We start from the raw sequence: 72,089 nt of genomic DNA on the forward strand, positions 1-72,089 counted from the left end.
CACATAAATTTGGCTTGTCACTAAAACCAGCCCAGCTATGCATTTGAATATACCATTTCCACTTGACTAACAAGGCCTTTTGAAATCTTCCTGGTTGACTGTAGAGTTCTTGTTTACCGATCCAAAATGGGACTATCAGGCTGAAGAGTTACACAGCCTCATGGGTCAGGCATTCAGCTTCAACAGGGGTTTGCTGCTGCTGCTGCTAAGTCGCTTCAGTCGTGTCCGACTCTGTGCGACCCCATAGTCGGCAGCCCACTAGGCTCCCCTGTCCCTGAGATTCTCCAGGCAAGAACACTGGAGTGGGTTGCCATTTCCTTCTCCAATGTATGAGAGGGAAAAGTGAAAGTGAAGTCAGTCGTGTCCGACTCGTAGCGACCCCATGGACTGCAGCCCCCCAGGTTTCTCCGGCCATGGGATTTTCCAGGCAAGAGTACTGGACTGGGTTGCCATTGCCTTCTCCACAACAAGGGTTTAGCAGCAGAATAACGGTTGCCTTTTTTTTTTTTTTTTTAATTTAAGGGTTGTACTTGGTAGCTGCATCAGGCAGGTGGTGCTGTATACTAGGAAATGGCCTCTAACCTTTAACTCATGCTCTGATGTCCTTTTCCTTCTAGGAATTTGTTTCTGCTGGACCTCTTGTTCTCTGTTCAACCAAACTTGTAATATCCTTACTTCCCCCAAAACTCAAGTCCTCATTGCTGATATTTAATTCAGCTTTGGGGACTCCTAACTCATTAGCTGTTGCCACTTTGTCTTTTAACAGGGGCCCTGCGGCTTGCTGTCCATTGTCATCCCTTCCCTCTCCCATCCTGAGGAGAATGAGCAACAACCATTCAGGCACCATTTTTTGATGGTTTGTTTCAGTCCTTCCTCAGACTGCTCAGCTACATTAATAGGTAGGGCACTGGGAGACCATTTCCCCCCATCTCTCACCCATCACTTGTGTAAGAGTATTCACTACCAGATCCCAAGCAGTGTCCTCATAACCCCAGCCTTTGCCCATGGGGTCCATATGCTTTATCTTCCAAAGAGTCATGTCTCTGTCAGCATCCCCTCGTCAGAATTCTCAAGGCTGAGATGTGATTTTTATCCTACTTACCAACTATGTAAGAAAAACCTACTAGTCCTCCTGAGTAGAGAAGAACTGAGCTCTTCCCTCTTGCCTTTCTCTCCTGTGTGCCTTCTTTACTCTCATCTCACACTTCTGCCACACTCACAGCACTGCTGACAGCATTTATGTGGGGCTATTTCCCCACACCAAGCAATTTTCTGCAACACCAGCTTATTGTTCTACAAGTCAACTCAATTTTGACACTACCTACCCAAAAAGAGCAGCATATTCTGCAAGTAAAGAGGTCAAGGCCACAAAGTACACCTCAGTACACCACTTCAGACACCGTCACGAGCTCAGATTTTCACCTGTTTTTCTGACCAACAAGGCTGGTTGGTTCTGACAACTTCCTGCTTGGGTTTGATTGATTTGCTAGAGTGGCTCACAGAACTCAGCGAAAACTTACTGAAGTTTTCCAGTTTATTAAAGGATATGATAAAGGATACAGATGAACAGCCAAATAAAGAGCTACGCAGACCAAGGCTGGATCCAAGCACAGGAGCTCCAGTCGCTGTGGAGTTGGGGCGCTCCACCCTCCTGGTATGTGGATGTGTTCACCACCAGAAACTTCCCCAAACCCAAGCTATGGGGACTTTTATGGAGGCTTCCTTGTGTAAGTGTAATAAATTATTAACTCCCTTTCCAGCCCCTCTCCTCTCTCTGGAGAAGTGGGGATTAGGGGAGATTGAACATTTCAAGCTTCTAATAATGATTTAATCTTTCTAGTGACTAGCCCTCATCCAGGAGCATGCCCAGAGTCACCTCATTTAAAAAAAAAAGATGTTCCTGACACTCTTATCACTTAGGAATTTACAAGGGTTTTTGGAGCCCTGTGTCAGAGACCATATATTAGAACAAGAGATGCTACTAGTGTTCTTTGTTGTTGTTCAGTTGCTAAGTCATGTCTAACTCTCTGCGACCTCATGGACTGGAGCACACCAGGCTTCCCTGTCCTCCACTATCTCCCAGAGTTTGCTCACATTCATGGCCATTGAATCAGTGGTGCTATCTAACCATCTCATCCTCTGCCACCCTCTTCTCCTCCTGCTTTCAATCTTTCCCCTTCTTCCTCATGGACTGGAGCACACCAGGCTTCCCTGTCCTCCACTATCTCCCAGAGTTTGCTCACATTCATGGCCATTGAATCAGTGGTGCTATCTAACCATCTCATCCTCTGCCACCCTCTTCTCCTCCTGCTTTCAATCTTTCCCCTTCTTCCTCATGGACTGGAGCACACCAGGCTTCCCTGTCCTCCACTATCTCCCAGAGTTTGCTCACATTCATGGCCATTGAATCGGTGATGCTATCTAACCATCTCATCCTCTGCCACCCTCTTCTCCTCCTGCTTTCAATCTTTCCCAGTATCAGGGTCCTTTCCAATGAGTCAGCTTTTTGTATCAGGTAGCCAAAGTACTGAAGCTTCAGCTTCAGCAGCAATCCTTTCAATGAATCTTCAGGGTTGATTTCCTTTAGGATTGACTGATTTAATTTCCTTGCTGTCCAAGGGACTCTCAACAGTCTTCTCCAGCACCACAATTCGAAAGTATCAATTCTTCAGCTCTAAGCCTTTTTTTATGGTCCAACTAGTGTTCTTATCACTTAGGAAATTATAAGGGTTTTAAGAACTCTGCACCAGGAAGTTGGGGAGGGGAGCATACAGAGACCAATATAGATATTTTCTTTTATGTCACACAAACTAATGTTAGCATGTTGCTGGCAAGAGACTCAAGACTCCTGAGTCATAAACAGAGTACTTTATTGCTCACTGTATAGCAAACAACATGAAGCATGTTTACATTGGTTCTCATAAGTATTATGGTGGTCACAAGGGGGGCCCAGGTGGATGCCTAAGCAAAAAAAAAAAAAAGCAAATTTCATTTGCGGTAATAGAAATGATAGCATAGAACTTCTCTTCTTGTGGCATACTGTTTAAGGGGAAAGTCTCTGGAGTAAGGTTAACTACTCCATCAGTTTTATGGTTGTATAACTGTGAATGATCTTCTTCATCTTGGCTAAACTCCAGTTTACCCATTATAAAATAATAGAACCTAGAATTGTTGTGAAGATTAAACGAGATAAAGCATGTATAGTGCTTAGCACCACCTGGCACAGAGTAAGCTGTCAGTTTATTTTTAGTTAACATGTTGTTTCTATCATGAGTTCAACAAGCAACTTGCCTGACTTTTCTGTAAATCTCAAAGCACTATATTAAACACAGGATCTGCTTACATCTTAGAGAAAACACTATATTTACATAAGGTCTTTTGGTGAATCAAAAGGAAAAAAGTACAATTTTTCAGGAAATAGTTGAGGAAACGATAAGGTTATATTCTGAGGTTTCAGGTGGAATTTTGAGAAGGGCACTATTTAACACACTACATCCATAATTTCTAGTTGATGCCCTCAGTCTAAAACCTTTAACTAACCATAAATGCAATAAGGTAGAGGAAGGGTAATTAAAGAGGCCCAGTTTTAGTTGTGACCATGCCACACAACAGTATGTAACAATGGCTAAATCTCTTTATTTCTCTGGAACTCAGTTTTCTATTATATAAACTGAGAGGGTTGGACTAAACAGACTCATAACATCCCTCTCAGTTCTTAAATTCTGTGATTCTTAAATTATGAATTCTTTCACCTCTCACTGAACTTTAATTGAGCATCTCTGGGGTCAGGCCCTGCACTAGGACCTGGGGATATTGTGGCAAACAATGTATTTAGATGCCTTTCCTTATGGAGCTTACATTCTACAAGAGAAATACAAGCACTACACACATCACACAAATAACTGTAATTTTATTCGCTCTAAGAAAGAAAAGTACAGGTTTCTGTGAGAATGTATACTGCTGCTTATGCAGTTTCTCTTGCTACTGCTGCTGCTGCTGCTGCTAAGTCACTTCGGTCGTGTCTGACTGTGTGACCCCATAGACGGCAGCCCAGCAGGCTGCCCCATCCCTGGGATTCTCCAGGCAAGAACACTGGAGTGGGTTGCCATTTCCTTCTCCAATGCATGAAAGTAAAAAGTGAAAGTGAAGTCGCTCAGTCATGTCCGACTCTTAGCAACTCCATGGACTGCAGCCCACCAGGCTCCTCCGTCCATGGAATTTTTCAGGCAGGAGTACTGGAGCGGGGTCCCATTGCCTTCTCCAAGAATGTATAACCGGGAAGCCCTAACCCAGTTTGGGTCTTCTCTGGTGGCTCAGATGATAAATAATCTGCCTGCAATGCAGGAGACCCAGTTTTGATCCCTTGGTCAGGAAGATCCCTTGGAGAAGGGAATGGAAACTCACTGCAGTATTCTTGCCTGGAGGATTCCATGGACAGAGTCTGGTAGGCTATAGTCCACGGGATCAATAACAGTTGGACACAACTGAGTGACTAACGCATGCACGCACACACACCACAATCCAGTTTAGGGGGTCAGAAGATGTGTTAAGTAGGTAACAAAAAAAGCAACAGTCAGGCAAAATTATTTGAGGCTAATACCATCTAGATTTAGAAAAGGCAGAGAAACCAGAGATCAAATTGCCAACATCTACTGGATCATCAAAAAAGCAAGAAAGTTCCAGAAAAACATTTACTTCTGCTTTACTGACTACATCAAAGACTTTGACTGTGTGGGTCACAACAAACTGTGGAAAATTCTGAAAGAGATGGGAATACCAGACCACCTTACGTGCCTCCTGAGAAACCTGTATGCAGGTGAAGAAGCAACAGTTAGAACCAGACATGAAACAACAGACTGGTTCCAAATTGGGAAAGGAGTATGTCAAGGCTGTATATTGTCACCCTGCTTATTTAACTTATATGCAGAGTACATTATGCGAAATGCCGGGCTGGATGAAGCACAAGCTGGAATCAAGATTGTCAGGAGAAATATCAATAACCTCAGATACGCAGATGACAGAAAGTGAAGAGGAACTAAAGAGCTTCTTGATGGGGGTAAAAGAGGAGAGTGAAAAAGGCTGGCTTAAAACTAACATTCAAGAAACTAAGATCATGGCATCTGGTCTCATCACTTCATGGCAAATAGATGGGGAAACATTGGAAACAGTGTCAGACTTTATTTTCTTGGGCTCCAAAATCACTGCAGATGGTGACTGCAGCCTTGAAATTAAGACACTTGCTCCTTGGAAGAAAAGCTATGGCCAACCTAGACAGCATATTAAAAAGCAGAGACATTACTTTGCCGACAAAGGTCCATCTAGTCAAAGCTATGGCTTTTCCAGTAGTCATGTATGGATGTGACAATTTGGCCATAAAGAAAGCTGAGCACTGGAGAATTGATGCTTTTGAACTGTCGTGTTGGAGAAGGCTCTTGGGAGTCCCTTGGACTTGCAAGGAGATCAAACCAGTCAAACCTTAAAGGAGATCAGTCCTGAATATTCATTGGAAGGACTGATGCTGAAGCTGAAACTCCAATACTTTGGCCACCTCATGCAAAGAACTGACTCATTGAAGAAGACCCTGATGCTGGGAAAGATTGAGGGCAGGAGGAGAAGGGGATGACAGATGACGAGATAGTTGGATGCCATCACCAACTCAATGCACATGAGTTTGAGCAAGCTCTGGGAGTTGGTGATGGACAGGGAAGCCTGTTGTGCTGCAGTCCATGGGATCACAAAGAATCAGACATGACTGAGTGACTGAACTGAACTGAATACCATCTCGCTGTGTAACTACTATAGGAATTGAAGCAGTAAAGAATAGCTTTAAACCACAATGCCTTCTGGCATCTCCAATAAGTTCAAAAGTTCATAATACCCATGAAACCCAGTGGTAGAATTTGCTCCTATTATTCGTGGTTATGTAACTTTGAATCTTTCAACAATTCATGAGCCAGTTAGTTCTGTAAAAACAAGGAAATGTATGTGGTGGAAGTCTGTCAAATGGTCTGTGCCTCAAATACATGGCTCTTCATTCCAGTTGTGACTGAGATGTCATAAAACCTTTCCCTGAAGATTTTCCTTCACAACTGGAAATGAAATTTTTTCTCTTTCTCCCAGTTTCAATCCAAACTCTCCTAAACCTGAGATTACAGAGACAACAAGGGAAGTTCCCCAAACTCTGTCCCATTGTTTCCTGGAGAAAATCAGAATGGGGTCTCTGTGGTGCTTCTGAAGTTCATGGGAGCAGTGGATAAAAATGAAGATACGTAGTTGGGACAGAACTGGGGTCTCTGAGAGGGAGAGAAGAGCAACACCACTTTAGCGCTGGGAACTCTGATCCTGACCTGCAGTCTGACCCCAGGATCACACTGAACCTATTTCTTCATTGAAATATTTTCTTGACTTATCTTAGGAGAATAAGAGATGAACTCCTTGAAATCAGGAACAAAATCTTCTAAAATCTATAATGATCTATATTCTTATTTTATCTTCTATAACTTGTTTTGCCTGTAGGATCACCACTAGGTTGCACATCTATACAGCTTTTAACAACTACGTTTCCCTCTTTGTGGTATAAGGGAAATTTGAGAGGCAGTATATTGAAATAGTTCAAAACAAACCATTAAACTGCTCTGTGCCTCTGTCTTCTCAACTGTTAAATGAGAATATTTCCTAGTTTATAGTCATTGTGAGGGCTTCCCTGGTGGCTCAGATGGTAAAGAATCTGCCTGCAATGCAGGAGACCTTGGTTCGATCCCTGGGTTCAGAAGATTGCCTGGGGAAAGAAATGACAACCCACTCTAGTATTCTTGCCTGGAGAATCCCATGGACAGAGGAGCCTGGTGGGCTATAGTTCATGGGCTCGAAAAGAGTCAGATACAACTGAGCAACTGAGACACACATAGTCATTGTGAGAGTTAACTGAGATAAAATAAATACAGTTCTTAGCATCATGGCTGGTATATGGTAAGAAATCACTATTTGGTAGCTGTTATTACTGCTGGGCTAGGCCATATCCAGATCTTTCTAGAAAGTAAAAAAGCTAATAAGGATTATAAGTTGAGTCTTGGGTTGCTATTTATATCACTTAGGCTGCCATTAACTAATTTCCCTTTCACTTTGAGCAATGTAAGAAAGGAGTGGGTTTACAGAATACTAAAGGATTAAGCTGGAGTAGGAAATGGCAGTTCACTCCAGTATGCTTACCTTGAAAACTCCATGGACAGAGGAGCCTGGGAGGCTACAGTTGATGGGGTTGCAAAGAATTGGCCATGACTGAGTACAAAGGATTAAGCAAAAGTTACCAAAAGGATTGAATGATTATCTCAGTGATCAGTTATCTGGATTGTCTCTCCAGTGCCCATGATACTTGACATAAAGTAGATGCTCAACAAATATTTTAATTTGGAGAAATTACTGAAATTGAGTGAATTAATATATGGAAGCTCATCAAGAACCTAGATGTTTACTTTGTGTGATTTTACCTTCAGGAAAGTCAACCCTGTCCAAAAATTGCTAGTTCATTATTTGCCCTCGTGTCAGAAACATTCTCACTTAAGATCTGTTCTCTTGAGACTTTATATCATAAAAAGACTATTAAAGGTGCCTGAAGATGCCTCTTTCCAGAGAACCTTTCAGAACTCCTTCATACTGTAAGCAAAAAGGAAAGGAAAGAAGGAAGAGAGGGAGGGCCTTAAATAGTGCTGGGGATTTCTCCATTGTTCCACTTAATACTGTTATTATGAGTGTTAAATGAGAGGGAAGAATCTGCTATTTCCTTAGGCTCTGTCATTTTTTTTTTTTTTGATGAGCTTCTTACCTAAGCTAACTGAGTCTGATGATTAAAGAACCATGACCCCTAAATGCAAACCAACTCTTTAATCTGGTGCTTAACTGAAGTTGTTCAGTCGCTAAGTCGTGTTCAACTCTGTGATCCCATGGACTACAGCACTCCAGGCTTTCCTGTCCCTCACCATTTCCCAGTGTTTGCTCAAACTCATGTCCATTGAGTCAGTGATGCCATCCAACCATCTCATCCTCTGTTGCGCTCACCTCTTACTGCCCTCATTCTTTCTCAGCATCAGGGTCTTTTCCAATGAGACAGCTCTTCACATCAGGTGGCCAAAATACTGTAGTTTCAGCTTCAGCATCAGACTTCCAATGAATATTCAGGGTTGATTTCCTTTAGGATTGACTTATTTGATCTGCTTACTGTCCAAGGGACTCTCAAGAGTCTAATCCAGCACCACTGTTTGAAAGCATTCATTCTTCAGTGCTCAGTCTTCTTTATGGCCCAGCACTCACATCTGAACATGACTACTGGAAAAAACATAGCTCTGACTAGATGGACCTTTGTTGGCAAAGTGATAATTCTGCTTTTTAATATGCTGTCTAGGTTGGTCATGGCTTTTCTTCCAAAGAGCAAGCGTCTTTTAATTTCATGGCTGCAGTCACCATCTGCAGTGATTTTGGAGCCCAAAAAAATAGTCTGTCACTATTTCCATTGTTTTCCCATCTATTTAGCATAATTTGATGGGACTGGATGTCATGATCGTAGTTTTTTGAATGTTGAGTTTTAAGCCAGCTTTTTCAGTTTCCTCTTTCACCCTTATCAGGAGGCTCTTTAGTTCCTCTTCACTTTCTGCCAATAGGGTGGTATCATCTGCATATCTGAGGTTATTGATATTTCTCCCAACAATCTTGATTCCAGTTGGTGATTCATCCAGCCTGGCATTTCTCATGACATACTCTGCATTTAAGTTAAATAAGCAGGGTGACAATAAATAGCCTTGCCGTTCTCCTTTCCCAATTTTGAACCAACCTGTTGTTCCATGTCCAGTTCTAACTGCTGCTTCCTTACCTGCATACAGGTTTCTCCAGAAGCAGGTAGGGTGGTCTGGTATTTCAGTTTCTTTAAGAATTTTCCACAGTTTGTTGTGATCCACAGTCAAAGACTTTAGCATAGCCAGTGAGGCAGAAGTTTTTCTGGAATTCCCTTGCTTTTTCTGTGATCCAACAGATGTTGGCAATTTGATCTCTGGCTCCTCTGCCTTTTCTCAACCCAGTTTGTACATCTGGAAGTTCTTGGTTCATGTATTGCTGAAGCCTAGTTTGAAGGATTTTGCGCATTGCCTTGCTAGCGTGTGATCTATGTGCAGTTGCCTGGTGGTTTGAGCATTCTTTGGCTTTGCCCTTCTTTGGGATTGGAATAAAAACTGACCTTTTCCAGGCCTGTGGCCATTGCAGAATTTTCCAAATTTGCTGAAGTAACAGCAGTCTATTCTGCCATTGGAGAAAAACTGCCTGTGTAAACTATATGAAAACAACACAGCATCTTCTTATGGGATTTCAAGGGCAATTTTGACTGTGTGCAATTTTTGCTATATAAACTGACTTTAAAATCTAACCCCAGGTTAGCTATGCCTTCACTATATTCATTTTAATCTGCTGTGTGTGTCACACATGTGTGGATTCTGTGACTAAAGATGGAATGATAGCTAGTTTATATTCTCAGTGGAAAAGAATAATTAAGCAAATTGTGAATTATGTTCTAAATTTATATTAGCTTATATTCTAATTCTTAAGCATTTAAATGAGATCTTCTGCCTTGGTTATAAATTTTAGTAAATGAACTTCAGTTTTGACATTGTATTATCTTTTTAGTTTTTCCATTCAAAAATTTTTATTGCACACCTACTAGTTAGCTGGCATAGGGCTAGCTGTCCCATATTATTTCCTTGGAAATCCAATAACCACAAAAGTTTTTGTGAAAATCTGCTTGCTCTAAAGCCATTGAGGAGTGATGAAAGAACTAGATCATGAGTGAGGCAAGGTAAAGTCTGAAATCTGCAAACACAGAGAAGGAGACAGTGTAAATACGTGCTAAGGCAGAAGTGAGGTCTGAAGGAGACTTTATTGACACTGTAACATGTCTGGCAAAATGGTGCTTGGTGCATCTTTGAGAAATATTCTTTCTAGAATTAAGTGCCAAAGAGTCCCTGGCATCAGAAAAAATAGCCTCTTCCATTATTGTGGCTTAAATGATCTCTAAGCTGCTGGAGATCAAGGGGACACTCTCTAAAACAGGGGAAAAAAGAGCATTGCACCTAACGACTGCAGAAAACATTCTTAAAGTACCCTTGGAATATTTACTTATGAAAACTGAACAAATGCTAGGCCATAAGGTGAGACTAAACTTATTTTAAGTGGTTAGTATCTAACAGACCACATTCTGGAACTACAATGCAATTAGTTTAGAAACCAATAACAAAAATTTTTAGAACTTCACATATTTATGAAATTTAAAACTTAACTCATAGGCAATTATAATGGAAACTAGAAAATACTTATAACTGAACGATAGTAAAACTACTATGCATCCAAATGGTGAGATGCAATCAACCACTGTTTAGAGGGCAATTCATATCCTTAAAGGGAAAAAGGGGGCTTGCCTGATGGTTCAGCAGTAAAGAATCCACCTGCAATGTTTTGGGAAGATTCCATGGAGAAGGAAATGGCAACCCACTCCAGTCTGCTTGCCTGAAAAATCCCCTGCACAGAGGAGCCTGTCCAAAGTGTTACAAAGAGTTAGAGCAACTGAGGACACACACAAAGGGAAAAAAAGGAAGAAAGTCTTAAAAGTAAAGAGTTAAGCATCCAGCATATGAAGTTAAGGGGGAAAAAAGCAGAATAAATTCTAAGAAAGCAAAGGGGAAAAAAGCAGAAATTAATGAAAAAGAAAGCAAATAACACTGAAGAAGATGAACAAAGCCAAAATTTGATGTTTTGGAAATGCCATTGATAAAATTAAGTAAACAAAAGAAAATATAAAAATAAACAATATAGCATTTTTTATAAATGATTAAAAAAATAAATAATTAGACCCTGATACTGGGAAAGATTGAGGGCAGTAGGAGAAGGGAACAACAGAGGATGAGATGGTTGGATGGTATCACTGACTCAATGGACATGAGTTTGAGCAAACTCTGGGAGATGGTAAAGGACTGGAAAGCCTGGCTGCAGTCCATGGTATCTCAAAAAGTTGGACATGACTGAGCAACTGAACAAGAACCAGTAAATGTAGAGGATGGGAGTATGGATAAAACAAGATTGTCCCCAGTGTGTACATTTTTGATGCTAGGCAAAGGGAATAAAAGGTTTAATACACTATTTTCTCTATTTTTGCATGTATTTTAAATTTTATTTATTTTATTTCTTGGCTCTGCTGGATCTTCCTTGCTTTTGTGTGGGCTATCTCCAGTTGCAGTGAGTGAGGGCTACTCTCCAGCTGTGGCATGGGCTTCTCATTGCAATGACTTCTCTTGTTGCAAAGCACGGGCGTTAGGGCTTTTGGGCTTCAGTAGTTGCAGTATGCAGGCTAGTAGATGTGGTGCATGGTCATAGCAGCTCCGAGGTGTGTGGAATCTTCCCAGAGCAGAGGTGGAACCAGTGTCCCCTGCACTGGCAGGCAGATTCCTATCCACCAAGCTACCAGAGAAGTCCTAGTTTTGCATATATTCAATATTATCCACTATAAAAACTTAAAGAGATTTTAATGTGAAAGGTAAAATTATAAAACTTTTAGAAGACAATATAGAAAAACATCTTTATGACCACAGGAAGGAAAAGATTAAGATTTCTTAAACATACAGAAAGAAAAATAAATTTTACCACATTAGACTTAAGAATTTATTCATCTAAAATACCATAAAGAGAGTAGAAGGATAGGCCACAAATTGAAAGAAAATATTTGCAATACATATAACCAACAAAGGATTAGTACACAAGATACTTATGAGTCAATAAGAAAAAGACAATCAATGGAACAGTAGGGAGAAGACATGAACTGGAATTTAATAAAAAAGAAAATTCAAATGCCCATAAGAATATGAAGGGAATGCTCAGTCTCTTTGGTAATCAAGAAAATGTAAATTCACATTGTAATGAAGTACTGTTTTATACAGGATGGGCAAAATTTATGTCAAAAAATAACCAAATATTGATAACATAATGGGGTAAGAACAGTTCATATTCACTCCTGACTGGAGTGTTAAATTGGTAAAATCATGGTAGAAAACAGTTTGGCATTATCTAATAAGTTGAGCAGGCATATATCTTTAAAACCAATCAGTTCTATTTCTAAGTGAGTCTGTAGAGTAACCGCTGTGTGTGCCCAGGAGACTTACTCAATAACATTCAGAGAAAAAAAATATTCAGAGCCACACTGTTATTAATTGTCCACACTGGGAGCAACTCACATGATCATTCCGGTGAAATATGGATAAATAAATTGTGGGATAATCACACAATTGAATACCATATAGCAGGAAAAGTAACTAAACCACAACTTCACACATTAAAAGGTAAAACAAAAGAAGCAAGTCACATAAGCTAAAGTTATGGGACTCCATTTAAATAAAGTTCAAAATCAGGCTAAATTAGACTATTTATTGTTTAAAGATTAAACCTAGACAGTGTATTAAAAAGCAGAGACATTGCTTTGCCAACAAAGGTCTGTATAGTCAAAGCTATGGTTTTTCTAGTAGTCATGTATGAATGTGAGAGTTGGACCATAAAAAAGGCTGAGTACCGAAGAATTAATGCTTTTGAACTGTGGTGTTGGAGAAGACTCTTGGGAGTCGCTTGGACTGCAAGGAGATCAAACCAGTCACTTCTAAAAGAAACCAATCTGAATATTCACTGGAGGGACTGATGCTGATGCAGAAGCTCCAATACTTTGGCCACCTGATGCAAAGAACTGACTCGTTTTAAAAGACTCTGATGCTGGGAAAGATTGAAGGCAGGAGGAGAAGGGGACGACAGAGGATGAGATTGTTGGATGGCATCACCGACTCAATGGACAAGAGTTTGAGTAAGCTCCAAGAGTTGGTGATGGACAGGGAAGCCTGGCATGCTACAGTCTATGGGTTCTCAAAGAGTCGGACACAACTGAGCAACTGAACAACAAATGATGTGGTAAAACATGAAAGCAATCCAGGGGGATTATTCAGCTGAAATTCAAGGCAATAATTTCCAGTCTCTGGAAGACTCTTAAAGAGTGGTGCTGATTCCAGAAGAAGTAAAATTTCATTAAGGAAGATATTTTTGGATAGAAGGATTTGAAGCCTCTTAGATAGCATCCTGGTGACTCAAACAGTAAAGAATCTGCCTATAATGAGGGAGACCTGGGTTCAATCCCTGGGTCAGGAAGATTCCCTGGAGAAGGGAATGGCTACCCACTCCAGTATTCTTGCCTAGAGAATTCCATGGACAGGGGAGCCTGGAGGGCTAAGGTGGGTTCAATTTCTGGGTCCATCAGTCCATGGGGTTGAAAAGAGTCAGACATGACTGAGCAACTAGCACTTTTAATTTTTTTCAAATAACACCAGAGGGAGTTAGGCTCTTGTCTCTCAAAGTGTGGTTCAGGCCTCACCTCTCAAAGCCACTTTCCTTTTCTTTTTGTTTATGTAGACCATTTTTAAAGTCTTTATTGAATTTGTTACAGTATTGCTTCTGTTTTATGTTTGGGGTTTTTGGTCAAGAGGCTTGTGGGATCTTAGCTCCCCAGGGATTGAACCTGTATATCCTGCATTGGAAGATGAAGTCTTTACCACTGGACTGCCAGGGAGGTCCCTCAAAGTCACATTCTTCCAATCAACAGAGATGCGTACAGCCCTCAGGGGCAGTTCTGCCCCCAGAAAAACTATTCTAATAAGTTCCAGATGTGGTGCAGAAAGCATGCCATCACCACCCCAGGCAAACCACATGACCCCCCCTGCCCAACTCATCCCACACAGGAAATTGAAACCTGAGCCCAGTGGCCTATTCAGACTCATTCCTGGAAATACCATGTACTAGGTCAGTATTACAGAGTTTTTAGACATAGTTCACAAGCATCTTCTCATCAGATCATCACAACCCTGTGACATGCCCTTTGACCTTGGAAAAATTCCCAAATCCCACACTTCAAAGTACTTATAGCACTGAAGTGAAGTGAAGTGAAGGTCACTCACTCAAGTCACTCACTCATGTTCGACTCTTTGCAACCCCATGAACTGTATTCTCCAGGCCAGAATACTGGAGTGGGTAGCCATTCCCTTCTCCAGGGGATGTTCCCAACCCAGGGATAGAACCCAGGTCTCCCACATTGCAGGCAGATTCTTTACCAGCTGAGCTACCAGGGGATCCCATATTATAGCCCTGCTACCTATATTATAGCCCTTTTGTGAAAACCAGTCAAAGGGCTCTTGAGAGGTGAGTTACTCAACTCTACCCAATGTGGGAAAACCATGTGGGTCTGCAAAACTAACAGAAATGTCAAAATTCTTGGAGAGAGCTCTTAATTATCTGTACTTGGAATGATTTAGAAGCTATTCATAAGACCTAGCCAACTTTGAGAAAAAGGAAATTAATATTAAGCAGCTATTATGTACCTGGAACTGTGTTTGGAGCTGTTTATGGGTTGTTGTTGGTTAGTCACTAAGTTCTGTCCGACTCTTGCAACCCCATGAACTGTAACCTGCCAGGGTCCTCTGTCCATGAGATTTCCCAGGCAAGAATACTGGAGTGGGCTGCCCTTTCCTCTTCCAGGGGATCTTCCTGTCCTAAGAATCGAACCCATGTCTGCTGATTTGGCAGGTGGATTCTTTACCCTGAGCCACCATGGAAGTCCTGTTTATGGGTACTTAATGTGTTTGTTAAATGAATGAATTTCTTACAATAACACCGTGAGATATCCCCCTTTCAGATGAGGGATTCAGAGAGGTTTAGGTTCAAAATTACACAGCTAGCTTATAAATGGCAGAGCTCGATATCAAACCCAGGTTTTCTGGCATATGCTCTTTTCTTTCAACATCAGTTCAGTTCAGTTCGGTTGCTCAGTCATGTCTAACTCTTTGCGACCCCATGGACTGCAGCACGCTAGGCCTCCCTGTCCATCACCAACTCCCAGAGTTTACTCAAACTCGTCCATTGAGTCAGTGATGCCATCCAACCACCTCATCCTCTGTTGTCCCCTTCTCCTCCCACCTTCAATCTTTCCCAGCATCAGGGTCTTTTCCAATGAGTCAGTTCTTTGCATCAGGTGGCTAATGTATTGGAATTTCAGCTTCAGCATCAGTCCTTCCAACGGATATTCAGGACTGATTTCCTTTAAGATGGATTGGTTGGATCTCCTTGCAGTCCAAGGGACTCTCAAGAGTCGTCTCCAACACCACAGTTCAAAAGCATCAATTCTTAGGCGTTCAGCCTTCTTTATAGCCCAACTCTCACATTCATACATGACTGCTGGAAGAACCATAGCCTTGACTCGATGGACCTTTGTTGACAAAGTAGTGTCTCTGCTTTTTAATATGCTGTCTAGATTGGTCATAACTTTTCTTCCAAGGAGTAAACATCTTTTAGTTTCATGGCTGCAATCACCATCTGCAGTGATTTTGGAGCCCAAAAAAATAAAGTCTGTCACTGTTTCCACTGTTTCCCTATCTATTTGCCATGAAGTAATGGAACTGGATACCATGATCCTAGTTTTCTGAATATTGAGCTTTAAGTCAACTTTCTCACTCTCCTCTTTCACTTTTGTCAAGAGGCTCTTTAGTTCTTCTTCACTTTCTGCCATAAGGGTGGTGTCATCTGCATACCTGAGGTTATTGATATTTCTCCTGGCAATCTTGTTTCCAGCTTGTGCTTCCTCCAGCCCAGCGTTTCTCATGATGTACTCTGCATATAAGTTAAATAAGCAGGGTGACAATATACAGCCTTGATGTACTCCTTTTCCTATTTGAAACCAGTCTGTTGTTCCATGTCCAGTTCTGTTTCTTCCTGACCTGCATACAGATTTCTCAAGAGGCTAGTCAGGTGGTCTGATATTCCCATCTCTTTCAGAATTTTCCACAGTTTATTGTGATCCACACAGTCAAAGGCTTTGGCATAGTCAATAAAGCAGAAATAGATGTTTTTCTGGTACTCTCTTGCTTTTTCGATGATCTAGCGGATGTTGGCAATTTGATCTCTGGTTCCTCTGCCTTTTCCAAAACCAGCTTGAACATCTGGAAGTTCACGTATTGATGAGGCCTGACTTGGAGGATTTTGAGCATTACTTTACTAGCGTGTGAGATGAGTGCAATTGTGCGGTAGTTTGAGCGTTCTTTGGCATTGCCTTTCTTTGAGAATGAGATGAAAACTGACCTTTTCCAGTCAAGTGGCCACTGCTGAGTTTTACAAATTTCCTGGCATACTGAGTGCAGCACTTTCACAGCATCATCTTTGAGGATTTGAAATAGCTCAACTGGAATTCCATCACCTCCACTAGCTTTGTTCGTAGTGATGCTTCCTAAGGCCCATTTGACTTCACATTCCAGGATGTCTGGCTCTAGGTGAGTGATCACACCATCGTGGTTATCTGGGTCATGAAGATCTTTTTTTGTACAGTTCTGTGTATTCTTGCCACCTCTTCTTAATATCTTGTGCTTCCGTTAGGTCCATACCATTTCTGTCCTTTATTGTGCCCATCTTTCAACATACCCTACTGCTTTTGAAGAGTTGGAATGGTACAGAGAGAAAATAGAATGTTTCCTCTTAAAAAGAATGTTTATACCTTGAAGTCAGAATCAGGAATCACAGTATTTCCAAATGATCTTAAATATTTATTCATTTGATGGTGAAAAACTTATTAGTACACATATGGTAATGTATATTATAAATATTAGTGTTCTCAGAATGAAAAACTAAAAAAATGACAGATTCTATTTATGGTGTTTATTGCAAGGAGTCATCATTATGCCTTAATTATAAGGATTAGTTCAAGGAAATATTAACTCTAAGTCTCTGATAAGCAAATCAAATGCTCCATGGGAATATGAGCAGACTTTTACTTACCTGTGAGCATTCTTGAATTTAATGAAGACAAGTTATCATGAAAACAAGCAAATAATTAACCTTGAAATTCAAACATTAACAGAACCGTGCTAAGGAAATTAGCTATTTATTCTTCTCTTGGTTTTCAGCTAAAATAAGTAAATGATGGATATTTAGTTGATAAATGAACATATCCAGGAGGTTTAAAAAGATGAAAATGAGTCTGATCTTATTAAATCATAATGGGGGTCTCATTTGATCATAACATTTTAGTACTGGATCAGACCTAAATGAGATCTTCTAAGTCCCTGTGAGAATCTCTCACATGAGTGCACAAAGAGATTATAATCCAGGATGGCCCCTGACCTATCTGCCCACTCTATAGGAAATGCTATTTAAGAGTTAAAACTCTAGTATAGTAGTAATTATCTATACTTCTAAAGATTTAATTATCTACATAGATAAATCTCAAATAATAATAGCGAACACATAACGCTTACTATATGCACTGTGTATATAGTAAGAGCTTTACATATTTCAACTTATTTAATTCTCACAGAAACCCTATGAGGTTTGTACAGTTCGTATCCCTATTTTACATATGGGAAAACTGAGGTTCAGAGAGATTAAGCAACCTACCCAAGATACCTACCCACAGATAGCCATGGTAGAGATAGGATATGAGCCCAGGCTATCTGCCCTGGAGTCTTAGTATTTGACCTTCAGGCTATACTACTTCTCAATAGTATGATATTGCTGAAAATCAAGATGTAGGATACATAAAGTGGAACATTTATGTAAATGTTTAAAACCCTCAAAACATTTCTGTGGATTTTTTGTTGTTGTTATCTTTTTTACAAAATCGTGTCTCTAGAAGTATAAAAATATTCATGGGAGTGGTACTCACCAACTCAGACTGGATTGTTTTACCTCTGGGAGAAGAAGGAGAAGTGAATGGAGAGTCATATTTATAACATTCTATTTCTTTTTTTAAAACTCTGAAACAAATAGGAGGTTAACACATGGTTGAATATGGGTTTCCCAGGTGGCTCAGTGGTAAAGAGTCCGGGTTTGATCCCTGGGTTGGGAAGCTTCCCTGGGGGAGGGCATGGCAACCCACTCCAGTATTCTTGCCTGGGAAATCCCATAGACAGAGGAACATGGCAGGCTACAGTCCATGGGGTCACAAAGAGTCGGCTACAACTTAGCAACTGGGCATGCTCATGGGTGAATTTAACAGTTTATGTGACTTGTCCAAGGTCACATAAAAGTAACAAAGATGTTTTGTTTTTGGCTTCACTAGGTCTTTGTTGCGGCCCATGGGTTTTCTCTAGCTGTAGCACACTCAGGCTTCTCTATCTGTGGCACACGGGCTTCTTGTTGCAGTGCCAAGGTTGCTCTTGTTGCGGAGCATGGGCTCTAGAGCATGCAGGCTCTCCAGTTGTGGCACGCAGGCTTCATTGCCCTGCTGTGGGATCTTACTTCCCCAACCAGGGATCTAACCTGTATTCCCTGCACTGGAAGGCGGATTCTTAACCAATGGCCCACACAGTAAGTCCCAAGGTGGAATTTTTTAAATAGATCACTGAGTCTCATTCTCCCATTTAGGATTTGAGAACAGTCTGTATAGATTAGGAAATCAACCGGATAGTAATTTGTTTAAGGGCCTACTGCAAATCAGTTTCAGAAAACAAGTCCCTAGATTTCAGAGCACTTTTCACTCTCACCACCACCCTTTCCTACATCCTGCCATTCTTATACATTCAGTTTTACCTCCTGATTTACCCACAAAGTTTCATGGCTTTTTCCTGCTGGACAACTTGTATTTGTCCTGTTGGTTAATTACTTTTAAGGAAATAATTTTTGATTACTCACTTATATTCCATTGCTCCATATTCAAATAGGATTATATTTTACAGTCATAGGACTTCCTTTGTGGCTCAGCTGGTAAAGAATCTGCCTGCCATACAGGAGACGTAGGTTCTATTCCTGGGTTGGGAAAATCCCCTGGAGAAGGGAACAGCTACTCACTCCAGTGTTCTGGCCTGGAGAATTTCATGGACTGTATAGTCCATGGGGTTGCAAAGAGTTGGAGATGACTGAGTGACTTTCACTTTTACTTTAGAGTCATAAGGCCCAATCAGCACTAGAGCCAAGCCTTTCTCTAGGAATTTTATGTCTTTTCTCCTTTTTTGCCCCTTCTTCTTATTTTTTTCCCTTACTTCTATCTTCCACAGCCCTCAATTCCCATCATCTAGTATCCATCAGACTCAAGATGTTGTCTCCTCCCAATTCTGTATTTGAACTCTTGATTTATCTGAAGAGCTTACTTGGTGGGTCATACAATGAATTAAAATTTAGAAGACCATCACATTTGTGGAGTGCTCCACAGTTTTCAAGGTGTCTACATGGTTTCATCTGATCTTTTCAGCCCAGGGTGAGAGGCAGATGAGATAGCGGGTTCAAACAGTTTATATGACTTATCCAAGATCGCAGAAAGAAAATAAAACCTGAACAGAATCCACATCTTCTCACTTTGTATTCACTTCTCTTTCCAATTGTCCCTGTCTCCATAAACCACCAAAAAAGTTGGTCCCTACAAATAAGGATAAATCAATGAAGGACTAGGGATCATCACTACCTATCACATTCTTTCACCACCATCCCCAGCAAAATAGATAATACTTGCTGCATGGCCTTATATTAAGCTGCTCTTATCTACAGAACCTCAAAACTTCACATCACCCAGGGGTCATAAGTTGTGACCTTGTAAATTCCAGTTTGTTCAAGCAAAGCTCAAGTGAGCAAGAAGAGGAGAACCACAGACTAATCACTTATCATGTTAGCAGAAGGGCAATCCTTCAACTGTCGAAAATTTATTTTTTAAATTATGAGACCAACATTGAAAGTTCCCAAAGAGACTTTACTAATAAGGCAGGCTAGACCTCAGCAATCTGCCTACCTAGAGTTTAACTTCTCCACTGAGTGCTCCTTAGCCCACCCAGAATTTCTGAAAGAAGCTGAATTAAACCCTTCTTTGGCAGGGTGTGTTTTTCCAGGTTAACTCGTTAGAGCAAAGCTTCATTCTCTCTCCTGGGATCTATTCTGAATTAAAGTCTCATTAAATACTGCCCATGAGTATCCTCAGTGCAGCCACTTCCTTTCCAACCCTTTCCAACCTCAGTGTCAACACCAATTCTAATTACAAAGACTGGGGAGAAACATAGGGAGACCAGACCACAAGGCTTGTGGCCATCAGAATGAGTATGAAGGCAGTCTTCGCTTGGCTGAAGGCAGAGATGCAATGGGGAAGCCAGCTACTGGGAGTTTCTGGGGTCTTTTAAAAATCTCACAGTAACACATCTTGCCTCTGCTGCATAAGGACAGGGAAGACGCTCAGCTCTGGCTTCTCTTAGAGATAAAAGACACTGTAAGTAGGAAAAAAATTTTTTCTTTTCTTCTGCTGCCTACAGAGATCCTATCTCCTGCTCTGTGTTTAAGTTTCAAATGGCTAGACAGCCCCTCTGTAAAATAAGCGTTGCCCTTTACTTTTTCTACTTTTGTAAAAACAAAAACAAAAACCTGCTCTGCTGTTCCATTTACTGCTGCTTTTCTGATGATGAAACATTTTTTCTTTGCATTGTGGATCAGTGAGACTCTTCCTGCCTGTGCGATGGAGTGAAGTTTAAAATAATTTTTGCAGTAGGGTTGTTTGTTTTCTTGTTCTTGTCCTTGAAATTAGGATTGAGCTAGCCCCCAGCCTGCTTTGTTACAAGGTGAGAACCAAATTCCTTTGACCTCCACTTTTTGAGGGGAAGCATTATCAGTGTAAATATGCTTTCAGTGTGGGTAAAGCTACTGTTACTTTGGAAAGTTTAAAGAATTTTGTGGGTCATCCCTTATTTCTTCATTTTCAGGAAAGCTAAACAGATTTATTTGTTTCATTTTTGTGGATCAGAGTAGTTTAGCACAAAGCAGTCTAACTTTTGTGTGCTAGTAGCTTCTTATTTTTCTATACCCTGCTTTTTCCACTTTCTAGCAGCAAAAGAAAAAAATTCCTTAGAAAGACATACTTTAAAATCTCAGCCCTGATGCCAGAATCACATTTTAGCGCTTCTTTAATGTCTTCAGGAAGTCACCAGTAGTATCAGATTTCTAATGACTTTCAGAGAGTAGAATTTGGGATTTCAAATCAGTCTTCATGTGAAGAATTGGTTCATTTCATGTTTATTAGAGCAAAACCAGACAACCAAACTTCATTTGTTTGAAATCTTCCTTTTCCTTTCTAAGACTTTGGTTTTTCAGGGTGCATGCCCGTTTCAGCACATTCCAGAGGAAAGCTCGGATTAATATTTTCAACTGTGGATGCATTTGTTCTGTTTCAGCAACACTGGACCTTTGTTCTGCCATTTTCATCAGAGAGGCTGTAGGAGGCTTAAGAGGTGGAACATTGGAGTCACTTTGGATTTTCTTTAGCTATTTTAGGGGCCTTTGTGAGATTGAGAGATCTTGACCCATTCTAAAACACAGTTCCACAGTTGTCTGTCTCTAAACCTTTTCTACTTTGTTTAAACACAAAGTTTCTCTAATTCACACATGGTCTTAAGGTTTGCTCGGGTATATTCCCTTTGGTCTGCCTTGATCCTTTTCTGCAGGAAATTTTTCTGACATCAAAGCCTCTTCCCTTCCTTCTGCTGGAAAGTTGTTGAGAGCTGTAGAAGACCATCCACCCAGCTTCAGGCCACACTCAACAAGGAAAGAATACCCAAGTAAAAGGAATTCAGAACACTAGAAGACAGCATAATTACTGGGCCAGAGAGAAGAGAGAGAAGTAGTTTCTGGAGAGTAAAACCATAATCAGTAAAGTCCCCACAGTGATCTCTGTTGAGTGATAAAAGTTAAATCAAGCCAAAGGGAATGATGTCAGGAGATTAATCATTTTAGCAGCTCCTACCAGCATTGCATTCCTTATATACTGTGGGAATGTGTATCTGGGAACTGGAACTCTTGAATCCTGTTTCAGTAGAACAGCAGACAGACTTCACATTGACATGCCGCTGCCAAGATGTTTTGTGTCCTTTTGCTTCTTGAAGAGGAGCACAGCATGAAGCCTTCTCTAGAATTCTAATGCAGAGCCTCTTAGGCAGAGCCTGAGCCTGCCACATGGTTCCTGGTCTGGTTCCTGGTCTCAGAAGAGTCCTGAAGCAGGCTGTCCATGTAAAACCCAGACCAGAATATTATTAGAATATTCTAGAATAATAATATAATATAATAATATATAATAAAAATATAATAACTTTGTGACCCCTTGGACTGTAGCCCACCACGCTCCTCTGTCCATGGGATTCTCCAGGCAAGAATACTGGAGTGTGATGCCATTTCCTTCTCCAGGGGATCTTCCCGACCCAGGGATCGAACCCAGGTCTCCCACATTGCAGGCAGATGCTTTAACCTCTGAGCCACCAGGGAAGCCCCAATAATATTATTAGAATACTAGTATTCTAATAATAGAATAAGAATATTATTATTCTAATAATAGAATATTATTAGAATATTATTCAGTTTGTCATCTGTAAGGCATAAGAATTAAACTAGTCAATTCAGTCACAATAGTCAAATCAGTCTATATGTATAGATATAGCCCAAGAGATCAAATCATCTTGGTATTATTTATTCCAATACTGGTTAAAATGGTAAAGACTGTACTCAAGACTGTGGTCATAGGGATGTTGCAATAGGAGAGGAAGATCAGGCTCAACTCAGAATACAAACAAGGAAAGTTGGGAATTTTTATCCAGTGAGGACAGTGAGACGATCAAAGGATGGAAAATTACTAAGAGGAGACATCAAAGATAAGGGGATTCTTGCTAACCTAACCTAACAGGAGCCTTGCTAAAGGCAGGCTTATACATCAAAGGTGGGGGATGAAAAACTTGATTAGATATTGAGTGATCATATACCAAGGGTGGGGGGTTTCTCACTAAATTAACAGGATTCTTGCAAAATCTGAGCTATGCAGGTCAAAGAATGGAGGGCCAAAGTCAAGGCTTAGTTAAAAAGAGGCTCAGAGAAACTTAACTAAAGTTTGGTCAGGGAGAGAGTCTTTGTAAGTATCCACAAGCTTTTTTCTCTTCCTTCCATCTATTCCCATTCTGCTTCCCCCAATCATACCAGCTACAAAAGCCAGGTCTCCCCTTTCCTCAGCCAGTCATCCCTTATACTTTCCAGACTCCCTCATTATTGAAAAACACAGTGTGTTGTTGAAAAACTCCAGGTTCTGAAGTCCTGGAGTCTCTCAGGTTCAGCATCTCAACTAGCAAATATATTTCTAACTCATTCTTGTCTCTCTGATTGCTAGGGTCAATTTACTCCCTGATGAAAGAGTCAAGGCCCTCCCCACTTTGGGAAATTAGCTTTCCATTTATGGAGAACATCTCGGACAGACCTGCTGGCACCATTCGCAGTCCCCACCCCCCACCAGGGACAACAGAGGAGGAAGAGCTAGTGATTAAGCGAATACATCACCCTCCCTTTAGCTGCTGCATTTTTAGTCAATCGGACAGTCAACCACTTTCACTGATAGAGCACTGAGTGTACAGAACTAAAGGAATTCTAAAACCAGTTTGAGAAATGGGGTGAACACTGTTTTGTTTTCATTTCTACTGTAGCAAATATTTCCCAGAGAAAGGAAGTGCCAAAGAATGCTCAAACTACTGCACAATTGCACTCATCTCACATGCTAGTAAAGCAATGCTCAAAATTCTCCAAGCCAGGCTTCAGCAATATGTGAACCGTGAACTTCCAGATGTTCAAGCTGGTTTTAAAAAAGGCAGAGGAACCAGAGATCAAATTGCCAACATCCACTGGATCATCGAAAAAACAAGAGAGTACCAGAAAAACATATATTTCTGCTTTATTGACTATGCCAAAACCTTTGACTGTGTGGATCACAATAAACTGTGGAAAATTCTGAAAGAGATGGGAATACCAGACCACCTGACCTGCCTCTTGAGAAATCTGTATGCAGGTCAGGAAGCAACACTTAGAACTGGATATGGACCAACAGACTGGTTTCAAATAGGAAAAGGAGTACGTCAAGGCTGTATATTGTCACCCTGCTTATTTAACTTATATGCAGAGTACATCATGAGAAATGCTGGCCTGGAAGAAACACAAGCTGGAATCAAGATTGCCAGGAGAAATATCAATAACCTCAGATATGCAGATGACACCACCCTTATGGTAGAAAGTGACAAAGAACTAAAGAGCCTCTTGACAAAAGTGAAAGAGGAGAGTGAGAAAGTTGACTTAAAGCTCAATATTCAGAAAACTAGGATCACGGTATCCAGTCCCATCACTTTATGGCAAATAGATGGGGAAACAGTGACAGACTTTATTTTTTGGGGCTCCAAAATCACTGCAGATGGTGATTGCAGCCATGAAATTAAAAGACATTTACTCCTTGGAAGAATAGTTATGACCAAACTAGACAGCATATTAAAAGGCAGAAACATTACTTTGTTAACAAAGGTCCATCTAGTCAAGGCTATGGTTTTTCCAGTGGTCATGTATGGATGTGAGAGTTGGACCATGAAGAAAGCTGAGTGCCGAAGAATTGATGCTTTTGAACTGTGGTGTTGGAAAAGACTCTTGAGAGTCCCTTGGACTGCAAGGTGATCCAACCAGTCCCTCCTAAAGGAGAACAGTCCTGGGTGTTCATTGAAAGGACTGATGTTGAAGTGGAAACTCCAATACTTTGGCCACCTGATGTGAAGAGCTGATTCGTTTGAAAATACCCTGATGCTGGGGAGAATTGAGGACAGGAGGAGAAGGGGATGACAGAGGATGAGATGGTTGGATGGCATCACCAAGTCAGTGGACATGAGTTTGGATGGACTCTGGGAGTTGGTGATGGACAGGGAGGCCTGGTGTGCTGCGATTCATGGGGTCGCAAAGAGTCGGACACAACTGAGCAACTGAACTGAACTGAGCTGAATTGAACTACTGTAGCAAGCTGGACTGGGCCAGAATGGAAGACCACCAAACCAAGCAGTTTGTAAGTTTCCTTCTTTTCACTTCAGGTTAAAGTACCAACCTTCTTGTGTGACTCTGGAGTTGGGAAGGCTTGGGATCAACTCTTCTCTCTGTCACATGTTACCTCTGTCCCTTGGGCTGCTCTGGGTTTCAGTGTCCTCAGCTGTGATACACAAATTGTTAAGAGGATTAAATGTACATAATGTGCCTATAGGAGCTTTCCAGGTGGCACTAGTGGTAAAGAACCTGCCTGCCAATGCAGGAGCGGTAAGAGACTCAAGTTCTGTCCTTGGTTCAGGAAGATTCCCCTGGAGAAGGAAATGGCAACCCACTCCAGTATTCCTGCCTGGAGAATCCCATGGACAGAGGAGCCTGGCTGGCTATAGTCCATAGGGTCACAAAGAGCTGGACTCATGTGCCTAGAGCAGAGCCTAGTGTATAACAGGTACTCGATAAATGGAAGCTCTTATGACTCACGTCTCTGCCCTTGTCAGTAATTAGCAACTTGACTTGTCTTCCAAAGAAAAGAGTAGCACAGTGGAAAATGTTCTAAGCTTGACTCAACTGATTCAAGTGTCTGCTTGGGAAATTTCTTTCCTGCTGTCAGTTTTCTTATCTGTAGAACCAGAGTGAATGGACAAAATCAGTGTTTTCGCACATGGCTGTACATCACAATTGCCTAGAAACTTATTGAAAGTATGTCTCCCAAACTCCATCGCTGGAAGTTTAGATTCAGTGAGATGAGGACAGGCTTTGGCGTTAACATTTTGTAAAAGTTCCATGAGAAAATGGATGAACAAATGTGGTATATTTACAGTGGAATACTAATCAGCTATTAAAAAAAAAAAAAACAACTACTTATGCATACAAAAAAAATGGAGAGGCGACTGGCATTGTTGGCTTCCTGTATCGTCTTGGAGGCGACCCAGCAGTGATTGAATTTGAGGCATCTTCCCATTCACTCACAGGTCAAAATGCAAATCTTCGTGAAGACCCTGACCGGCAAGACCATCACTCTGGAGGTAGAGCCCAGTGACACCATCGAGAACGTGAAGGCCAAGATCCAGGATAAGGAAGGCATTCCCCCTGATCAGCAGAGGCTCATCTTTGCCGGCAAGCAGCTGGAAGATGGCCGCACTCTTTCTGATTACAACATCCAGAAAGAGTCGACCCTGCACCTGGTCCTTGGTCTGAGGGGTGGCTGTTAATTCTTCAGTCTTCTATTCATAATGCCCAATGATGGCATCGTTCTGCACTCTAGCCATTTACCCCAATTTAAGTTTAGAGATTACCGGTTTCAGTAATAGCTGAACCCGTTCAAAATGTTAATAAAAGTTTTCTTGCATGGTAAAAAACAAAAACAAAAAAATGAATGAAGCCTCAAAAACATTATATTGAGCAAAAGAAGTCAGATACAAAAGCTGAATCATCATTCAGTATGATTCCATTTGCATGCTCAGTTGTCCAGTCATGTCCTACTTTTTTTTTTTTTTTTTTCAATCATGTCCTACTCTTTTGTGACCCTGTGGACTGTAGCCCACTAGACTCCTCAGTCCGTGGAATTCTCTAGGCAAGAATACCGGTGTGGGTTGCCATTTCCTACTCCAGGTGATCTTCTGGACCCAGGGATCAAACCTGCGTCTTCTGCTTAGCAGGTCTTTTTTACCACTGAGCCACCTGGGACGCCCTGTCATTCTATCTATGTGAGTACAAAAACCAGCAAAATCAATCTATGGTGGTAGGAATCAGAATAGATGTTACCTCTGATGAGTAAAAATGGATATTGCCTGGAAAGAGGCACAATGGAACTTTCAGGAATGGAAGAAATGTTCTATGTCTTGACCTGAGTGGTGGTTACACAAGTGTATAAAGTTAGAATTCATCAACCTCGATACTTAAAATTGGTGCATTTTACTGTATAGAAATAATATCTTAACAAAGTACTGTTAGCAAAGGAGCAAAATGTTCTCCTGACAACCCGAATGCATAGCCTGGTTAAAGTTCCCTGGACAAGATGATTCCTAAGATCTCTTTCAGTGCTAAAGCCCTGTGGTTCTTACATCCTCATCTCAGTTCCCCTTAGTCATTTTTATCCATAAATTAGATTATTTCTTTTACCTTTATTTTAAAATTTTTTATTTATTTATTTTATTTTTGGCAGTGCTGGGTCTTGGTTGCTGTGCATGGGCTTTCTCTAGTTGTGGTGCACAGCTTCTCATTGTGGCGGCTTCTTTTGTTGTGGCACACAGGTTTAATTGTTCTGCGGCACATGGGATTTTCCCAGAACAGGGATCAAACCGGTGTCCCCTGCTTTGGCAGGTGGATTCTTTACTACTGGACAGCCAGGAAACCCCTCTTTTCCCTTTTCTTGATCAAATGCAAGGTCGAAGATATGAAGAAAAGCCATAGTGTGTTAGCGTTTGTCTCTCAGTCGCGTCCAGCTCTTTGTGACCCCATATTCGGTAGCCCGCAGGCTCCTCTGTCTATGGAATTCTCCAGGCAAGAATACTGGAGTGGGTAGCCATTCCCTTCTCCAGGGGATCTTCCCAACCCACGGACTGAATCCAGGTCTCCTGCATTGCAGGCAGATTCTTTACTGTCTGTGCCACCAGGGGAGCCCTAAGAAAAGCCATAGTCCTGAGTATATCTTAGCAGTCAGATAAGGGATGCTGATGCAATTTAAGGGTTGTCTAAGCCCCAGTATGACAAAACAAAGGCCAAGGAAAAAAGTATGAAATTACCATCTGACTGAAATCTGATATGATATGAAATCTGACAGCTCTCCAGTCTTGTTGGCCCAAAGAGACCAACAAACCTGAGGATTTTCTGTTGCTGGCTTTCTTTTCTCTTCATTCATTTACCAAATATTTATTGAGTGCCTTGCTTTGTGCCAAGTACTGCTGGGTAGTGGGAGCAACAAAACGTATATGATAGCAAGGCCCCTGCCCTCAGGGAGTTTAAATTCTACAAGAAAAGGAAAGTCCATACAAAATAAATATTTATTATTAACAATTATTAATTGTTACACTGTGGATAAAAGCTATGAAAGAAATAGGATGATGAGACAGATAAATACCAAGGAAGGACACTTTTTAGATAAAGTGGTCAAAGGAGGACCACCATTTGTACATACAATATTTGTACAGTGATCCAAAGATTGCCAATGATCCAGCCAGGTGAAGAACTAAAAGAATCAAGTTCAAGACCAGAGAATGAACATTAGGGCCAAGGTAGAAGGAGTAAAATATGTCTAAAACCTAGTAATTGAGTGGGAGAGTCTATCAGATGAGGGCAGAGACAGTAACAACAAGGCCTTATAAGAATTTGTGATTTTATTTGAAGAGCAATGGGAAACTATTAAAGTCTTTAAGCAGGGGATGTGATTTTAATTCCCCCTCTCCCTACCCCTCAAAAAAAATCTCTCTGCTATTTTGGAAATGGATGAAACAAGACAAGAATGAAGACAGGATGTTAATTATGCGACATTTACAGTTGTTCAGGCAACAGTCCCAGAGGTTCAGAATCTGCTGAATTGCTAATCAAAGCTATCCTAGCTTTGGTAACTAGGTTAACCAAAGACAGAGAACAATAGCAGACAACTTCAGAAGTTAAGTGAATTCCTCATGCTCAGTTGGCCTTGTCTGTCTAATGTTTTGCCTTGATGTCTAGATGAGGGTGATTAAAGGATCCCTCAGAAGGTTGGGCTCAGTCCCTAAAGTATCTGTCTTCAAACTCATTCACAAGATGAAATCTTGAGAAGTGAGCCAAATTTGTGACCAGGGCTCTCCAGGTATTTTCATAAATTTCTTTCTCTCTTTTAGGGTCTCGCACTCACCCTCAGCAGAATCTACCCTCCTAACACAGTGCCTGAAAACTCTCTTGAACCCTTCTTTCTTTGCTTTTTCTTTCCTTTCTTCAGAGGTCTGCCCTTAGATAGGAAAATAGAAAACTAATCTGGGAGTGCTAATTGCTACCAACTTAACCATGACCGAGAGCATTTGCACTTGATCCTTATAGCCCATAAGACATGCTATGGAATCTGACTAGTTAAGGGAAGATATTTTGAGGCAGAATGTGGCTTAAATTCTGTTTTGTGAATTATCCCTCTCTATTTTCACATGGAATTCAGACTGACAGAGGTTGTCTGAAGGAAAACATTAATTGGAGACATCATTGATTGTGGACTCTGAGGCCTGGATCAGCAGGTAGAGGGATTCAGAGCAATATAGGGTAGGACTGGCTTTCCATAGAAATCTTAAGAGAGGACAATCCAGGCAGTCCCCAAGTCGAGGGCCCCATCTTGCTTGGCTGAAGGGAAGAACCCAGAAATAGGCCAGTGCTACAGGCCTGGAGGACGCAAGACTTAAACAGGCTTCTGAAGGGAACTACAGGATTTGGAGAAGGAGATGATGAATGGCCGTGACATTCTAAACAAGATGAGTGGAAGAATTCCCTGGCGATTCAGTGGTTAAGAATCTGTGCTGTTGCAATCAGAGCAGAAAAAGAAGTAAAAGGAATCCAGATAGGAAAAGAAGTGAAACTCTTGATGTTTGCTGATGACATGATCCTCTACATAGAAAACCCTAAAGACTCTTCCAGAAAATTACTAGAGCTAATCAATGAATATAGTAAAGTTGCAGGATATAAAATTAACACACAGAAATCCCTTGCATTCCTATATACTAACAATGAAAAAACAGAGAAATTAAGGAAACAATACCATTCACCATTGCAACAAAAAGAATAAAATACTTAGGAGTATATCTACCTAAAGAAACAAAAGATCTATACATAGAAAACTATAAAACACTGATGAAAGAAATCAAAGAGGACACAAACAGATGGAGAAACATACTGTGTTCATGGATTGGAAGAATCAATATTGCCAAAATGGCTATTCTACCCAAAGCAATCTATAGATTCAATGTAATCCCTATCAAGGTACCAAAGGTATTTTTCACAGAACTAGAACAAATAATTTCACAATTTGTATGGAAATACAAAAAACCTTGAATAGCCAAAGTAATCTTGAGAAAGAAGAATGGAACTGGAGGAATCAACCTGCCTGACTTCAGACTCTACTACAAAGTCACAGTCATCAAGACAGTATGCTACTGGCACAAAGACAGAAATATAGATCAATGGAACAGAATAGAAAGCCCAGACATAAATCCACGAACCTATGGACACCTTATCTTTGACAAAGGAGGCAAGGATATACAATGGAAAAAAAGACAACCTCTTTAACAAGTGGTGCTGGGAAAACTGGTCAACCACTTGTAAAAGAATGAAACTAGAACACTTTTTAACACCATACACAAAAATAAACTCAAAATGGATTAAAGATCTAAATGTAAGACCAGAAACTATAAAACTCCTAGAGGAGAACATAGGCAGAACACTCTCAGACATAAATCACAGCAAGATCCTCTATGACCCACCTCCCAAAATATTGGAAATAAAAGCAAAAATAAACAAATGGGACCTAATGAAACTTAAAAGCTTTTGCACAGCAAAGGAAACTATAAGTAAGGTGAAAAGACAGCCCTCAGATTGGGAGAAAATAATAGCAAATGAAGCAACAGACAAAGGATTAATCTCAAAAATATACAAGCAACTCCTGAAGCTCAATTCCAGAAAAATAAATGACCCAGTCAAAAAATGGGCCAAAGAACTAAACAGACATTTCTCCAAAGAAGACATACAGATGGCTAACTAACACATGAAAAGATGCTCAACATCACTCATTATAGGAGAAATGCAAATCAAAACCACAATGAGGTACCATTACACACCAGTCAGGATGGCTGCTATCCAAAAGTCTACAAGCAATAAATGCTGGAGAGGGTGTGGAGAAAAGGGAACCCTCTTACACTGTTGGTGGGAATGCAAACTAGTACAGCCGCTATGGAAAACAGTGTGGAGATTTCTTAAAAAACTGGAAATAGAACTGCCATATGACCCAGCAATACCACTTCTGGGCATACATACTGAGGAAACCAGATCTGAAAGAGACACGTGCACCCCAATGTTCATCGCAGCACTGTTTATAATAGCCAGGACATGGAAGCAACCTAGATGCCCATCAGCAGATGAATGGATTAAGGAAGCTGTGGTACATATACACCATGGAATATTACTCAGCCATTAAAAAGAATTAATTTGAATCAGTTCTAATGAGATGGATGAAACTGGAGCCCATTATACAGAGTGAAGTAAGCCAGAAAGATAAAGAGCATTACAGCATACTAACACATATATATGGAATCTAGAAAGATGGTAATGATAACCCTATATGCAAAACAGAAAAAGAGACACAGAAGTACAGAACAGACTTTTGAAATCTGTGGGAGAAGGTGAGGGTGGGATGTTTCGAAAGAACAGCATGTTTATTATCTATAGTGAAACAGAGCACCAGCCCAGGTGGGATGTATGAGACAAGTGCTCGGGCCTGGTGCACTGGGAAGACCCAGAGGAATTGGGTGGAGAGGGAGGTGGGAGGGGGGATCGGGATGGGGAATACATGTAACTCCATGGCTGATTCATGTCAATGTATGACAAAACCCACTGAAATGTTGTGAAGTAACTAGCCTCCAACTAATAAAAAAAAAATTTTTTTTTTTAATTAAAAAAAAAAGAATCTGTGCTGTCACTCCCAAGGGCTTGTGTTCAATCCCTGGTCCGGAAACTAAAAATCCCACAAGCCATGTGGTGTAGCCAAAAATGAAAAAAATAGCATAAAATAAATAAGGGGAATGAAGTCCTTTTTTTCAGATTAGAAGGTACAAGTCCACAACTCTGCCCATAGCTTGTTACCTATTTTTCACCCAAGGTTGTAGAGAGAAAAGCTGGAGGTCAAGCATAAACCCATATCTGACAATGACTGATTCTCATTGATGCTGATGGTGCTAACTTTTCCTTCCTTCTATTCTCTCCTGACCTGGGCAAGTTGGAGTCCCCTTAGGGATAAGCAACACTAAGTCACAACCCTGGTCTTGTGAGTTGGATGCTTTATTCTTTATTTATTTATTTGCTTTATTCTTTTCAAAGAGAAACATTCAGAGAGAAAATCAAGTCTCGGCTTGGCTATAAATAATTGCCCCACTCTTTAGAAAGTCTAAGACCTAAGAACTCTGAATCTAATCAGCATCTCAAAGGGCTGTGATCTACCAGATACAGAGAGAGACCAGACCACAGTACAATTTACAATTCCTTATTTTTTTTCATTATTGTGAGAATATTTTTGAACATGGAGAATTTCATGTAACCTCCACCCAGAGTCATTCATATTTATTACTATATTTGCTTCAAGTCTTTTTTATTTAAAACAAATTACGGAGGGAACTCCCTGGAGGTCTAGTGGTTAAGACTCCATTCTTCCAAAAAAAATTATAGATAGAGTTAGAGTTTCACTTACCCCCTTGCTCCAATCCCCATAATTCTTATATTTCTTCAACTTTTCCTCCCTACTCAAGTTTCTCCTCTGTACTTTCCTTTTCTGACCATTTTGTGTGTGCTGCATGCTAAGTCGCTTCAGTCGTGTCTGACTGTTTTCAACCCTATGGACTGCAGCCTGCCAGGTTTGCCTGTCCATGGGATTCTCCAGGCAAGAATACTGAAGTGGGTTGCCATGTCTTCTTCCAGGGGATCTTCCCAACCCAGGGATCAAACCAAGTCTGCTGCGTCTCCTGCATTGGCAGGAAGGTTCTTTACCACTAGCGCCACCTGGAAAGCCCTGTTTAATTCTCTTCTCATTAATATTTTTTTTCTTTTTTTCACCATGCCACGTAGCTTGTGGGATTTTAGTTCCCCAACCAGGGATTGAACCCTTGTTTTCATCAGTGATAGCACAGAGTCCTAGGCCCTGGACCACCAGGGAATTTCCCTCTTCTCATTAATTCTAAAACCTAGTGAGTTTAATATTTTATACACTCTTCTAAATGTTTTTCAAAATAGAAGACCAATTTAAAAGGAGGCTTCTTTAAGGATCTTGATTACTTTTTGGGTGCGTATCTGGTCCTTAACTGAAACAGGTTTCCATTCCAAAATAAAAGTTGTGATTATTAAATTATATGGTGCTTTTTCTTGTGTAACTTTTAAATTGCCTTTAGAATGTCTAGAATTCTAAAGATATTTTAAGCAACTTGCAACATTAGAATGAATTTACGGCCTCTCAGAATTACAATTTTGAGTAAAAACACTCAACAGGCTATCTTAATTCTGGTTGTGTCAGCTTCAGTTCAGTTGCTCAATTATGTCTGACTCTTTGTGACCCTATGGACTGCCGTACGCCTGGCCTAAAACTCATGTCCATTGAGTTGGTGATGCCATCCAACCATCTCATCCTCTGTCGTCCCCTTCTCCTGCCTTCAATCTTTCCCAGCATCAGGGTCTTTTCCAATGAGTCAGTTCTTCGCATTAGGTGGCCAAAGTATTGGAGTTTCAGCTTCAGCATCAGTCCTTCCAATGTGTCAGCTTAAAATGAAAATTGTTTTTTAATTATAAATTCTCCTGATTTAGGCCATATATTACTATTCTTACTAGACTTGGCTATAAATCATTATCTGCTTCCTGAAATCAGATTTATTTTCAGAGGGCAAATTCTTACCATCAAAAGGAATATTCAACAGAATGTATTGCAGCCTCTCTGAAGGGGATGCTGCTCATATAGATTCACAGCAGGTTATGTTACTGAACTCAGGTCTGGCTGCTTGTTGCTCAAAAATTAATATTTGAGAGGCAAGTGTTGGTAGAAATAAAAAATGTTGCTTTTAATCAGAAAGCCAGCTTTCTGGGGAGAAGGTGGACTCATGTCCCCAAAAGCCAACTCTGAAGATTCTGCTAGGCCATGGAAGTTTTTTAAGGGAAAAGGGGAAGTAATCTATTAATCATTGAGATAGGGAACCACATTTATTGCCATATCCCCGGTGTGCAGGCTTGTTAACTACTTGTGATCTTTCTTTAGATAATATCTTGTTCATATAATTTATGAGATTACTGAAGGGAAGACTAGGGAAGAGATCTGCTCATCTGTTAATTACTTATTCTTCATTTCTAGTGTTTTGATCTACAGAAAGAACCGACAGATTAGGCAAGGTATTATGTGAATAAAAGATGTAAAAAGTGTGCTTGGGCAGGAGATGAGTAGATCATGGTGGTGGTGATGCCTGGCTTAAGGTTAGTTACAGTATAGCTTTGCTAAAGTGACAAGACAAAAGGGGCCTCCTCCATAGATGCTTACAGTCAGAGTTAGAAGAGACCTTAACCATCTAATTCAAATTGTTTTTGTACAGTGTTGTGGTCCTTTAATGGACTGGAACCTGGTGATACGGAGTCAACGATAAGAAAGTAAAAGAGAGAAAGAGGCTGATATTCCCTGGTTTATGCAGAGGACTAACAAAGCCCTTGACACAGGACTTAAATCACTCATGAAGGCACCAGGCACCCTCTCAAGGAGGTAAAGGCACAAAGTGCCTTCTTGAGAGGGTCTTAAAAGCCCGGACAGGAAAGTGAGCACGACGGGTCTCCACGCTCCAGAGAGTCAGGCAGAAAGAGAGAGAGAGAGAAAAAAAAGACACGGGGACCTAAGCTCTGATGGAGCAAAGGTGCCTTTTTCTAAAAGGTGATTTTTCTATGAGTATATATATGCTGTGGTACAAGAAACTTCTTTCGGGAATGGTAGAGATCAGAAAACCAAACATATAGCAACCGTTACCAAGGGAACAAGGGGTAATGTTAGTCACAAGGTCAGGAGACAATCCATATCTCAAGAAAGGGGAGCAAGACTAAACAGTTTTGTCATAAAGAAAATGTTTACTAAAGGAGACCCAAGCCTGCCTCACACAATGACCTCAGTCCCTGGGAGCAGCGTGCTGTTCTGCTTGAAGAGGGACAAAGGACTCATGAGAGACAGCACATAGGAATCCTCCCGTCAAACATTCCCTGACAGTACAGGTGAAGAATAAGTGCCCACAGAGAGAAAGTAACTTTCCAGAAGTCCCACAGTGAATTCCTGGCAGGGCTGGGCCTAGAACCTATGTCCATTTTTGGCCTCTGCTCCATTAAGATGTCTCATGCCTGGAGCATAGACAGCTGCAGGGAATGTCTAGAAGCAATCTTATCATTATATAACTTACTGCTGAAACTACTGAGTGTAATTTAATGTTTCCCCTAATCCACAAACTTTTGTTTTTTCTCAGAAACTTCTTTATAGCCACCATGTCACACTATTAGTATCAGCTTTCTCTTTCTTATAACCAGAAATGGTTTCGTGAGTGTTCATGTGAGCAGTTGCATAAGGCCTCATGCTTAGAGGGCCTCATGCTTGCCTAGTTTAAGGTGTTCCTTGAAATTCTTAACTTTTTAGCAACTGGCTCCACATTTTTATTTTGCACAGAACCCCACAAATTAGGCAGCATACTGGTAACTTACATCCCATGAGATAGAAATGAGAAAGAAAATGGTCTCTCCATTGTGTTAGGAGATTGTAATGAAATGCCTAGAACTATCCCTTGGAAGAGGATCAGAAACTTGGCACTTGTACCCCTGACTCAGGTCACTGACTGCTTCCCACAACCCCAGGCCACCAACCTAGTTTGGATGTGCAGGACCTAATGATCTTCCCACTGTGTGATCTGGCTTCTTGAGAAAAACTCTAAGCAACCTAAATGTCCATCAACAGAGGAATGGATAAAGTAGATGCAGGACATATATACAATGGAATATTACTCAGCCCTTAAAAAGGAATAAAATTGGGTCATTTGTATAGACATGGATAAACCTAGAGACTGTCATACAGAATGAAGTAAGTCAGAAAGAGAAAACCAAACATCACATATTAATGCATATATGTGGAATCTAGGGAAATGGCATAGATGATCTTATTTGCAAAACAGAAATAGAGGCACAGATGTGGAGAACAAACACATGTACAAGGGCAGGAAGGGGGAGTGGGATGAATTGGGAGATTAGGACTGATATGCATACATTGTTGATACTATGTATAAAATAGATAACTAATGAGAATCTATTGTATAACTCAGAGAACCCTACTCAGTGCTCTGTGATGACCTGAGTAGGAAGGAAATCGAAAAAAGAGGGGATGTATGTATATGTAGGGCTGCTTCCATTTGCTGTACAGTAGAAACCATTTATGTTGGTGAGAAAGTAATTTTGGACCATAAATTTTAAATCATTATAACTAGGCTGAAACCCATCTTTATTAATCAAAATTGGGATGATTACAAGTAACATTTTTGTCAGTGAGAAAGTTTATTCTTGTAGCATAAAAAAATCCATGTGTTGGGGTTCGACAAAGTCTTAGAAAGCATTTTCTGCTTCCTCCTGGTTGTAGAAGCCTTTTCCCTGCAAAAAGTTGCCCAGATACTTGAAGAAGTGATAGTCAGTTGGCAAGAGGTCAGGTGAATATGGCAGATGAGGCAAAACTTGTAGCCCAAGGTATTCAACTTTTTTTTAATTTTTAAAATATTTATTTATTTTTTAATTGAAGGATAATTGCTTTACAGGATTGTTGGTTTCTGCCAAATGTTAACATGAATCAGCCATAGCTATACATATGTTCCCTCCTTTTTGAACCTTCCTCCCACCTTCCTCCCTATCCCACGCCTCTAGGTTGTTATAGAGATCCGGGTTGAGTTTCCTTAAAAAAGCTAGGGATAAAATCACCACATGACCCTGCAATCCCACTACTAGGACTATACCTGGAAGAAACCAAAATTCATTCAACTTTTGAAGCATTGGTTGTGCAATGTGTGGTGGGGCGTCGTGGTGAAGAAGAATCGGGCCCTTTCTATACGATGCTGGCTGCAGGCATTGCAGTTTTCCATACATCTCATCATTTCCTGAGCATATTTCTCAGATGTAATGACTTTGCTGGGATTCAGAAAGCTGTAGTGGATCGGACAGGCAGCAGATCTCCATACAGTGGCCATGACCTTTTTTTGGTGCAAGCTTGGCTTTGGGAAGTGCTTTGGAGCTTCTCCTCAGCCCAATCACTGAACTGGTCATTGCCAGTTGTCATATAAAATCCACTTTTTGTCACACATCACAGCCCAATCAATAAGTGGCTCATTATTGTTGCATAAAATAAGAGAAGACGACAATTTTTAAAATTTTCGGTCAGTTCACGAGGCACACATTTATTGCGCTTTTTCACCTTTCCAGTTTGCTTCAAATTCTGAACGACCGTAAAACAGTTGATGTTGAGTTCTTTGGCAACTTCTCCTGTAGTAAGAGGATCAGCTTCAATGATGGCTCTCAGTTGTTCTTGTCAACTTCTGATGGCCAGCCGACTGCACTCCTCATCTTCAAGGCACTTGTCTTCTTTGCAAAACTTCTTGAACCACCACTGCACTGTACGTTCATTAACTGTTCCTGTGCCAAAAGCATTGTTGATGTTGCAAGTTGTCTCTGCTGCTTTATGCACCGTTTTGAACTCAAATAAGAACATTGCTTGAACTTACTTCTTGTCTAGACATCATTTCCCTAGTCTAAAATAAATATAAAATAAACAGCAAGTAATAAGTCATTAGCCAAAAAAAAAATACAAGAAATGTGCATTAAAATGATGTGTAACATAATCACATTTATTTAAGAATGTATTCCAATATCAAACAGCACAGTTAGACAATGCAAAACTGCAGTTACTTTGCACCAACCTAGATAACACAACATTGTAAAGCAATTATACTCTAATAAGGATTTAAAAAAAAAAAAAAGCTCTAGCCAAATAATTGATTAAAATAGGATGGAAATCTCAGTAATTGACTTTGGCAGTGCACATTTGGCTACCAGTGGCCTGATGGCTATAAAAGGAAGCCTCTCTCTAGGGCAGGAAATTCAAGGAGACTGCCAAAGGGGAAGGACAGCAGAGGCTGTGTGCTAAATAGAATCATGCAAAAGAGGGAAGAACTGGCAAGAGCAGCACAGAATGTCTGAGCACTCCAGGAGCTACAGCCCAATATTGGAAGGAGGCTGAGGAAATCAGAGGTCAACAATAATCCATGAAATCACCCAAGACCCTGAGCAGTTTAACCACACGCTTTTTTCTCCCTACCTGAGGCATTTGTTTCACTTGTACCTCAGCTCTGGCACTTCTTCTCTCCTCCTTTTTTTGTTAGTTATTTGTTTGTTTGCCATCCAAAGTCAGGGACTTGTTTTTCTAGGGACCCTTTATTCATCTTTTTTTTTTTTTTGGCTGCACCATGTAAGCTTTCAAGATCCTAGTTTCCCTGACCAGGGATCGAACCCAGGCCTATGGCAGTGAAAGCACTGAGTCCTAACCACTGAACTGACAGGGAATTCCCATATTCATTTATATTGAGCATGTAGTAAATTGACTCAATTGAGAGAAACATTTATTGAGGGCTTATTTTGTGCTGAGCTTAGGCATTAGAGCTAGGGGTAGTAGGGAGGCGATGGGCATGGAGATGAGTAAGGGAAAGGCTCTGCCATTAATGAGTGTTCAGCCTAGAAGAGACAGACAAATGAACAAATTATTATAATACAGTGTGTCTAGGGAGGAGAAACTACTTAACTCCCCTGGAGAGAAGTGACAGGGATTCATGTCAAATCCCATGGCATTCAAAAAGCATTTGTTGCTTGATTGGCTGTTCTTCTTGTTAACTAAGTAGGTAGAGCATATTGTCACTCTCCTGCTACCCCAGAAATTTTCATCACTAATAAGCCTGGGTGAACATTAAGGAATGGGTCACTAGCCCCAGTGGAGCCTCCCACGCTCAACCCAGTCAGGCATATCACCAACCACCCAGGTGGATGAAACATGTATAAGGCAGCGGGATCCTTCTGCAGCTGCTGAACATCTGGTGTGAGGAATCTAGGTAACTATGAATGAGAGATATTACTTCTCTGATCCGGACCCTCAGTATTCGGTACAGCTAGTTTGACTGAGAAACTAAACCGCAACAAAAATTAAGTGTTGCTTCTCCCAGCTTTTGGCATGTCAGAAACTGTAGCTATGAGCGAGAAGAGTAACAGGCTTTGAGCATGTTTCAGGGCAGAGCAAGAGCCCCAGGTAATAGGAAGATATGCCATGAGAAAGCCCTACATTTTACTGACAACAGCAGTAGGTACTGAGAGCAAATTGCATGCTGAATTTAAGGTACAAAAGGGGAGGAGGGTCTTGCAAATTCCCCAGGCTCACTATCACACAACAAATATAACTCTCTGTCCAGCTTCTTAAATTCCTTTGATGTTGTGTCAAACAGCCTCTAATATTTTATTTCTATCCTCCTTTATTGTTTCTTGTTGTTGTTCAGTCACTCAGTTGTGTTCAGTTCTTTGCCACCATGGCCTGTGGCACGTCAGGCTTCCCTGTCCTTCACCATCTCCCAAAGTTTGCTCAGATTCATGTCCATTGAGTTCATGATGCCATCCAACCATCTCATCCTCTGTTACCCCCTTCTCCTTTTGCCTTCAGTCTTTCGCAGCATCAGGGTCTGTTCCAGTGAATCGGTTGTTTGCATCAGGTGGCCAAATTATTGGAGCTTCAGCATCAGTCCTTCCAATGACTATTTAGGATTGATTTCCTTTAGAATTGACTGGTTTGATCTCCTTGTAGTCCACGGGACTCTCAACAGCCTTCTTCAACACCACAGTGTGAAAGCATCAACGTGTTTCTTATTACAAAGTGGTAACATGCTTGTAAAAAAATTCAAATACATCCAGCATGGATACCCCAGGAGGTCACTCTCCCCAGGCTCTAAGTGGTGTACGGGAGCATAGGGCTCTGTCCTGTGATGTGCAGTCCCTTCCCACAGTGTTGGAGGTGAAGCCGGGCATTGCATCTGCACCTACATATTCCTACAGCTTCTCTGAGTCCTATGGACAATGACTGAGAAGACAAACCATTCAGGAAACATCTTAAAAAAAAAATCCTCCCCTCCCAGGTGCCACCAGCACAGCCCAGAGCAGGCTGTCAGGACTGCACCTCATGAACACTTAGTTATATCAGCAGCTAATATTGCTTGCAGTCTTCAAGAAGATTCTGCTGCCTTCACCTGTTCTTCAGCTCTCATCTTTCACTATACCTCTGTTCCAATAGGCGGTTAGCCATCCCCCAGCACTGGGACATTACAATTCTTTCCTTTCCTCTGGGGACCAAGGCCTTGACCTAAAGGAGGAAGGTGTCAGCTTATCTCCAGTGTCATAGCTAAGGGATGTCTTTGGCGTACACTCAGTGCCCACTGAATACTGATACACCGTCTCCCTAACTTACAGAGATTCTCTGGACACTGCTGTCTCCCATAGCCCCTCAATCAACCCTTACACGTTAGTACTCAAGTGTGTGCACACACACATGCACAAACACAGATCAACACTCCTGAGGTGTATACACCACTCACATTTAGCCATGACTTTTCATGCCCTCTTTTCTAGACTTTAATCAGATTCAGTCACACTAATGCATTTATAAATCCCTCAGCTCTTAAGGGTACACAAGTGGCATTTAGAAAATCCTTCTTTGTGTGATTATTTAACCTCCCTAAAGTTCAGGAAGCAGGAATTAGAAATTATGGATTCATAGAAAGTTAAAATAGAAAGGTCTTTCCATTCTTTCATCCATTAAACAAATCTGTATTCAAGTTGTACTCTGTGCCTTGTAATGTGTACTGGGTCATATAGTTCTCTCCTTTTGTTTCATAGATGAGAAAGCAGAGGCCCAGATGAGCTGAGGGTGCACACAAGTCTCTTAAATGGCAGGTATATCCAAGAAACCTCACTCCCCTCTCTGGATTCTTTATATCCACATACTGAAGAGAAACTCGTCTTAAGTCCTAAGCAGTAACTTAAAGCAGATAATGAGTTTAAGAGGAAGAATGGCCATCAGTGATACCACCGATCAAAGAACATTCTTCACGACTACAGAGTGGAAAGACAGATTACTCTTAAGAAAAGCAATTGCACAGGTCACTGCTGTCAGCATTACGATCCTGTATTAACAGATGGAGTGTGTGTTCCCTGTTGAGGATTCATAGCACCACGGCTTTGTATAGGTTCCTAACCCATTGCCTGAAATGGCAAAGTCCCCCAACTCTGAAAACTGTTTTTTTTTCCTTTGCTAACTCATTTGGCAACAAAATCTGTCCTGAACTGATGCAAATCAATTCTCAGACTTTGTTTATCCTTTGTATATTCACACCATTTTGCTTCAGAAGCATCAATATATTTATAATGGGTGCTTTTAGACCCCATATATGTGGTTTAATATGGTATATAGAAGATATTGTTTTTCTAAAATCCACAAAATCCTGAATTAAAAAAAAAAAAAAAAGAAAATCTGACCCCAAGGATCATAATACACCTTGGTATTATGGATGTATATTATATTTAGAATATACAATCTCTTACAGGATTGGTACAAGGAATATTGGTTCTTACCCTCTCCCACAAATACACAAATAAGATTAATTCCACTGAGACTTCACCCTTCCCAGGCTCAGTCTGGTTTTATAGATTCTAAGAAGCTGTATTTTCAGTTTATTCCTTAAGAGTTGCTTGTACAACAAAGGAAACTTTAAAAAATTAAACCTTGGAATTCACTATAACCTGAATTAGTCTAGAGATGGTACCTGGTGACTTCTCCTTCCTGCCTGTTGTGCAGTGGCTAGTATAATAGAACTGCTGGTTGCTGTGATGGTGATAATTCCTGCATTATCTGGTGTTCAGAGGAAGTGATGCACATTGGGTCTCAGTTAGTCTCCCCCAAACTCCAGTCACTTCTTTTCTAAGTCACATTTCCCAACTATCCTTTCACTTCAATGCATGAATTCTCAGTATTATTTTTTTAATATTTATTTATTTATCTGTGTCAGGTTTTCGTTGCAGCACATGGGATCTTCTTTGTGTCATGTGAGATCTTTCATGTGAGATCAGCCTCTTGTGAGTCTCACATTCTAGATAGGGTCAGCAAACTTTTTCTGTGAAAGGCTAGATACTAAATGTTCTATGCTTTATGGACCACATCGGGTCTCTTGTTGTTTGGCCACTTCTCAAGGCTTGCAGGACCTTAGTTCCCCAACCATGGACTGAACCCTGGCCTTCAGCAGTGAAATCACAGAGTCCTAACCACTGGACTATCAGGGAATTCCCTGTTGTTTTTTTTATTTTTTAATAGAACACTTTACAAATGTCAAAACCATTCTTAGCTTGAAGATCATACAAATGCTACACAAAATATGGAAAGAGCAAATGAATACTGCAGTCACTAAAGGTCACAGATTCAGCTTCAGTGATAAGTAAATAAATGCTTGTGTAACAAGCTAAGTACTGTGCTTAGGTCAGAAGTGGTCAGGCGTAAGAAATGGTAAAGGTGGAGCTTTGTATGGGGACCAGGAGGTAGCTAAGCCTGGCTAGGGTATATATTTCCTATAAGAAAAGATGAAACTGGGAAGGAATGTGGAAGGTAGCTTGGGAGGGCTCTGGTCCTTCTCTGAGGCTATGTAGTATGTATTTCATTTGGTAATGAGGGTAACCCCTCTAGAGGAATGGCATTGCCTGGAATCCAGCAGCATCCTCTTAATTGGTTTTCCTGCTCTCAGTCCTGTCCCCTCCACCTCCACACGCCAGTCAGAGGAATCTTCAGTTCAGTTCAGTTCAGTTGCTCAGTCGTGTCTGACTCTTTGTGACCCCATGAACCGCAGCAAGCCAGGCCTCCCTGTCCATCACCAGCTCCCAGAGGAATCTTTCTACAATGCAAATCTGATTAAGTCTCTCCTCCTATTCAAAACTCTTCATTCATTTTCCATTGTCTTGAAGATATTGTCCAAACTCCTTATCATGGTTTAGAAGTCCTGTCATGATCTGGCCCCTGCCTCCATCTCCTGTTATATTTATTTATTTACTGATCTTTTCTAGTTCCTCAAATGCACCATCCTCTCTTGCCTTTAGACCTTCATGCTTGTACATGATTCTCACTGTCTGCAACACTGCCATCACCACTTTCACTCTCTTCTCCAGCACGGATAAATCCAAATCAGCCCTCTGTTCTCAGCTTCAGTGCAACTTGCTCTGAGATCTTCCCTAAGTCTATGCACTAGTTGAGGTTTCCTGTGGCAAAAACTTTATTAGAATAACTTATTTAACTTGTCAGCCATCCCTGATAGAATCTAAGCTCTGCAAGGACAGGCATCATTTTGTATCTTAATCACTATTGTAACCCAAAAATCTAGCATAGCACTGGTTTATAGTAGGTACTTAACTAATAATTTTCACTATGAAAGCATTTGGTATCATTCTGGGGGGTTCCGAAGAGCTCTGGTACCACAATCCTTTATGTTTTGGTGCAGAAAGAATTCAGGAAGAGGCAAAGTGACAGATTAAGAAATGATTTATTTGAATAGGATGCTTATGAGGCTTATAAGCCAGGGGGTGACAGGGTGCCATACCCCAAGAATTTAGCAGGCTGCAGTTTTATAATCAAAGTAAAAGGGAGAGGGAGAAGAAATTTCTTTTTCTTGAATAGACATCATCCTTTCATCATCAGCTCCTCCTCTAGGTTGAACAAGAGAATTTTCTTCTTCCTACATGACCAAGCTAGGTCCACAAATTATTGTTTTTTATGTGTGCAGAGAGCATGTCCTAAGGAATCATTAACTTATTGAGCTCACTGGACAAGATGTCTCATGCCACCATTGTTTAATTGTTTGTGGGCATGTCTCATACTTCTGTTGCATGGTTTTGTTGCTAAGCAAGCCTGCTTGGTTTTGTGGTTAAGCAAACCTGATTTTTTAAATCTGAGTAATACAGCGGTCTCCCCTATTTTTTCTACTTAACTACTTAACTAGTGGAATTAACTATTTAATGACCTGTTTTGTCCCTTTGTGAAAGTTGCTCAGTCGTGTCTGACTCTTTGCGACCCCATGGACCATACAGTGCTTGGAATTCTCCAGGTCAGAATACCGGAGTAGGTAGACATTTCTTTCTCCAGGGGATCTTCCCAATCCAGGGATCAAACCCAGGTCTCCTGCATTGCAGATGGATTCTTTACCAGTTGAGCCACCAGGGAACCCCAAGAATACTGGAGTAGGTGGTCTATCCCTTCTCTAGTGGATCTTCCCAACCCAGGAATCAAACTGGGGTCTCCTGCATTGTAGGGCAGATTCTTTATTAACTGAGCTACCAGGGAAGCTTTTTGTCCTTTTACTCTGTCCCTATCAACAAGATGAATGAATATGTATGGATGAATGTATGAATGAAAGGAAATGGGACTTTATTTAAAAGGAAGCTTAATCTGGTTATATGTTCTAGAGTCAAGGCTAATGAGGAGGCTCTTATGGAAGACCAAGTGGGAGGAACTAGACCACTCGGGACAGAAGGAATGGAAAGGGAGGGAGAAATGGTTGTGAGAAATGGGAGGAATAAAAATCACTAGAACTCAAATGACTGATTGATTGGATGTGGGGAACAAGAGAGAAGGAAATTACTCTCCAAGCTAAGAGCCCAGCAGCAGCATCAGAAAGAGAAGGGAGTCCTACAAGGAAGAGATGGCTAGGATTTGAGAAGGAAGGAGAAATGAAAGAAATCGTTCAAATATAGTTTTCCTCAGTCCTAACCAACTAGCCATCCCAGGCAACCCTGATGGCTCTAGTCAGACTGAACTGGGCTAGAAGAACCTTTTGGTTGGCCAAGAATTTAGAATTCAAGTGGCATCTAAAACAGGCAGAGAGGCAAACTGAAATAGGTGGGTATGACAGCAGAACTACAGCAGCTGGGAGGCGACCGTGAGGCTCTTGAAACAAAGAACCAAGTCTAACTGATGAGATGACCCACATGAACACTTGAAGAACAATGAAGTACTAAGTGATATGGTATTAAGTTTAAGACCTGGAAGAGTCCAGAAAAGGGAGAGAACCATTGGGGCTGATCTGAAACTGGGAGAGAAATGTGTCAAAGCTGACATTGAGCTGGGCCCTGGAGGAAGGAGAAAATGACTGGGGGAGCTCAGAGTGGATAATGATGTTGAAGCCAGAGCAAAGGCCTCCTGATGGAGGAGTAGTGTAACTAGTTCCACTGAGAAGAAGGTATGGGCTGGAGTGAAGAGGAAGTGAAAAATATGAGATAATTTAAAGAGAGCATAAAGTAAAATTTGGTAAGAGATCAGATGTAAAGATCAGGAAAGAAAGAGTCAAAAATTAAAACCAGCATTCTTGACTGTGGAGGGTGGTGATTGGACAAAGATAGAAAGCATAGTGAAGCCAGATCATGCTCGCAGTTAACTTATGCAAACTCAACCATATATACTTAGTGAGCGAGTGAGAGAGGGGAGAGAAGCAATTTAAATATGCAGGCGAGGCGATGCGAGGCCTTCCCTGCTGGCACAACGGATAAAAATCCACCTGCCAATGCAGGGGACATGGGTTTGATCCCTGGTCCAGGAAGATTCCATATGCCATGGAGCCACTAAGCCCGTGCACCACTACTGAGCCCACATGCCTAGAGCCTGGGCTCTGCAACAAGAGAAGTTACTGCAATGAGAAGCCTGTACACCACTTCGAAGAGAAGCCCCTGCTCACACAACTAGAGAAAGCCTGTGTGCAGCAACGAAAACCCAGCACAGTCAAAATAACTACATTTTAAAAATAAATAAATATGCATGTGATTCTGATCAACCTCCTATCCAGAGAGCCCCTGCTCTGCGATAAGGAGACAGCCACTCCAGAATTGGGAGCTGCGGATATGCTTTTCCCTCAGCTGGTCTCAATTCCTGTACACCTCTCATAGTATGAACATTTCATTATGCTGATGGTGATCCTGGTGTTCAAAGAAACAGATTTTTTTCATACAATATGATCCCTAAAGGCAAGCCAATTACTTATTCCAGTGTGAAATTTAAAAAAAAAAATTCCATCATTTGCCAGCTGGAGAAACTTCCTACTCTGCGATTTTTGCTTTAGAATCTAACTTTACAACTGAAAGTGTAACAGCAAGACTATTTGCAAGGGAAAGTATCCTTTAGAATGCCCTGAGTTGAGAGTAACAGAAAACTCCACTCATACTAGTTTAAAATAATAAAGGGGGGGCTTCCCTGGTGGTCCAGTGGTTAAGACCACCCCTTCCAATGCAGGGGTGTGAGTTTGAGCTAAGATCTTACATGTTCCCCAGCCCAAAACCAAAACATAAAACAGAAGCAACATTATTACAAATAAAGGGTTTTAAAATGGTTCACATAAAAAAAAAATCTTAAGAAAATAAAGGGAATATATTGGCTCGAGTTTGTGCTAAGTCACTTCAGTCATGTCTGGCTGTTTGAAACCCTATGGACTGGAGCTCTCCAGGCTCCTCTTTTCATGGGATTCTCCAGGCAAGAATACTGGAGTGGGTTGCCATGCCCTCCTCCAGGGGATCTTCCCAACCCAAGTCTCTTACATCTCCTACATTGGCAGGCGGGTTCTTCACCTCTAGCGCCACCTAACTAATAAGTCCAAATACGATAGCAAGAACTTGCACAGGGTAGGTGAGGAGTGGGGATCCCACACTCAGAGACGATAAGATGATGCTGAAACTGTGAACCATGGTTGAGCCAAACAGACATTTGTGGGAAGAAATCCACTCTGGGATCTGTCTTTTTCATCAAAACCCAAGCTAGCAATAAATCAATAAATCTAGCTAGCCTATGTGAACGGGTCCATCCTATCCTTCTGACACAAAACATAACCTGCATTCATTTCCTCTGGATGTCAGAATATAGCATATACAATGACATACACATTTGTCCAAAGGAGCCGTTTATCCATGCACCTTCGCTTGAGTCTTAACTCATGAGCCTTGTTCTCTGTACTTTAGTAAGACCTCTGCCACTGTGAATCATTACTGGGGACCTATCAACAATTCTGCTTAGGCCTTGGGTCTCCTGGAGTCACCGACTTATAAAATGAAACAAAAAGAGCACCCCACCCTCTGGAAGGCAGAAACCAATTGCAATGCATTCTTTTTCTCTTTGCAGTCTCCCTCCCTTCCTTGTCTTTCTTCCTCTCCCCTCTCTCCTTTGCTCTCTTTTTCCTTCATGAATTCTCCTTCCCTGTCCTAAGCCTTGCTGGTCCTCCAGCTCCACTGGGACATTGAACTGTGGGCTGGGGGTCAGAGCACCAGCCCAAAGAAACATAAAGAAAGCAGGAGGGCACACGCATTTGCCAGAACCCCTGGCCCACCTGACTGCCTTCTCTGTCCCTCTCAGGCCTCCTGGGATGGACGTCAGCCGCCTCCTCCTGGCTACCTTGCTGGCCTGCCTGTGCTTCCTCACTGCCTACAGCCACCTGGCACCTGAGGAAAAGCCCAGAGATGAAAGGAACCTGAAGAACAACTCTTCCATGAACCTGTTGGATTTCCCTTCTGTCTCTATTGTGGGTAAGTAGTCTTACCCACTGGCTGGCCTGGGGCCCAGCCTCTGGGCTCTGGCCCATGAGAAGGGGCTGAAGGGGGTCAAACGCTCCCCAAGCTGCTATCAGGATCCATTGCCGTTGGTCAGAGCTCCTTTGTGCTCATTCCTCAGAACAATTCTGGAGGAATCAAGTGCCCCTTAACTCATTTGGTTAAGAAAGCTCTGCCTCTCACCAATCTAATATGCAGCTTAGCATGTTAGAGGCTCTGAGAAACCCTAAAGTCAAGACACTTGGTGAATTTGGTTTAACTTGGCGTTTCTGAAACTTACTGAATCACATAACTCCTATCAATGGTAAAATTTTTAGAAAACTCTGCAGAATATAACCAAGTCTGGGATGAACTAGTTCTTTCATGCCAGGGTTGAGAATTGAAAATGACTGCTTAGAGGAAAATATCAGGGGTATTAGAGCCTAGCATTAGAGAATGTCTGGTTTGAATTCATCTGACAATAATTATAATAACATATATACTTATTTTCTGATAGGCACTCTGAAGTGAATACTATTTTTATTCCTATTTTATTTCACAGCTAAGTAAATTAAAAGTTAGAAAAGTTAAGTAACTAACATACAGTTTGTAGTTGGCAGAGACAGTCCATAGGTCTCAAAGATTAAGACACGACTGAGCGACTGAACTGAACTGACTGAACTGAATACATACCCAGGTTCTGGGTTAGGTTCTGTTTAACTCCAGAATCTAAGCTCAAAACTAATATTCCTTGCTGACTTGCCTCTCACTTCAAAAAGAGGATATTCTAGATATATGGGAAGGGACTGGAGCACATTAACATTGATATGTGTCAGATTTTCCACTATATAAACATACCTCATTTATCCTCACAACTCTTCAAGGTAGGTATTACAGTACCTACTTGCATATGAGAAAACTGAGTCTTAAGGAGATTAAGTAGTTTGTCCAAGACCACAAAGCTGTTATGTAGCAGAGTCAGGATTCAAATCAGGTCTGCCTGGCTCCAAAACTCTGAGAAATAGGAAATAGGAATATTGGAAATACAAGACCATCCTTGTACGAGACACTGAGTTCATTTTACAGGGCCTTCTTGGATTTTCCCTTTAGCTTTCCTTCAGAGGACTCTTTGCTCTCAGTCTCTGGCTCCAGGTCTGCAGCCAGGCTGCAGAAGCTGCTGGCCTAAGTCCCAAGATGTGATCTATCCAACCAAACCTTCATCCTCTCCCCAACCCTGGGGCTTCCTAGAGCCCTCTCTGCTCCTCCCACTTCACTGCAGTTGAGGACCCTGAGAAAATGGCTTTGTTCCTTCTGTCTCTCTCTGAAGCACTGAATAAGAAATCCAAAAAGATCAGCAGAAATGAAGCGGAAAAGAAGAAAAGACCTTCCAAGGTAGGCCTGGGAGTTCACATTGTCAGGATGGGACTGGACTTAAAGGGGGGGACACCCAAACTCTCGCTAGGAACTAAATGAAAGATTTTCCAGGGTTGCATGCCCCAGAAAAACTGAAAGCTACCAAAACCTTCCTGACCTCCAGGCCTAAAACAGACCACCAAGAGCTGAGGTCCAGGATGCTGAGTAAAATTGCTTACCTAAACTAAACTAGCTTGAACCCTGCCTAAAATAACTAGCTCAGACTTCCTAAACTAGCTTGAACCCTGCCTGAAATTTCACTGTCATTCATTCTTTTGATGAACGCGATGTTTCCCAAACCTCAGTCATTTCAGAACCATTTCTACAACTTTTACCATATCTGAGTTCCACTTATTTAATATTTGTTTAAAACTTAAAAACAAAAATACTATGTAACAGGACTTCCCTGGTGGCTCTGTGGTAAAGAATCCGCCTGCCAATGCAGAAGACATGAGTTGGATCCTTGGGTCAGAAAGACCCCCACATACCTCAGAGCAACCTGGCCCATGCGCCGCTACTATTGAGCCTATACTCTAGAGCCGGGGAGCTGCAACTACTGAAGCCTGTGCGCCCTAGAGTCAAGAAAGCAAGAAAAGCCACTGCAATGAGAGGCCCAAACACTGGAACCAGAGACACTAACCACAACCAGAGAATAGCCCTTGAAGCAACAAAGATTCAGGACAGCCAAAAACAAAAATAAATTAAAAAAAAACTATATAATCATGATAGAAAACCAGTATCACTTGGCATAAATCGGAAGTAACCATGAAAATAAGTAAAGTAAAAACAAAACCTTGTTAGCAAATTCTAGCTGGTTGGTGTTGCTTGCCAAAAGTTCTAAATCTGAGACTTGCTCTCTGTATTAACAAAGAAGGATTAGAAAGTGTTATGAGCCTTTCCATTTGAAAGAGATTGAAAAAAGAATCCTCTCTCACTGTGATTCAGTGTCATTTAATATTCATGTACTGCGTAAAATTGTACCACCATGATACAGTTTCTCACACTTTGAGAAATACTAGATTAAGGCACTGTTGAAATGCAGTGTTCCTATTTTAGTGTGCCTCATTTGATCAGATCATTGTAAACAGAGCCGGGAATACTGTACTAGGCATTGGAAGGTATGACATGGCACTGTGATCACAATAAAGTTCCCTGTTCTCTTTGAGCCTTCTGTAAAGTGAACAAGCAGATCAGATGATTGACAGAACTGTAAAATCTATTTACATGCTAGATTCTGGAAATATAGTAGTGAACAAGAGAGATACATAACTGCTCTCATGGAGCTTACACTCTTCTGGGAGAAACAGGAGAACAACACGTTAACCAGTGCTGTTCAGATAATGATAAACACTGTGAAGGAATGAAAGCATGGAGTGAGACAGAGGGAAGGGAAGAGTGGTCAGGGGAAGTACTCCAGGAGGCAAGACTTAAAAGATTGAGAAACTTCGTAATCTTGAGCTGCAGTGTTCAATGGAAATGCAATGTGAGACACATATAAATTAAAATTCTAGTAGCCAGATTTTTTTTTAGTAGCCAGATTTTTTAAAGGAAAAAAAAAAGCAGGTGCAATATTTTATTTACCCCAGTAGATCCCAAATATTATCATTTTAATATGTAACCAACATAAAAAGTTATTGATTTTTTTTTTGCGCTGTCTTTGACTTTTACACTCTCAATTCCAGTTTTTTACACTAGTGAAATACAGTCCTAACAAAACAATGTAGTTGTCTTTAATGAGAAACATTTTACTTCAGCTTCAATTAAAATTAAATAAAAATTGAAAACCTTGTTCCTCAATTGCACTAGACACATTTAAAGTACTCAGCAGCCACATATGGTGGGTGGCTGCCTGCACTGGACAGCATAACAAAGAATGTCCCCAGGAAAGGAAGCCCCAAAACAAAGCGCCAGCAGCAGGAACTCATTTGGTGTGTTCGGTGCACAGAGGGCGGGCAGGTCGGGCAGTGTGTTAAAGACCAGTGGGAGTGGTAGGCGGGCCAAACCACAGAGGGCTTCAGGGATCCAAGTGAGGGGAAGGAGGATGCGCTTAGTTCCTTGTGCGTCGGAGATTGGACAGTAAGGAGGCAAGGGCAGCAGACAGTGGCCAAGCCCAGGGTTTCAGCCGTAGCGAAGAAGTGGCTAGACTCCGGACCTACCGTGAAGGCAGAACCAATAGGGATTGCGGATACACTGGAAGGGGAAGACAACAAAGACGGTAGTTAAAAACCGTGCAGCCTAATGGGATCCCGTGGGGAGAGAAGAGGCCAGGCCCGAGCCAGTTAAGTGTTGTTGGCGAAGCAGGCGGGTACCCGCTAGGGTGCTCTGTGGGCATGAGTCGAGCGGGCGGTGGACAGCAGGTGGGGACGGCTAGTCCGAGGAGTTCCCAGGCAAGGGTGAGGACAAGTGGGGCGGACGTGGATGGCTCGGGCAGCCCCGGCGTTTCCCCGCAGAGAAAGGCTCCGATGAAGAACGTGGCACGGCCCCGGCCCCCGCCGCCTACCCCCTGCGTGGCCACCCGCGACAGCTGCAAGCCTCCAGCGCCCGCCTGCTGCGACCCATGCGCCTTCTGCCAGTGCCGCTTCTTCCGCAGCGTCTGCTCTTGCCGCGTGCTCAACCCCACCTGCTGAGCGCGCCTCAGGGCCGGCTTCCAAAGGCGGGGCTCCAGGGACCCTGGGGCCTTTCTGGGGCGGGAGAGCTCTGGTAGGAGGGGCTTCAGAGAACGGAGTGGGCGTGGATATTGACATTGGGGCGGGGCTCTAAGGAGGCGGGGCTTCAGGAAGTCTAGGCTAGGGCTGGGCTAAAATCCAAATACATGTATGTAGTCTTCTCGAAAGTGTGTGGCTGTTTCTTTAAGGAACCCGAACTATCCTTTTCCCTTCGCCAAGTCCCCTGCACCGCAGAAGTTCCGCACCTGCTCTCTCCCGGGCCTGGGGAAACGCGGTTACCTAGCCCTGAGGCTGCACTCCTGGTAAGCGCCTTTCTGGATCTGGCCGCCAGAGACAGTGCTGCCCCCTACCTTTAACCCTGGGGACACCCGAAGCTGCCTCCAAAATCAGGGAGGCAGAAAGAAAGTGAAGACGCTCAGTCGTGTCCGTCTCTGCAGTCCCATGGACTGTAGCCTGCCAGGGACTTCCAGACACCCGAAGCTGCCTCCAAAACCATGGAGGCAGAATGCAACCGTTAAGGAACTGCTGGGCCTCCCAGGCGGCGCTGTGGTAAAGAACTCGGCTGCCAATGCAGGAGACACAAGAGACATCGATTTGACGGTCCCTGGTAGGGAAGATGATTCCCTGGAGTAGGAGTAGGAAATGGCAACCCGCTCCAGTATTCTTGTGTGGTATAGAAAGGGGCAGGCAGTCCATGGGGGTCACAAAGAGTCAGACAAGACTGAGCACACATTCAGTCTTTCCCCCTACGCCCCTTCTAAGGAGCTCCCCTCACCTCCACAAAAACAAAATGACAACTCCATGCCCAGTCTTACTGTGCTGCTGCCCTGAGGGGTCTGGGTCTGTGAATACAAGCTGGAGTGGCTGATTGTAACTGGACATTGCTGTGGGTCCAACGGCCAGAAGGCTCTGGCCTGAGGATCCTACAGCCTTAGGAGGCTCCACCAAAAAGGTTAGCCTCAGAAACAAATAAAGGAGGGGGTTAGATAGGGGGGCAATCTACTAGAGAGTTCTGGGAACCTCAAAGAATCAAAGGGTAAGCCATGTGAAAAGCCTCAGAAAGGATATGAAAGGAGCCAGGTCAAAGAAACCAATGGACAGTGTTTTCAGGGCTAAGTTACCTCCAGACACTTCAGTTCTTGCATGGGATCATTCATAATTCAAGTTCCCAAGAAAAAGAAGGTGTGTTTCTCCCACTCCCAGGCTAAAAGAACTCCAACCAGTGGTCCCCAGCCATTTTTAATTCTGAAAGCCTGAACTTTTCCTCACTCCTTAGGGCAGCTCTGTCGACTAGGAAGGAGGCATGAGCCTGGCATGGTGACTAGGCAGCAATTTTTGTTCTGGGTTATTAAGGGCCTGTCTCTTCAAGTGTCCCAAACTGTCACCTATAGCCCCATCCTTAGAGATTCTGAGTCTGTGGAAAACTGAGATGAAACATCTTATCTTTGGAAGGTCCCTGGGAGGTGCTGTTTTGGGGAGAGAGGCAGTAAAGGTGTTAACAGGGTCTGTGAAAAAGGACCAGCCAGGGTGGGGGTAGTCACACAAAAACTCCTAGCACTTTGAGAGGCAAGGGCTCTCAGTGATAGCACCTACTTGCCCTGCTTGGCTGAGGGCATCCCTGCCAGTAGAAAAGGTAGACAAGCTGAGATTTCAGCTGTCAATGTTCCCCAGAACTAGAGCTTTTCCCAAAGGAATTACCATAAACAAGAAAGAAGAAACTGCAAACAGTGGTGATACAAGAAGATAATTTAAAAAATAATAATAACAAGGCCTGTTGTACACAAGAAAGAGAGTCTAGATAGAGGTTATGTGACTGAACAATGTGAAGCAGTTTCCTCAGCCCTGATAACCACCATTTATCTCTGTCCTTAGAGGTGAGGACAGTGGGACTCAAGGGCGAGCACAGGTGGGGCCACCCCCCACCCCGACCCACTTGTCTACTTACAATCTTTCATCTTTCAAATGTCTCAAAACTCCTTTCCAAGGAACTTTCTCCACTGGAGACCCACATTATGCCTGCAGTGACACAACCAGCGTGGAATGAAGGACGCAAACATCAAACCCGAGACCGGACAGAGCTGGAACTACCCGGGCAGAGAACACACATGCAGAAAAATGATGGGTGCTCCAGGCTAGGCTGGGGACACGATTCTGCACATTGGGAAAAGTCTGCATTTTTCTGGGCTTCTATTCACTTGTCTATAAAATGGGAGATCATCACTCTTGCTGTTCTTATTGTAAATCTGAAATAGTACTGCTTCTTATACCTTAAAGCAAGCAACGTAGAGAGAGAGAGAGAGAAGCTCTTTTGTGTTCTGTCATTTAGGCTGCAAACCCACAGAACCTTTTGTTCCCTGTACCACAACTGCTGCTGAGTAAATGTCATCAGTAATTAGAATATTGGGAACATATTGTAGCCACTGCTCCGGTGTTTTCCAGACATTGCTCACCAGCCAGGCACCATTCTCCCTCCAGAGGAGAGGCCAGAGGCCAGAGATGCAAAGCCAAAGACCCAATCTATTAGTGAAAAAACCACTAGGCTGCTGGATCCAGACAACCACATGGAAGCCCAACCCATTCTGTCCTTCAGCAAATGTGTATTGAGCACCTACCAGGCATGAGGCCTTGTGCCAGGTGTTGTGAATATTGTGGTGAACAAGTCCAGTCCTCTTCTTACAGAGCTTACGGTTTAGTGGACAATGACCACCAGTCCTTGTTAAAAGTCAGAACCACCGTTAGCACTGGAGAGGGAATGGCAATCCACTCCAGTATTCTTGCCTGGATATTCGCATGGACAGAGGAGCCTGGCAAACCACAGTCCTTGGGGTCGCAAAGAGTCGGACATGACTGAACGACTAACACTACCACTACTATTGTCAGCATACGTGGTCTGTTCCCACAGACCCTCAGTTTTGCTTCTGTTGGCTTAGATCCCTGGTTAGGTATTTATCTGCCCAAGTTCCCCTTCAGTTGAGATCCTAAGATTCTTCCACCTTTTCAGAAATTCCTCCTCAAGCCTTAGGGTCCAGAGAGAATGGTTCTGGGTCTCTACAAAACCCTGCCTGAGTGACCAGAATTCAAAGTTGTGAAGGTCTGGGATACATGCCCCCTATTTCCCAGCCATTATTCACATTTCTCTTCCTGTCTCTCTCTCATATGCACGGTACAAAGGTTAGTTCTGTCCTAGATGCGTTTGTTCTCCTGTTGTGAATATTGATTTAGGATCATTTCTTCCTGGAGAGCATGGCATTACACTTGTGCCCAAAGTTCTAACAACGTGGGCTTGAACAAGTCACTGACCTCTTGATGCTACTACCATTTTCCCATTTGCAAAATTTGAAGTCAGTCAGAATGTTTTGGTTGCAAACTACAGAACAGATTCTGGCTAGCCTAAGAAACAAAGTGGGGCAGTACTCTACTGGAGAGGTCTGGATTCTTCAAAGAATCAAAGAAAAAGCCAAACAACAAGCCTTAGAAAGGATAGCACCCTGAGGATGTAAAAGGAGCCAGGTCAAAGAAACCAATGGACAGTGTTTTCAGGGCAAAGCTATGGGATGTCACCTCCAACCACTTCAGTTCTTGCATGGGACCACTCATAATTCAAATTCCCACAAATGGGGATCTGACTGACCTGAGTGGTACCCAGGAAAGGGTGGCCCATCTTAATAGACAGTCGCACAAAATCTGTCCTTAACATGGGAGGGGTAATTCTCCAACTAAAAAAATTACTGAAGGGCAAAATCCACAACTGGCCACTGTGAGAGCTGGACTCTGGATTTATTCTGAGAACACTTTCAGCAACCAGAAATGCTGCAACAAAGTTTGAAGCAATGGTTTTCATGTTTTGTTTTGTTTAGAAGTGTACCATTTCCTCAGTTGAATTCTTAAGGGGGAGCCCATTATGTAAGACATTAAAAGTTATAAATTAATATTATAAAAACTTGAAATCAGGCATTACAGACTAACAGTTCCCTTCCTAATATCAGCCTTCACAACCAGTTTGTTTACATCTTTTGTTTTGGTTGCATAGGGCTGAAAAAGGTCTAATTCACACAGAGAGGTCGTTGTAAAAAGGTTTGAACATCTCACCTTGTGACCTTGAAACAGTCTTCTGTTAAACAGAAACAGCAAAAGGTTTACTTCTGTCACGCGAGTGTATGCTCCTCGGTTCTGTCTTGTCACAACAAAGATTTGGAGTGACAGATATTAAAGCCCCTTGGCGGGTCACAGCTCTCGGAGGACAGACCATGTTATAGCTCTTAAATAAATCAGTATTACAGCTCAGTGTTACAGCTCTATTTTATTTAGATAATAGCAGGAAAGTCCATCTTTGAGGCGTGAGGGCACGTCAATCCAAAGACACGAAGAGAAGAGCGCCCCATCGCGCATGGTGGGGGGGGGGTTGGCCAGGAGAGAGAGAGAGAGCTTTGGCTCCTCTTTTTATATGCTTCTCTGTCCCTGGTCTTGTCTTATGTAAATTGGGCCAGCCAGGAGCGTAGTTTGTTTTACCTGAGGCTCTCACTCTGGTCCTCAGACTTTCCTTTGTTCTATTTTCGCGGGCTTTCCCTGCCAGGTCTTTTAGCCACCGCCATTTTGGACTCCTTTTCCCTATTCTAACTACCTAACACTTCAAACTCTAATCCAGGTGGTCCCCAACTTGTTAAATTTGGTGCCTAGCATGTTTAAACATGTGTGTTTTTATTACATCTTTTAAATTGCTTCAAAGTTTTTAAAAATAGAAATTGAAGTTTATGGTTCTACAAAAGCAATACACTTCAAAAACCACTACCCTGAGGGTTAGCCAATCCTCAGGACCTCAATCCCTTCTGGGATTGTAGACCACAGGCCAACCTACTTAGCAATCTTTGAATCCTTACTCTAAGTTCCTCCACTTGTTTGAAAAACCACAGATCCAGCATTATCACCCACTGTCAGGAAATTACCCCATCATACAATAGGAACTTTATAAAGGAATTTAACTCTAAAAACCAATTCCCATGTGCGAAGGTGACAGGATAGGTAAAGAAAAGAATTTGATTTTAACTGAATTAGCCAAACCATCTGTAGTGAATTTCAGATTAGTCTAGAATACACTTGTTCTTCCCTTTTTTCTTCCATATACAAAGTATATCTGTATGCACATAGGCATAGCAGGTATGTGTTCGGGGGCTAGGGATGGAGCAGGAATGTCTTTTATTTTCTCAGTAAAATCATCAAATTTATGTTTCTGTTCACTCCAGAAAGGAGTTTTATACTGATGGCTTGCAGAGAGATAGTAGCTATTGTCAGCTCTCCCATTTGGCTATAGGAGTTGTAAAGTCTGGGAGGTGGCACCACCAAATGGTGATGACAACGATGATGATTGTGCCTTCTTGTTATCTGGGGAGCCCAGCAAAGAGCTTCATTCCCTTGGCTCATGGAGGTTTTCACATCTTTCAGAGCTCCTTTTTCTTTTCTTTAGAGTTCCTCTTTAGAATTCCTGGGCCCAACAGCTGCACAGACTACCAGAGCAATAATAAAAACACAACTACTAAAGAAAATTTAATGATAATAGTGATGATTAAAAAATAACCTTCCTTAAATTACCTAATTTGATGAGATCACATTTACAAGCCACCGAATCAGCTGTGGTGGTGGTGGTGGTGGTGGTTTAGTCACTAAGTTATGAAACCCCATAGACTGTAGCCCTCCAGGCTCCTCTGTCCATGGAATTTTGCAGGCAATACTGGAGTGGGTTGCCTTTTCCTTCTCCAGGGGATCTTCCTGATCCAGGGATTGAATCCGAATCTCCTGCATTGGCAGGAAGATTCTTTACTGTCTGAGCCAGAACTGATTCCTCCCCAAGTCAAAAAGTAGAGCATTATGACTGGGAGAAAGTTTAGTTCTTTTGGTTTCCTTTTTTCTCTCATTATTTATCCCAACGTCTATCAACATCTAGAATTCTGCATAAAGTGTGACTTGTCAGACGTTGCAAAAGAAAAGTAGAGAAGGGGCCTGGAGGGAACAGAATAAGGGGAAGGCGACCCTAAATTCAGTGATCAGTCAAGGGTTACTCCCTTTAAAATCCCAAAGCAGTCTTTGAGTTCCCTGTCTTACATGATCTTGAAATTAATTGATCCTTGTCTAACAGAGCCCCCCTACCCCCACCCCATGAAGGCCTAACTGTAGTGGAACTTCTCAAGTAGTCCTCAGTTATTTCACCCAAACCAGAATCCTGGAGCCCCTGCACTGGCCCTGAGATGCACGCAGAGCCTCTGGAGGATTCTGAGATACTCCCCCTCTCCAGGAGGCCTCTGAGGTTGTTTCCTGCCCTTTGCCAGGGACCCAGGGTTGCTGCTAATAGCCTGAGGCCTCCTATTGTGATCTGTAGCTATTATAGGGGCTTTCCAGGTAGCCCTTCCCACCAGAAGAATCTTCCCACCAGATTGTTATGTAAGAGACATAAAATCCTTGAGTCAGGAAGATCACGTGGAGAAGGAAATGGCAACCCTCTGCAGTATTCTTGCCTGGGAAATCCCATGGGCAGAGGAGCCTGATGGGTTACAGTCCGTGGAGTTGCAAAGAGCTGGACACGACTGAGTACACTATTATAATACTATATATATATATATATATATATATATATATATACTATATACTATAATAGTATACTATTATAATAGCATCCTAATAATGTCTATCGACTGAGCAGCTACTTCATGCCAGGATGATCGCCAAGGTCCCTAATTTGCTCCTTGAGGTAAGTAATTGTAATAAATAATTACAATTTGGAGCCCCCCTCTTGGGGCTCCAAGAGGCTAGGTACTCTGCCTAGACCTAACATCTCAGCCCACCTCATTCCAAAGCCTATGACCTTAACCACCAGGCCATTGAAAGCCAGGCAGGAGATTCTGTCTGCCTAGAGACAGCCCCTTGCAGGAGCCTCAGCCCCAAGTGTTTTCCCATTTTCTCCCCTGGTGCATCTCTGTCTTCTCCACCTCAGCAAGACTCTTGGAATTGCCAGATAGCACCCCTGTTCAAATGGGCTAAAGGCAAAAAAGGAAACTGTTGTTGTCACAGCACTGAAACGTCCAGAGGGTGGATCTAGTCAGTGTCAAGCATGGTTAGACTCATGTCCTCTGGAAAGTGTCGCTCTGGGTCTCAACTCTGTGGTGGTGTCGCCCTCAGGCAGGCTTCCCCTCACGGGGGCAATGTAGCAGCTCCAGACTGGCATTCCTGCCAAGCCAGGCAGCGCTGCTGAAGACAGTGCCTCTGCTCCATTTTCAGGACAGATGGGTCTCTTTTCCAGTAGCCTCCGCTCTGCTCAGGCACTGGGCAGGAGGGGCTGAAAATCCTACAGCGCCTAGTACTGCAGACTAGCCGGTAGGCATCACCCGGGAACTGGTTAGAAATGCAAATGATAGGTCCCCATCTCCTTGAATCAGAAGCTCTCAGGGTGGGCCCAGCAATCTGTGTTTTATTCAGCCCTCCCAGTGGTTCTGAGGCGCTGAACCACTGGATTAGTGAGGATCCATATGAGCCAGCAGTTAGTAGAAGAGCCAGCATGTTCCCCAGAGACAGACATGCTGAAGCAGGACATTCTGCTGGACGCACTGTGGGTGTATGTTCCCACCTACTTCTCTGCTTTCCTCCCTTGTAATAGGGTAAGTATGAGAACTGGGGGTGGGGGCAATCACACTACCAGGTACTAAGCAGTGTGAATTTAGGTACCAACTATTTATGGGACTTGTCAGGAAAAGCCCACTGCCCAGCACCTGGGGACTTTTGGAACCACCTGGGAGGGTGTAACTCCAACCAGGGAGAAAGCCTGCAGACCACAAGGAGTCTGGCTCCAAGCAGCCCAGAGTAACCTCCTTGAGTTACTCACTGTTGGACAATTCTCTGTATTGCACAACACCAGATTTCCAGTAAAAACCCTGAAATCCTGCGGTTGAGTCTGGACCAACTTGGGCTATGTGCCTATCCCCGAGCCCATTTGGAGAGTGTATTGATGAGGTACTTAACTGAAGCTGACTGATGAGGCCTGATTATATAAGTACACCTGGCTGCCCCCATCACTTCAAGCAGATCTCCTAGCTTTATCTTCTGGGATAGTCCTGAGCAGGTCTCGGGGACGAGAATCTGGATTCCTGAGGTTTCCTGAAAACTTGGGGCCCCAAAGTGGAGCTGACCCCTGCCTGCTACCTCTTATAGTTCTCCTGGTGTATTGCTGACCCTGCCAACTACACCAGTTGTCTTGCTGTTTCTCACTATTGGCTGAACCCAAGGTAGGCAAGGCACAAGCAGGAAAGCTGAAGAAAACTTGAGTCCTAAGAACTACAGACATGTTTATTCTCTCCTTTCATGGTAGCCACAGCCACAACGCAGCCGTAACGTAGCCACAAGGGCTGTTCAGGTGGAGCTTGTATGTATGTTTGCAGAACAAAAGTGGCCCATGGCCAAGCAGACACATCAAAACATGCGTGAGCAGTGCTGTAAGTGGTCTCAGCTGTGACATAACTACGTCTTTACAAAACGTGGAGAGCAAAAGGCCCTGGGATGAGAGAGCCTGACTACCACCATCTTGGCTAACTTGCTCTCCCTATACCTGGCACAAGCCAACCTGTACAACCCCTCCGGTTGTTTCAGTCCATGCTACCTCAAGCCCTCCAAGCTCGTTACCTGTCCCCAGCAGGACTTGAAAAGGGATCCCAGCCCTTCTAGCCTAGCAAGGCCCTCCCACCACAACCTGCCACATAGATGTGGGTAAGGGGCTTGGTATGCAGGAAAGAGCTCTGACATAGAGGCAAACAGGACACCGAGGCCTGCGGGGGAAGGCTGGACGTCACTTATGCCCTCGGGGCCTGCATTTCTCCATTTACAGATGCTGGATGTGGCTCCGTAGATGCCCTAAAGTCCTGCTGTTTTAAGATCCTATGATTTTCCTAAAGTATCTAATTCTCCAAACAGTCTAAATTTCCTGCCTTCAAAACAGCTCCTTCCTCACTCACTGGTACATGACACAGCCCTGAAAACTTGACAAACTCTTTAGGGGACTTCTTGATGGTCCAGTGCTTAAAACTCCACACTCCCCATGAAGTGTTTGATCCCTGGTCAGGGAACCAAGATCCCGCATGCTGCCTGGCCCTGGCCAAAAAAAATAAGAAAGAAACTGTATATACATGTTATCCTTGACCTTCAAAATAACCATCTGACATAGTTATTTCTGTTCCTGCCCCAAGTCACATGATAGGTTAACAGCAGACCCAGGTCTCCTCCCTTCAAAGCCCAGTAAACTTGCACAAAATCCCCTAGGTCTTAATCTCCCTTCACACTTTCCTGGGGCAGGGCAGGGGTCAGACCAGATACCATAGGACCCTTGACCTATTCCTTATCTCCCCAAGAAGCCTCAGGAGTGGAGATGAAGGGTGGAGCAGTAAGACACCCATCAACTTTCATTGTGAGTATCTGGTCAGTGTCAACACATGTGACAGATTAGCAGACCTGAGATGAGAGGTTAAGGTTGAAACCAGATGTGAAAGAGGGTGTCGTGTTTGTTTTTTTTTTTTAAAGGGGGTTCTGAGAACTGGCAGGACACCTCCAAAGAGGAAAGGAAAAGGCCAGGATAACAGAAACCAGAACCCCTAGGGGACCGGATGTGGGGGACTGCATGGGATCCCACAGGAAAGAACCTCTTGAAAGGTATCATTATTTCCTGAGCCTGGATGCAGACAGGCTCTAGGGAAGGGAGCATGTCTGCACACAGGCAGGAGCTCCATGGAGGATTTAAGGTGCTGAACCTCTCTAGCTCAGGTAACAGCAGACTCTGTCTTTTCTACTAAGAGCTTGGATTCTGGTCCTACTGAGTACAAGAACCAGCTCACCCTCTCAAAGCCTGTTTCCTGAACTGTAAAACGGGAATTCAAGTCTCTACAAAGTTATCATGAGGAATAAACAAGTGCTTATTTAGAGCAATGGCTGGTACTCAACTAGGTGTAAAAGGAATGGCAGAGGGCAGTAGTGGATCTAGGTCAGTTTTGACCACTGATGTCATGATCAGTTGAGAGGTGGTTCCTGTGTCATTTGCTGCTAATAATAGTTGAAGTACCAAAATTTTAAAATTATTTACAGCAGAGTCATAGCATATATTCGTGTAACCTAATACAACGTTTAAAAAAACTTAAAACGCTTTTAAAAACCTAGTTTAAAAAAACTAAGATCATGGCATCCGGCCCCATCACTTCATGGCAAATAGAAGGGAAAAAAGTGGAAACAGTGACAGACTATTTTCTTGGGCTCCAAAATCACTATGGACAGTGACTGCAGTCATGAAATTAAAAGACACTTGCTCCTTGGAAAGAAAGCTATCACAGAACTAGACAGCATATTAAAAAGCAGACATAGCACTTTGCCAACAAAGGTCTGTGTAGTCAAAGCCATGATTTTTCCACTAATCATGTATGCATGTGAGAGTTGGACCATAAAGAAATCTGAGTGCAAAAGAATTGATGCTTTTGAACTGTGGTGCTGGAAGACTCTTAATAGTCCCTTGGACTGCAAGGAGATCAAACCAGTCAATTCTAAAGGAAATTGACCCTGAATATTCATTGGAAGGACTGATGCTGAAGCTCCAATACTTAGGCCACCTGATGCAAAGAACCAACTCACTGGAAAAGACCCTGACGCTGGCAAAGACTAAAGGCAGAAGAAGAGGGAGGGCAGCAGAAGATGAGATGCTTAGACAGTATCACTGACTCAGTGGACATGAATGAATGGACTCAAATGAATTTGAGCAAACTCCTGGAGATAGTGAAGGACAGGGAAGCTTGGCATGCTGCAGTCCATGGGGTCGCAGAGTCAGACACGACTTAACTGAACAACAAGGCAACGTCAACTACATATATAGAATTAAAAAAAAAAAGTGAGAATTAACTGGGCGGGACACCTCGATGAGCATCTAAACTCAGGTAAGCATGAGCAAGGTCTATTGATCCTCTAGTTTTCAGTGTGAAGTCTGTCAAACCACAGGCCACTGAGTATGACTCAAGGGTTTTGCCTGACACCATATACTTTAAAAAAATTACAGCAAACTAAGCTTTCTTTCTATCACTCAGATGCATTTGCACTCAAACAGTAGAAGAGGTGGAATTACAATGCCAGATACAGCCAAGGGCATGCCAAGCATAATGCTATGTACATATGGTTGGGAAAGCTGATCTGTGAGGCAGGATTGGCCTCAATCTCCATCTCCTCATGTTCTCCTGTGTATTCAGCTCTCACCTCTGAAGGAAGAAATACTAGAGACAGCTCCAACCTCAACCACTACCTTCTGTCAAAATGTCATGCCTTGGGAGGAACAACCTTCACTTAAACACTCCTCATTTGTCTCACCCAAGTACCTGGCCCAGGACTCAGACCACCCCAAGGTGGAGTCCAGGCAGCACCACTTACTCTGTGATCCTGGGTCAGGCCATTTGGCCTCTTGAATTTCTCTACTAATTAATACCACTTCATAGCCAGAGGCTGAGAGTAAAAAAAAACAAGTTACAAGTATGAATGTTCAGTCAAGTGGGGTCATTTCCAGGGATCTGTGCAGCTCAACGATTAAAACCAAAGTTTCATCCTAGTGTTCAAGGTTTTCCCTGTCTCCCAGGCCACCTGTCTAGCCCTGTATCTCCTCAGTTCAGTTCAGTCGCTCAGTCGTGTCTGACTCTCTGCGACCCCATGAATCACAGCACGCCAGGCCTCCCTGTCCATCACCAACTCCCGGAGTTTACCCAAACTCATGTCCATTGAGTCAGCAATGCCATCCAACCATCTTATCCTCTGTCGTTCCCTTCTCCTCCTGCCTCCAATCCCTCCCAGCATCAGGGTCTTTTCCAATGAGTCAACTCTTCACATGAGGTGGCCAAAATATTGGAGTTTCAGCTTCAGCATCAGTCCTTCCAATGAACACCCAGGACTGATCTCCTTTAGGATGGACTGGTTGGATCTCCTTGCAGTCTATCTCCTAGCTGCCCCTATTTTGAAGCCACACCCACTGCCCCTTAACTCGTTCTTAAGTTGTCCTGCTGCCCAAAATGCTCTTGCTTTCAATTCCTATTACAAATCTTTAGTTCTTTCAAAATCCATTTCAAGCATCATCTTTTCTCTCCTGCCCGTCAGTGCTGCCGGCACTGAACTCTAAAGCTGGGTAGAAGGCAAGTGCCCAAGAGGTGGCAAAGTTGTTTGCATGCCCACCTTTTCCTTCTAGCTGGAGATTCCCGCATGTGGAGGTTAGGTCTCAAATATCCCAAAGGCCTTCCATGGCCCTTTAATAGGCTCTAGTTACCCTTCCCAGGTGGGTTCTTGTTTCTCTCTGACTTCCGGGACCAGAATCGGGGTTCAGTAAATGATCATTTAGGCGAACAGGACAGACCAATTCCCCACTCCCCTTCCTATGATTTGAGTCCTGATGAGGTCACTTGTAATTGTGGATTTTAGGAAAGACACTTAATCTCTATAAGTCTTCATTCTCATCTATAAAGTTGGAATAATATTACTAAGCTTGTTGTGAGGACAGTAAAAATAAACTACAAAACACCTAACACTCAGTAGGTGCTCAATAAATAACTGTCCCTGAAGGAGTGCTGGATCAATCCTAAGTAGAAATGAAGAGAAAAAGAAAATATAAATTGGAACAGAAAAAAATAAGGTAGAAGAAATAAATACTAAGATTACAATTAATATAAATAGGCAAAACTCACCTATTAAATGAGTCTAGGTTGGGTAAAAAAAAGCAGGCTGTTTGCAAAAGACACACCTGAAGATGTAAGAGTTCTCTCACTTTACCCATTTTCAAGCCCAAGGGTTTGCCTAGCTCTTACCACCCCACACTGCAACACAGCAGACTATTACAGCACATCAGACCCCTTGGCTCACACCACACATTGTTGGCAATGGATTTTCTATAAAATAAAGGCTCAAAATTCTTTTAGGCACCAAAATTTTTATTAACCCACCTTCTTGCTCTCTTTTAACATTATAAACCAAATTAACCTCTTTTTGACCCAGAGCTATGATGGGAACCATCAAGTTACAATGTGCTTTTACATTTCTCTGGCCCCTCTTAACCGCTGGCTGTCATTCCTCTTGTCTTTTCTCACTTAACAATATATTCCAACCCCTGTAAAATAGGGACTAAAAGTACCAACCTCATTGTTCTGAGGTTTAAGAGAATGCTAAGCACTAAACCAGGCTCTCCGGAGCATTCCAACTCCCACAGTTCCTCCACACCCTTTGACACAGTTCCTTCTCATCTGTCCTGGGCTGAGGAACCAATGAACCTGTAAACCAAGAACATGAGTCTAAAGTCCACAGGCCAAGTGAAGGCCTGGATGGTAAAGTGCATGGGCTTTCTGACCACCACTGCCAACTTCCAGCTTAAGGAAGGACTGAGTGAGCAGTTCCTGAACCCCTGAGCTCATGGTTCCCTGTGGGTAACCCCCATGTACCTCCATTACAGCCAGGGCTAGAGGAGGGACTTCTCAATTCCCCCTGCCACACTTGGAACAGCATGAGGGATGCAGCAGAGGCCAAAGACTGAGTGACAAGCCCCAAGGAGTCGATGGGGAACATTACCAAACCAATCTCAAAGGTGGTGCCATTTGCTCTTGGGGAGGAGAGGTGGGACCCAGGCAAGGACAGCAGCTGGAAGGCAAAGGGCAGGCCCGGTTCTCAGTAGCGGTAGTGATCAGGCTTGAACGGGCCTTCGCGGGGCATGCCCAGGTACTGGGCCTGCTTCTCAGTCAGCTTGGTCAGCTTCACATTCAGCTTGCCCAGATGGGCTTCAGCCACGGCTTCATCCAGCTGGGGAGAAACACAGGAAAAGCTGGAATCAGTGCCATGCTCTGGGACCCCTAACCTCCATCTTCTCGCTGCCCAAAGAGGCAAGAATGGTTCTATTATGACATCTGCTGAGGGTTAAGCGTATTACATCATCCTGTCCTCACAGTGGATGTGTGTGGGTTTGGGCTCTCAGCTCTTCTTCAAGGGGGAATCAAATTATATCTTCCCCTCCAGGCAGCCCTGGTGGGACCATCAATTAGGTCTCCTCCTTCACCCTCCATCAACCTAAGCAGCCAACCAAAATGCTTCCTGGAATTTATCAATGAACAGGACATACTTTCATGACAGGGGCTGGCTCTCGGGATTCCTAAACAGGGAGGCCATTGGTCTCAGCTCACCAATAGCAAGACTATTTGACAAGTGAAGTGAATGCAGAGAGAACAAAAGAGTCAAGAAACAGAGAAAAGACAGAGCTCCAATGCCAATGAATCCCCGGATCCAGTGTCTGAATCTGACACTCTGCCATTACAGAACCAATAGCATTCTTTTTTGGATTACACTGGTTGTAGTTTTAAAGTACTTCCTGAGCAGTGGTGACCGTAGCCGCCTTCCAAATATATCTTTAAAAATCTGTCTATAAATTCATAAAACGCCTTCCTCCTTCAAGAGGTGGAGTCTACAAGCAATAAATGCTGGAGAGGGTGTGGAGAAAAGGGAACCCTCTTACACTGTTGGTGGGAATGCAAACTGGTACAGCCGCTATGGAGAACAGTGTGGAGATTTCTTAAAAAACTGGAAATAGAACTGCCATATGACCCAGCAATCCCACTTCTGGTCATACACACTGAGGAAACCAGATCTGAAAGAGATATGTGCACCCCAATGTTCATCGCAGCATAATAGCCAGGACATAGAAGCAACCTAGATGCCCATCCGAAGATGAATAGATTAAGGAAGCTGTGGTACATTTACACCATGGAATATTACTCAGCCATTAAAAAGAATTCATTTGAATCAGTTCTAATGAGATGGATGAAACTGGAGCCCATTATACAGAGTGAAGTAAGCCAGAAAGATAAAGACCATTAGAGTATACTAACACATATATATGGAATTTAGAAAGATGGTAATGATAACCCTATATATATGCAAAACAGAAAAAAGAGACATAGATGTACAGAACAGACTTTTGGACTCTGTGGGAGAAGGCGAGGGTGGGATGTTTCAAGAGATCAGCATCGAAACATGTATAATATCTAGGGTGAACAGATCACCAGCCTAGGTTGAATGCATGAGACAAGTGCTCGGGCCTCGTGCACTGGGAAGACCCAGAGGATCGGGTAGAGAGGGAGGTGGGAGGGGGGATCGGGATGGGGAATACATGTAAATCCATGGCTGATTCATGTCAATGTATGACAAAAACCACTCCAATATTGTAAAGTAATTAGCCTCCAACTAATAAAAATTTAAAAAAATAAATAAATAAAAAACAAACAAAAAAACAGGTGTAGCCTAAGTCCTCACCCCTCAAGTGGCTCATTTCTAATGAACAGAATGAAGCAGAAATGATGATGCGGGGCTTGAAAACTGGGAGCTAAAAGGTACTTCAGCTTCCTCCTTTGCTCTCCCCCGGAATCTGGGGGAAGCCGGCTGCCATCTCATGAGGAAACTTAAGCAGCTCTCTGGAGGAGACACTCATGTAGCAAGGACCTCCTGCCCACAATGATGTGAAGCGGCTCTTCCAGCTCCAATCAAGCCTTCAGATGACTGCAGCCCTGCCTGGCTGACTTCTTGACTTAAGTCCCATCCCACCATCCCATAATGGCACAATCGCCTTTAACCACAACCCAGATCCCTGGTGGCTTCCCTGGTAGCTCAGCTAATAAAGAATCCGCCTGCCATGTGGGAGACCCAGGTTTGATCCCTGGGTCGGGAAGTTTCCCTGAAGAAGGGAACGGCTACTGTCCAGTACTCTGGCCTGGAGAATTCCTTGGACTATAGAGTCTGTGGTGTCGCAAAGAGTTGGACACGACTGAGTGACTTTCACTCCACAGCCCAGAGAGCTTTACGTTCCCAAGTGGTTTCACATTCACTGTTTCATTAGAGGCAAACATCCCTAACGAGGAGGCCAGGGTTTATTTTTCTATTTAACAAATGAAGAAACTGGGGAGAGGCAGGCAAAGGCAGAAGCAGAGTCTAGCCCTAAGGCCATGGCAGTTCTGGAGGAAGAATGAAGGTCTCCAATGACCTGAGGACACAGTGAATCCTCCCTTCGCTTGACCTGGCCTGCACCCCACATTGGAGGGCACCCCGCACCTGAAGCGCAGTGTGTTGTAATGGTTAACAACCCAGCTGGTCTACTCTGGTCCAATACTTGACAGCTGTGGGGGCAAGTCGCTCTCTGAACCTTAAGTCCCCTCATCTGTAGGCTGGATCTCTCACAGTTCTTACAAAGATCAGTGATATTCAAGAGGGCATGGTGCAGGCACCTTAATAAATGGGGGTGCTCATGCTGTCATTGTGGTTAACCAAGATACATAATCCCTTGCCCCACACACTGCACATGAGTGTGAAGCATGTCCCCAACCCATGCCATGGCAGTGATGGAGAAAGGAGAGAAGGATGGGGCCAGGTGCTGGGGTAGGAGGTGAGCTCTTTACCTTTTCACTTCCAACCCTGGTCTCATCTCAGAGGCCTGCCCCTTTTCCCACTACAGCCCTATTTCCTCCAATTGAGATTAGATGAGGAGTCAAATGAGGCTTTTTAACCCCACAACAAGTATGGGGACCTGGCAGGCTGCACAGGACAGGACAGCCCCTTGAAGCCCTCAGAGGTGAGACATCTGGTCAGACAAGGCGGTACCTGAGGAAGACTAGGGGGGAGAGGAGTTGGCTGGCTCGGAGGACAGACACCCCGGCCTCTTCCTACTTCTCACTAGTTGGCAGAACCAGCTTCTCAAAGGGTGGGAGGAGAGATACGAAGACTCCATCACAGCCTCACCAGTAGTCAAAGGCTGGAAGCAAGAATTACTCTTACCACTTAGCTGAGAGGGACACTGAAGCCCAATCAGGCTAAGTACCAAAACCAAGTTTGCCCACGATGCTAAAGAGTTAGCATGAAAACACAGCATTCTGACCCCTGAGGGAGGGCAGCTCGTGGGGTGTTAGGACGAGCACTGCATTTGACGTCAGATGACCTCTTGTTGACCATGTTGTCATGGTTACCCTGACCACACGCTCACAGAATGTCAGGGGCCATGCTCAGTGTGTTGGCAGCATCATCCCATTCCAAGGCGCACCTGGCTTACAAACAAGTCCAAGTTTACCCACCCAGTTATATTTAAAATGGAATATTTCACACAAAAATATTCATATCTGGCTTCCTCTGAAATGTCAGGAGCCCTGACCCAAAGGGCCCAGGTTGATAATAATAGGCAGCCAGCCCCTTCCACTGGGGCACATGTGTTTCGGTCAGTTCCCCTCCAGCCCATTCATCCTTAGTGGGCATGTGTGTTTGTGACCCGTGACCTAAGAAAGTTCTCACAATCCTTACAGAGGTACTATTACCTTCATGTTACAGAGAAGGAAATGGAGGTTCAGAAGTTAAGGAACCTGGTTACACAGGCTGAGATTCAGACCTGGATGTGTCTCTCTCCAAAGCCCATGCTCTTCTCACCACCCAGCCCGGCTACTCAAGTTATTCCCTGCTTTGAGCCTCACTTTCTCCTCTGTTAAATAGAGAGAATGACTTCTGCCCTGAGGGGGACCCTGCTAAGATCTTCAAGAGAGGAGGCAAGCACTGTATGAACTCAGGCAAGCCCTGCTTGGGGAGCCCAGGTCACATGACCCTTGGCCAGGGGTGCAGGGTGGAACCCACCTTCTTGGGCAGGAAGTGGACCCCGACAGGGTACTTGTCCGGGTGGGTCCAGAGCTCGATCTGCGCCAGCACCTGGTTGGTGAAGGAGTTGCTCATCACAAAGCTAGGGTGGCCCATGGCACAGCCCAGGTTGACCAGCCGGCCCTCGGCCAGCAGGATGATGCGGCGCCCATTCTTCAACAAGTAGCGGTCCACCTGCAAGCGGGCAGAGCAGCGATAAGGACTGGCAGGCTCTGCTCCCAGTGTCCACCCCATCCTCATCCCATCCTCCTGCCCAGCAGCCCTCCCTGCCTCCAGCAGTGCCCACAAAGGGCCTAGACTGCCCTAGAACAACCTCCAGCATAGGGACTGGCATACACAATTAATAATAAAAGCCAGTATTTATTAAACAACTCTGAGCTGCAGACCTCATACATCTACTATGAAAATTTAAAGAGCTCACATGTGCAAAGCACTTAGTTTAAGTATTACATATTAGCTAATGGTATTGTTAATATTATTACTGGCACAGTTACACACGTAACTGTACGTGTGTGTATACAACATATAAAAATTACATTTAATTCTACTAATAATTCTATAAATTAAATACTGGTATTATCCCCATTTCACAGAAAAAGAAGCTGAGGTTTAAAGGGTTAAGTTCCTTTTCCAGAGCCAGACATTACAAAGTGGCTGTAATTTGAGCCTGGACAGTCTGAGGACAGACCCCAGGTTCTCAATCACCATGCTTAGTAAAAAGCTGAATGTAGGATTTCCCTGGCGGTCCAGTAGATAAGAATCTGCCTGCCAATGCAGGGGACATGGGTTTGATCCCTGGTCCAGGAAGATCCCACATGCCTCGGAGCAACTAAGCCCATGTGCCATAACTACTGAGCCTGCGCTTGAGAGGCCATGTTCCACAAGAGAAGCCACCACAACAAGAAGCCTGTGCACTGCCGCATGCTGCTGCATGCAGCAACGAAGACCCAGAGTAACCAAAAATGAAATCAACCAGTAAGACAGATGCGGTGGTACTCAACCTTGGCTGCATATCAGAATCCTCCAAGGAGCTTTAAAAACGAGGACCCTTGGCCTCCCTCCAAGATTCCAATTTAAGCAGCCTGAAACCTCTTCCTCCCACCCCGCTGCCCAGGTCGCCAGACACTCATCATCTGTCCTCCTCTGCGGCCAGCCCACAGGCACGCCCCCACTCGGCGCTCCATCTGCCGAGCCTGCTGGCAGGGCTGGGTTCCTCACCTGGGGCTTGATGTTCACCTTCTCCACAGCGTTCTCATTCAGCCACTTGACATCGATCTCCACGTCAAAGTGCCCGATGTTACACACAATGGCATCATCTTTCATCTGTTCAAAGTGCCTGTGGGGGAGCATCAGTCCGTGAGACAGGGTCAGCAACCAAGGGCAGCCCCACGCCTGCCCCCTCTTTCACTCCCTAGGACCCCCACCACCACACCAGCACCTACTGGCCAACGATGATGTCGATACAGCCCGTGGTGGTGACAAAGATGTTGCCCTCCTGACAGGCCTCATCCATGGTGGTCACCTCGTAGCCTGTGTAGAGACAGCCCCCGTGGGTCAGCCAGCATGGCCACGCCCCTCCTCTGGCCCACAGCTGACGGCCAACCCCCGCTCTATCATACCCTCCATGGCAGCTTGAAGTGCGTTGATGGGGTCAATCTCCGTGATGATGACGCGGGCCCCGAATCCCCTCAGGGCCTGGGCACAGCCCTTGCCCACGTCGCCATAGCCCGCGACCACTGCCACCTTGCCCGCAATCATGACGTCTGTGGCCCGCTTGATGCCATCTATGAGGGACTCCCGGCAGCCATAGAGGTTGTCAAACTTGCTCTGAGAGGAGAGGGGGTGAGGCAGGGATGGGGGCAGGCAAAGCCCTGGGGCCTCAGACCCACTCTCAACATCTCAGCCTCCTGGGCCTTGGGCTGATCACCTCCTGGGACTTCCCACCAGCTAGAGTGTTCATGTGCCCCTTGCCCCTGCTCAGCCCCACCCCTTTCTCGCCAGTCTTTCTCAGCCAGTCCAGAAGGCTTCCTGAGGATCGACTATGCGAGACTGCCCAAAGAACCTGCTTCACTTTAAACCTCCCGATGCCCAGCTCTGAGGATCGCTGCGTAATCCTTTGTCTCTTTAATGCACTCACCACTCTATCTACAACGCCTTTCCCCACCAAGTGAGGGCTAAATTCCTCATCGGCAGCCTCCCCGGGGGCCCCCTCCAGGGCCTACTCCTGAGCTGCTCTGGAGTCCAAAAGCAGGAGCCATTCCTGCTCCCCAGGCTCACCTTGGTGACAGAGTCGTTGACATTGATGGCCGGCACCTTCAGGATCCCGTTGGCCATCATCTTGTACAGGTTGTGGACCCCCGTCGTGGTCTCTTCAGAGATGCCTCGGATGCCTGAACAAGAGGGGAGGGGACAGATTTTAGGCCTGGAAGGAGTGGCCTCTGGGATGGGACTCCAAGAGCCTAAGAGAGCCCACAACTGAACTCACCTAAATTCCTCACCTTTGCCTTCCAAAGATGCTCCTCTTTCTGGGTTCCCATCTCTGGAACCTATACCACAGTCCACCTAATCACCTGGGCCAGCATGAGGGAGGAGTCGGCACCTTCACTAAGCCTCATGATTCTATCTCCCAACAACTTGCAGACTCTCCATCCCCGCTGCCCTCGTCCCTGCCACAACGTGTCCTCTACACAGCAGCCGCACTTAACATGTGTATTTTCAGAGACGTCTTTTCAATACCATCCAGTTACTTCCCTTTGCCCTCAGCATCAAGCCCAACTCTCTTGCTGAATATATTATAAAGTCTTTATACATCTGGTCTTCACTGAGGCTCCAGTGAAGGAAGTTGCCAAGCTGGCTAACTTTCTGTTTCCTGAAAGGTCGATCCTGTCCTACCTCAGGGCCTTTGCACTCACTATAACATTCCCTACTTCCCTCCCCACCCTGCTATGAAGGAAGCTTCCCAGTTGTTCTCAGCCCTGCCCTTATGCTTGCTCTCAGGCCATCATCTCAGCCAGCCTTCCCCCAGCTGCC

General features: G+C 43.3%; 2 protein-coding genes and 1 non-coding gene across 3 annotated transcripts in view; 2 read left to right on the forward strand and 1 right to left on the reverse strand.

The window, feature by feature from the left end:
* The first annotated feature begins 1,524 nt into the window (after nt 1-1,524).
* On the forward strand, nt 1,525-51,497 carry ASIP (agouti signaling protein). Its single transcript, XM_065919766.1, has 4 exons — nt 1,525-1,654; nt 47,105-47,274; nt 48,605-48,669; nt 51,141-51,497. The coding sequence occupies exons 1-4, from the start codon at nt 1,563-1,565 to the stop codon at nt 51,315-51,317; spliced, it is 504 nt and encodes a 167-aa protein (XP_065775838.1). The 5' UTR covers nt 1,525-1,562; the 3' UTR covers nt 51,318-51,497.
* On the forward strand, nt 39,594-39,793 carry LOC136162189 (small nucleolar RNA SNORA73 family). The gene has a single exon (XR_010662011.1). It is a non-coding gene; the product is annotated as a small nucleolar RNA SNORA73 family (small nucleolar RNA).
* A 12,806-nt stretch (nt 51,498-64,303) lies between the features above and the next one.
* The window catches only part of AHCY (adenosylhomocysteinase), a 16,622-nt gene continuing 8,836 nt past the window's right edge, over nt 64,304-72,089 (reverse strand). Inside the window, exons 5-10 of the mRNA XM_065921848.1 lie at nt 71,337-71,449; nt 70,679-70,886; nt 70,502-70,589; nt 70,278-70,395; nt 69,039-69,233; nt 64,304-65,183 (exon numbers count right to left, since the gene is read on the reverse strand). Coding sequence (XP_065777920.1) covers nt 65,052-65,183; nt 69,039-69,233; nt 70,278-70,395; nt 70,502-70,589; nt 70,679-70,886; nt 71,337-71,449 — 854 coding nt within the window. The 3' untranslated portion in view covers nt 64,304-65,051. The remainder of the gene's footprint in view (nt 65,184-69,038; nt 69,234-70,277; nt 70,396-70,501; nt 70,590-70,678; nt 70,887-71,336; nt 71,450-72,089) is intronic.

This window comes from Muntiacus reevesi, chromosome 2 (genome assembly GCF_963930625.1).
Source record: "Muntiacus reevesi chromosome 2, mMunRee1.1, whole genome shotgun sequence".
Taxonomy (NCBI): Eukaryota; Metazoa; Chordata; class Mammalia; order Artiodactyla; family Cervidae; genus Muntiacus; species Muntiacus reevesi.

What these genes read in the sequence shown, in the direction of transcription:
- ASIP (XM_065919766.1), top strand. Translation starts at nt 1,563, where the DNA reads ATGAACAGCCAAATAAAGAGCTACGCAGACCAAGGCTGGATCCAAGCA. An exon ending in TGGGGCGCTCCACCCTCCTG is followed by an intron (nt 1,655 to 47,104) that starts GTATGTGGATGT and finishes TGTCCCTCTCAG; the next exon opens with GCCTCCTGGGATGGACGTCA. An exon ending in CCCTTCTGTCTCTATTGTGG is followed by an intron (nt 47,275 to 48,604) that starts GTAAGTAGTCTT and finishes CTCTCTCTGAAG; the next exon opens with CACTGAATAAGAAATCCAAA.